This window comes from Melozone crissalis, unplaced genomic scaffold (assembly GCF_028551555.1).
Source record: "Melozone crissalis strain CALT ecotype California unplaced genomic scaffold, PUWL_Pcris_2 ptg000136l_1, whole genome shotgun sequence".
Classification (NCBI taxonomy): Eukaryota; Metazoa; Chordata; class Aves; order Passeriformes; family Passerellidae; genus Melozone; species Melozone crissalis.
This window is the reverse complement of record NW_026535909.1, coordinates 656,053-728,141: the sequence shown is the minus strand read 5'-3', so window position 1 is coordinate 728,141 and position 72,089 is coordinate 656,053. Positions and strand designations below refer to the sequence as shown.

The 72,089-nt window shown below is 46.9% G+C and overlaps 2 protein-coding genes across 4 annotated transcripts; one reads left to right on the top strand and one right to left on the bottom strand.

Annotated features, from left to right (window-relative positions):
• Positions 1 to 23,270: 23,270 nt before the first annotated feature.
• On the bottom strand, positions 23,271 to 33,211 carry TXNL1 (thioredoxin like 1). 2 transcript variants are annotated; one of them, XM_054293328.1, is made up of 8 exons: positions 33,060 to 33,211; positions 31,760 to 31,856; positions 31,262 to 31,435; positions 30,923 to 31,045; positions 30,255 to 30,324; positions 25,781 to 25,953; positions 24,558 to 24,662; positions 23,271 to 23,544 (listed from the first exon to the last, which is right to left on the bottom strand). In XM_054293328.1, the coding sequence occupies exons 1-8, from the start codon at positions 33,155 to 33,157 to the stop codon at positions 23,515 to 23,517; spliced, it is 870 nt and encodes a 289-aa protein (XP_054149303.1). In that variant the 5' UTR covers positions 33,158 to 33,211; the 3' UTR covers positions 23,271 to 23,514. The 2 variants fall into 2 exon arrangements, with proteins under 2 accessions (XP_054149303.1, XP_054149304.1); XM_054293329.1 differs by lacking the exons at positions 23,271 to 23,544; positions 24,558 to 24,662; positions 25,781 to 25,953 and adding an exon at positions 27,656 to 27,853.
• Positions 33,212 to 34,090: 879 nt separating this feature from the next.
• Positions 34,091 to 70,169, top strand: WDR7 (WD repeat domain 7). Of its 2 annotated transcripts, none has more exons than XM_054293334.1 (29): positions 34,091 to 34,151; positions 38,560 to 38,728; positions 39,391 to 39,497; positions 39,884 to 39,962; positions 40,341 to 40,515; positions 40,659 to 40,735; positions 41,400 to 41,519; positions 41,832 to 41,977; positions 42,368 to 42,470; positions 42,583 to 42,724; positions 43,128 to 43,376; positions 43,874 to 44,094; positions 44,575 to 44,770; positions 45,598 to 45,812; positions 46,817 to 47,580; positions 47,692 to 47,780; positions 48,903 to 48,983; positions 49,490 to 49,608; positions 50,359 to 50,482; positions 51,179 to 51,292; positions 55,563 to 55,784; positions 57,751 to 57,937; positions 60,496 to 60,613; positions 60,849 to 60,998; positions 61,215 to 61,297; positions 62,986 to 63,085; positions 67,193 to 67,297; positions 68,012 to 68,215; positions 69,091 to 70,169. In XM_054293334.1, the coding sequence occupies exons 2-28, from the start codon at positions 38,573 to 38,575 to the stop codon at positions 68,213 to 68,215; spliced, it is 4,446 nt and encodes a 1,481-aa protein (XP_054149309.1). In that variant the 5' UTR covers positions 34,091 to 34,151; positions 38,560 to 38,572; the 3' UTR covers positions 69,091 to 70,169. The 2 variants fall into 2 exon arrangements, with proteins under 2 accessions (XP_054149309.1, XP_054149307.1); XM_054293332.1 differs by having other exon boundaries at positions 69,088 to 70,169.
• Positions 70,170 to 72,089: the final 1,920 nt, after the last annotated feature.

The window sequence follows — 72,089 nt, the reverse complement described above, 5'->3', positions numbered from 1 at the left end:
GCTCAGCTTGTGAGGGGCTGCGGGACCGTGCTGTGCCACACGTGCCGTGGCAGGGACGCCCAGGAACGGCTCCTGGCACGGGCAGCAGCGCCCGGGGCCGTCCCCAGCCCGATGGCTCTTTGTGCCAGCCCTCCCAGCTCCACGTGTTTACGTTCCTTCTGCTTAATATTTCTGCGGTCTTCTCTGGCATCATCCACTCGCAATTTTTCTCCTCCCACTTCACACCTCGGCGGAGCCTTCTGGTCCCGCAGCAGATGCATTGTGAGGCTTCTCCTTCTCCGGCGCCCGCATATGCTCCATTAAAAGTGTTTGTTTCTTTCAGCGCCTCCCAGTTGGGATGTGACAAAAAGGAAAAAAAAAAAAAAAACCCTCCCAACTTTTTACTTTTTTGGCCCTGTCTCGGCCGAGGAGCTCCAGGCACGGGGTCCCCGTGTCACCCGGTGCCTCCGCCGCGCACCGGCAGCCAAAGATAGAAGCGGGGCCGTGCCGCACGCCCGGCGCGGCAGGAACACGGTGGGAGGGAGGGAGGGAGGCGCCGAGCGCGGGCCCGCAGAGCGCCGTGCAGCCGTTGCCTAGCGATGGCAGCGCGGGCAGGCTGGCATCTCCCGCGGCGCGGAGCCGTGCCAGCTCCCAGCTGGCACCGCCGCGGGGTGCGCCCGGGGCACGGGGCGCGCGGGGGTCACCGCGGGAAACTGAGGCACGACCCGGCGGTGTCTGCCCCCGGTATCCGGGCGTGAGCAGCGGGCAGGGCCCTGCTCCAGAGCGGCAGAATTCCTGCCCGATTAACAGATGTTGGTGGAGCGGCTCTGGCCGCAGCTGCACCCATAAAACACCTCTTTTATGGGCGCGCTTTTATTCCTGCTGGAAAAGGTGTTTGCTTCCAACTGCTGCAGATGTGGGGATTGCAGAGTAACCGTGCCCTGCCACCCTCGGCAGTGCGGCACATCCCGGCTCCGGCTTCCCTTCCCGGGGCTCCGTGCGGGGCTCCGGCGGCCGCGCAGGGAGCAGATGCTCGCTGAGCCATTCGGGGAGATGGGAAAGAGACCCCCGTCCTTCCAGAGGATGGGAATTGCTGCTAAGCGTGGTCTCCTCTCCATCCTTTCGGGGCCGGGCATCCCGGGGATCTGCAGCTCCAGGCGGGTTTGATCCGGAGTCCGGGCCCCGTGTCCCTCCCGGGGATCTTGTCCTGCCATTCTGTCCCTGTCCCTTCCCAGCGGGTTTGATCCGCAGCCCGGGCCCCGTGTCCCCCCCGGGGATCTTGTCCTGCCATTCTGTCCCTGTCCCTTCCCAGCTCCGCAATCAGCGGGAATCCATTCCTGCAGCATTCCCGCAATTCCCACGTGTGGAGTGACTCCACATCGGGTGTTTTCCGTCCCCCCTCGGCCTGGGCCGCCCTTCCCTTCCCGGTGTGACAGTGCCACCTGCCCGGCTCCTCCCTGTCGCTGCCCCGCCGGTGCCCGGTTTCCCATCGCGTTTTCCCGCCGGCTGCCATGGAAATGCGGCTGTGGCGGACCCTCCCCGGCAGGTATTGCTGTCGAACATGCCACGGAGCCTGAAAACTCGCAGAGAGACTAATTAGGGCAGGAACAGCGCGGGCTGCCAGCCCGGGCCGCTCTCCCGGCAGGGAGCGCCTGTCACCCGGCCTGCCCCGCCCGCGACCTCCTCGGGCCGGGTTAAACCAGCCCGGGTTAAACCCGCCAGCCGTGCCAGGAACGGCAGCCATGCCTAGGGAAAAACGGGGTTTAATTCCTGCCTCAGGAGCTACAAACAACGCAAACACAAGTAATTGTATCTGCAGGAAAATACTGGGGCTCATGGCTGAGGCGGGGCTCACACTTAGCTGGGGTGTGTAAGATATAAGAACGTGTAAGAAATGTAAGAAATGTAAGAAAACCTAAAGCGTTTCTAGCTGGATATTCACATTTCCCTGAAATAATCATGAGTTCCTCCAAACAGCCAAAACCAGCCTGGGAGAGCGCATGAGCAATGGAGTCATCACCGGCTCTGAACAGGAAAATCACCTTTATTCTCCCTGGGAAAGGTAAAAGCTTTGAATTGTGGCGGTCAGAAATCGGGCAATGTCACCGAATTCTCATTTTTCTCCTTTTTCCCCCTGACGTTAAAATAAAATAAACTGAGAAACCACCTCCCCCCTTCCTTTCCCTTTTCCCTTCCATTTTCCCTTTCCCTTATTTCCCTTTCCCTTGTCTGTGTGAGTTATTCGTCGAGCTAATCTTGGTATGAATAAAAATAAAATAATAAAAATAATAAAATTAAAAATAATAAAATTAAAAATAATAAATAAAAAAAATACTAAATCCAAACCACCAAACCCACCAAGGGTTGGGATGGAGACTTTGGGGCATTTGGTCCATCCCTGGAGGTCTGAGCCCATTACTGGGACACGGTCAGGGACAGGGACACAGGTTTGTGTCACCTCCCTGGGACATGGACAGGGACAGGGACACAGGTTTGTGTCACCCCCTGGGACATGGGCAGAGACACAGGTTTGTGTCACCCCCCTGGGACATGGCCAGGGACACAGGACACAGGTTTGTGTCACCCCCAGGGACCATGTCCAGGGAGGTGACATAAACGTGTGTCCCATGTCCCTGAGTGTGTCCCAGGAGGTGACACAAACCTGCGTCTCTGTCCCCAAGACTGTCCTGGGGAGGTGACACAAACCTGTGTCCCATGTCCCCAAGTGTGTCCCAGGGAGATGACACAAATGAGTGTCCTGGGGAGGTGACATAAACGTGTGTCTTGTGTCCCCAAGCATGTCCCAGGGAGGTGACACAAAGGAGTGTCCTGTGTCCCTGAGTGTGTCCCTGGGGGTGACACAACTACGTGTCCCTGTCCCCAATTGTGTCCCTGGTAGGTGACACAAACAAGTGTCATGTGTCCCAGGGAGGTGAAATAAAAGAGTGTCCTGGGGAGGTGACACAACTACATGTCCCCTGTCCTCAAACGTGTCCCGGGCAGGGGACACAGCTGCGTGTTCCAGGGAGGTGACACAAATGAATGTCTCAGGGAGGGGACACAAAAAATTGTCCCCTGTCCCTGAGCCTGTCCCAGGGGGTGACACAAACCTGTGTCCCAGGGAGGTGACACAAATGAGTGTCCTGGGGTGTCACACAACATGCCCTGTGTCCCGGGGAGGTGACACAAACCTGTGTCCCATGTCCCTGAGTGTATCCCTGGGGGTGACACAAACAAGTGTCCCGTGTCCCCAAGTGTGTCCCGGGGAGGTGACACAAACGGGTGTCCTAGGGGGTGACACAAAGGACAGCTCCAGGTGAGTGACAATTGGCTGTCCCTCGCACTCCGCGGTCTGTGGCGCCACCCGGTGGATCATAGCACCAACTGCACCGGGACCAAAGGTACAGCGCCGAATAGGGAATATTAAATAAAAATCAATTCAATCAAATGTAAACATTAATTAGGTAATAAATTATTTATTAGGGAATTAATAACTAGCCAGGTAACTATTCCTTCATTAGGTTATTATTAGCAGATTCAAAAGCAATTTCTGTTTTCCTAATTATTAATGAATCAGTCAATAATAAATAATTTCTCATTATTTAAGTAGGTGTTTGATTACGTAGGTGATTAGTAAGCTATATATGTAATTACTATTTAATTAAACATAATTACATATTGCTCATTTCCAGACTACAATATCTAGGTCATTAATTGTTCCATTAATTAATTGGTAAATAGCATTTTTTTCTTAGTTTATTTCTTAATTTACCATTATTGCGATGATTATTAGTTATTTACTGTTTAATATTTAATTATGTTATTAAAGGACAATTAATAATAAAAAAGACTACTAAGAATTACTAATTAATTAATAATGATTAATGGTATTTACAGGTAAGTACTCACAAGATGGACATAACTGCACATAACTGTACAGGACTGGACATAACGGTACACATGTAGAGACTGTACAGGACTGGACATAACTGGACACATGTACAGATTGTACAGGACTGGAAATAACTGTACACACGTACAGACTGTACGGGACTGGACATAACTGGACACATGAACAGATTGGACAGGACTGGACATAACTGTACACAAATACAGATTGTACAGGACTGGGCATAACTGGAAACACTGTACAGGACTGGACATAACTGGACATGACTGGACACATGTACAGACTGTACAGGACTGGACATAACTGTACACATGTACACATTGTACAGGACTGGACATAACTGTACACACTGTACAGACAGTACAGGACTGGACATAACTGTATACATGTACCGATTGTACAGGACTGGACATAACTGGACACATGTACAGATTGTACAGGCTTGGACATAACTGGACAGACTGTACAGGACTGGACATAACTGGACAAACTGTACAGGACTGGACATAACTGGACACATGTACAGACTGTACAGGACTGGACATAACTGGACACAAGTGTACACATGTACACACTGTACAGGACTGGACATAACTGGACACATGTACACATTGTACAGGACTGGACATAACTGTACACACTGTACAGACAGTACAGGACTGGACATAACTGTATACATGTACCGATTGTACAGGATTGGACATAACTGGACACATGTACAGATTGTACAGGCTTGGACATAACTGGACAGACTGTACAGGACTGGACATAACTGGACAAACTGTACAGGACTGGACATAACTGGACACATGTACAGACGGTACAGGACTGGACATAACTGGACTCATGTACAGACAGTACAGGACCGGACATAACTGGAAACAACTGTACACATGTACAGACTGTACAGGACTGGACATAACTGGACACATGTACAGACTGTACAGGACTGGACATAACTGGACACATGTACAGACTGTACAGGACTGGACATAACTGGACACAAGTGTACACATGTACAGACTGTACAGGACTGGACATAACTGGACACATGTACACATTGTACAGGACTGGACATAACTGGACATACTGTTCAGGACTGGACAAAACTGTACACATGTACAGACTGTACAGGACTGGACATAACTGGACAAACTGTACAGACTGTACAGGACTGGACATAACTGGACACATGTACAGCCTGTACAGGACTGGAAATAACTGGACATAACTGTACACATGTACAGATTGTACAGGACTGGACATAACTGGACACAAGTGTACACACTGTACAGACAGTACAGGACTGGACATAACTGTATACATGTACTGATTGTACAGGACTGGACATAACTGGACACACTGTACAGGACTGGCTATAACTGGACACATGTACACATTGTACAGGACTGGACATAACTGGACATACTGTTCAGGACTGGACAAAACTGTACACATGTACAGACTGTACAGGACTGGACATAACTGGACAAACTGTACAGACTGTACAGGACTTGACATAACTGGACACATGTACAGACTGTACAGGACTGGAAATAACTGGACATAACTGTACACATGTACAGATTGTACAGGACTGGACATAACTGGACACAAGTGTACACACTGTACAGACAGTACAGGACTGGACATAACTGTATACATGTACTGATTGTACAGGACTGGACATAACTGTACACACTGTACAGACAGTACAGGACTGGACATAACTGGACACATGTACAGACAGTACAGGACTGGACATAACTGTACACATGTACACATTGTACAGGACTGGACATAACGGTATACATGTACCGATTGTACAGGACTGGACATAACTGGACACATGTACAGATTGTACAGGCCTGGACATAACTGGACAGACTGTACAGGACTGGACATAACTGGACAAACTGTACAGGACTGGACATAACTGGACACATGTACAGACTGTACAGGACTGGACATAACTGGACTCATGTACAGACAGTACAGGACCGGACATAACTGGAAACAACTGTACACATGTACAGACTGTACAGGACTGGACATAACTGGACGCATGTACAGACAGTACAGGGCTGGACATAATTGTACACATGTACAGACTCTACAGGACTGGACATAACTGGACACACTGTACAGGATTGGACAAAACTGTCCAGTTATGTCCAGTCCTATACAGTGTGTACAGTTATGTCCAATTATGTCCAGTCCTGTACAGTGTGTCCAGTTTTGTCCGGTCCTGTACAGTCATGTCCAGTTATGTCCTGTCCTGTACAATTTGTTCAGTTATGTCCAGTCCTGTAGAGTGTGTACAGTTATGTCCAGTCATGCCCAGTGTGTACAGTTATGTACAGTTATTTCCAGTTATGTCATGTGTACAGTTATTTCCAGTTATGTCCAGTGTGTACAGTTATGTCCAGTTATTCCCAGTTATGTCATGTGTACAGTTATTTCCAGTTATGTCCGGTTATTTCCAGTTATGTCCAGTGTGTACAGTTATGTCCAGTTATGGACAGTTATGTCCAGTTATTTCCAGTTTTGTCATGTGTACAGTTATTTCCAGTTATGTCCAGTTATTTCCAGTTATGTTCAGTGTGTACAGTTATGTCCAGTTATGGACAGTTATGTCCAGTTTTGTCTAGAGGTCTACACTATATACTAAATGCACACTATATATCAGTATGTACACGATATACCCTATGTACAGTACATAGTGTACACTTTGTCCAGCATGTACACTGATAACCATACATTCACTATATACACTATGTACAGTCTACCCAGTGTGTACAGTGTGCACTATATACTGCACATACACTAATAACATGTGCACTATATACACTATGTACAGTACATAGTGTACACTCTGTCCAGCATGTACACTGATAACCATATCTGCACTATATACACTATGTACAGTCTACCCAGTGTGTACAGTGTGCACTATATACTGCACATACACTAATAACAACATGTGCAGTACATGCGCTATGTACAGTACATACAGTGAGTACACTATGTACAGTATGTATACTATGTACACTATATACCCTGTGTACAGTCTATACAGTGAGTACAGTGTGCGCACTATATACTGCACATACACCAATAACATGTGCACTATATACACTATGTACAGTACATACAGTGTGTACAGTGTGTGCACTCTGTCCAGCATGTTCACTAATAACCATATCTGCACTATATACACTATGTACAGTACATACAGTGAGTACACTATATACACTTATAGTAGTATAGTAGGAGTCCCTGTAAAATCTATGTATTGGATAAGTGGCCTAGCCCCAGTTCTAGTTATTTTAAATGAGCCACAGCTGCGAAGTCCTTAGTTGGGCAGCAGCTGTGGCTCGTGAAGGTTAATAGGATAAAAGGGGGCGGGTTGAGAGCACTGGAGAAGCCCTCATGAAGCTACAGGGAACGACACTGCTGAGAAGAGCTGCATGTGAGAAAGTCACCCAGAAGGTAAGGACTTTAGGAATATATTAACAACAGTATGATTATAACATACACTATGTACAGTCTATACCCTATGTACAGTACATACAGTGAGTACAGTGTGTGCACTACATACTGCACATACACTAATAAGAACATATGCACTATATACACTACGTACAGTACATACAGTGAGTACACAATGTACACTATGTACAGTCTATACCCTGTGTACAGTACATACAGTGAGTACACAATGTACACTATGTACAGTACATACACTGAGTACACTATGTACAGTCTATACACTGTGTACAGTACATACAATGAGTAAACAATGTACACAATGTACAGTCTATACCCTGTGTACAGTACATACAGTGATTACACAATGTACACAATGTACAGTCTATACACTGTGTACAGTACATACAGTGAGTACACAATGTACACTATGTACAGTCTGTACCCTGTGTACACAATGCACACTATGTACAGTCTATACCCTGTGGACAGTGCATACAGGGAGTACGCAATGTACACTATGTACAGTCTATAGACTGTGTACAGTACACACAGTGAGTACACAATGTACACTATGTACAGTCTATACCCTGTGGGCAGTGCATAAAGGCAGTACACAATGTACACTATGTACAGTCTGTACCCTGTGTACAGTACATACAGTGAGTACAAAATGTACACTATGTACAGTCTATACACTGTGTACAGTACACACAGTGAGTACACAATGTACACTATGTAGAGTCTATACACTGTGTACAGTACAGTGAGTACACAATGTACACTATGTACAGACTGTACCCTGTGTACACAATGCACATTATGTACAGTCTATACACTGTGGACAGTACATACAGGGAGTACACAATGTACACTATGTACAGTCTATACATTGTGTACAGTACACACAGTGAGTACACAATGTACACTATGTACAGTCTATACGCTGTGTACAGTACATACAGTGAGTACACAATGTACACTATGTACAGTCTATACACTGTGTACAGTACACACTGTGAGTACACAATGTACACTATGTACACTATATATGCTGTGTATACAATGTACACTATGTACAGGCTATACACTGTGTACAGTACACACTGTGAGTACACAATGTACACTATGTACACTATATACCCTGTGTATAAAATGTACACTATGTACAGTCTATATCCTGTGGGCAGTGCATACAGTGAGTACACAATATACACAATGTACAGTCCATACACTATGTACAGTACATACAGTGAGTACACAATGTACACTATGTACAGTCCATACCCTGTGTACAGTACACACTGTGAGTACACAATGTACACTATGTACAGTCTGTACCCTGTGTACACAATGCACACTATGTACAGTCCATACCCTGTGTACAGTACACACTGTGAGTACACAATGTACACTATGTACAGTCTGTACCCTGTGTACACAATGCACACTATGTACAGTCTATACCCTGTGGACAGTGCATACAGGGAGTACACAATGTACACTATGTACAGTCTATACACTGTGTACAGTACACACAGTGCGTACACAATGTACACTATGTACAGTCTATACCCTGTGTACACAATGTACACTATGTACAGTCTATACACTATGTGCAGTACATACAGTCAGTACACAATGTACACTATGTACAGTCTATACACTATGTACAGTACATACAGTGGGTACACAATGTACACTATGTACAGTCTATACCCTGTGTACAGTACATACAATGAGTACACTATGTACACTATGTACAGTACATACAGTGAGTACACAATGTACAGTCTATACCCTGTGTACAGTACATACAGTGAGTACACAATGTACACTATGTACACTACATACCCTGTGGACAGTGCATACAGGGAGTACACAATGTACACTATGTACAGTCTATACACTGTGTACAGTACACACAGTGAGTACACAATGTACACTATGTACACTACATACCCTGTGTACACAATGTACACTATGTACAGTCTATACCCTGTGGACAGTGCATACAGGGAGTACACTATGTACACTATATACCCTGTGTACAGTACATACAGTGAGTACACAAGGTACACTATGTACAGTCTATACCCTGTGTACAGTACATACAGTGAGTACACAATGTACACAATGCACAGTCTATACACTATGTACAGTACATACAGTGAGTACACAATGTACACTATGTACACTACATACCCTGTGTACAGTACATACAGTGAGTACACAATGTACACTATGTACAGTCTATACCCTGTGTACACAATGTACACTATGTACAGTCTATACACTGTGTACAGTACACACTGTGAGCACACAATGTACACTATGTACACTATACACCCTGTGTACAAAATGTACACTATGTACAGTCTATACCCTGTGGGCAGTGCATACAGGGAGTACACAATGTACACTATGTACACTATGTACAGTACATACAGTGAGTACACAATGTACACAATGTACAGTCTATACACTGTGTACAGTACATACAGTGAGTACAGAATGTACACTATTTACACTACATACCCTGTGTACAGTACATACAGTGAATACACAATGTACGCTATGTACAGTCTATACCCTGTGTACAGTACATACAGTGAGTACACAATGTACACTATGTACAGTCTGTACCCTGTGTACACAATGCACACTATGTACATTCTATACCCTGTGTACAGTACACACTGTGAGTACACAATGTACACTATGTACACTACATACCCTGTGTACAGTACATACAGTGAGCACACAATGTACACTATGTACAGTCTGTACCCTGTGTACACAATGTACACTATGTACAGTCTATACCCTGTGTACAGTACATACAGTGAGTACACAATGTACACTATGTACAGTCTGTACCCTGTGTACACAATGCACACTATGTACAGTCTATACCCTGTGGACAGTGCATACAGTGAGTACACAATGTACACTATGTACAGTCTATACACTATGTACAGTACATAGAGTGAGTACACTATGTACAGTCTATACACTGTGTACAGTACATACAATGAGTATACAATGTACACAATGTACAGTCTATACCCGGTGTACAGTACATACAGTGATTACACAATGTACACTATGTACACTATATACCCTGTGTACAGTACATACAGTGAGTACACAATGTACACTATGTACAGTCTATACACTGTGTACAGTACACACAGTGAGTACACAATGTACACTATGTACACTATATACCCTGTCTACACAATGTACACTATGTACAGTCTATACCCTGTGCGCAGTGCATACAGGGAGTACACAATGTACACAATGTACAGTCCATACACTACGTACAGTACATACAGTGAGTACACTATGTACACTATGTACAGTCTATACACTATGTACAGTACACACAGTGAGTACACAATGTACACTATATACCCTGTGTACACAATGTACACTATGTACAGTCTGTACCCTGTGTACACAATGCACACTATGTACATTCTATACCCTGTGTACAGTACACACTGTGAGTACACAATGTACACAATGTACAGTCTATACCCTGTGTACAGTACATACAGGGAGTACACAATGTACACTATGTACAGTCTATACCCTGTGTACAGTACAGTGAGTACACAATGTACACTATGTACAGTCTATACACTGTGTACACAATGCACACTATGTACAGTCTATACCCTGTGGACAGTGCATACAGGGAGTACACAATGTACACAATGTACAGTCTATACCCTGTGTACACAATGTACACTATGTACAGTCTATACACTATGTACAGTACATAGTGAGTACACAATGTACACTATTTACACTACATACCCTGTGTACAGTACATACAGTGAATACACAATGTACGCTATGTACAGTCTATACCCTGTGGACAGTGCATACAGTGAGTACACAATGTACACTATGTACAGTCTGTACCCTGTGTACACAATGCACACTATGTACATTCTATACCCTGTGTACAGTACACACTGTGAGTACACAATGTACACTATGTACAGTCTATACCCTGTGTACACAATGTACACTATGTACAGTCTATACACTGTGTACAGTATACACAGTGAGTACACAATGTACACTATGTACAGTCTGTACCCTGTGTAGAGTACATACAGGGAGTGCACAATGTACACTATGTACAGTCTATACACTGTGTACAGTACACACAGTGAGTACACATTGTACACTATGTACACTACATACCCTGTGTACACAATGTACACTATGTACAGTCTATACCCTGTGGACAGTGCATACAGGGAGTACACAATGTACACTATGTACCCTGTGTACAGTACATACAGTGAGTATACAATGTACACAATGTACAGTCTATACCCGGTGTACAGTACATACAGTGATTACACAATGTACACTATGTACACTACATACCCTGTGTACAGTACATACAGTGAGTACACAATGTACACTATGTACAGTCTATACACTGTGTACAGTACACACAGTGAGGACACAATGTACACTATGTACACTATATACCCTGTGTACACAATGTACACTATGTACAGTCTATACCCTGTGGGCAGTGCATACAGGGAGTACACAATGTACACAATGTACAGTCCATACACTACGTACAGTACATACAGTGAGTACACTATGTACACTATGTACAGTCTATACACTGTGTACAGTACACACAGTGAGTACACAATGTACACTATGTACACTATATACCCTGTCTACACAATGTACACTATGTACAGTCTATACCCTGTGCGCAGTGCATACAGGGAGTACACAATGTACACAATGTACAGTCCATACACTACGTACAGTACATACAGTGAGTACACTATGTACACTATGTACAGTCTATACACTATGTACAGTACACACAGTGAGTACACAATGTACACTATATACCCTGTGTACACAATGTACACTATGTACAGTCTGTACCCTGTGTACACAATGCACACTATGTACATTCTATACCCTGTGTACAGTACACACTGTGAGTACACAATGTACACAATGTACAGTCTATACCCTGTGTACAGTACATACAGGGAGTACACAATGTACACTATGTACAGTCTATACCCTGTGTACAGTACAGTGAGTACACAATGTACACTATGTACAGTCTATACACTGTGTACACAATGCACACTATGTACAGTCTATACCCTGAGGACAGTGCATACAGGGAGTACACAATGTACACAATGTACAGTCTATACCCTGTGTACACAATGTACACTATGTACAGTCTATACACTATGTACAGTACATAGTGAGTACACAATGTACACTATTTACACTACATACCCTGTGTACAGTACATACAGTGAATACACAATGTACGCTATGTACAGTCTATACCCTGTGGACAGTGCATACAGTGAGTACACAATGTACACTATGTACAGTCTGTACCCTGTGTACACAATGCACACTATGTACATTCTATACCCTGTGTACAGTACACACTGTGAGTACACAATGTACACTATGTACAGTCTATACCCTGTGTACACAATGTACACTATGTACAGTCTATACACTGTGTACAGTATACACAGTGAGTACACAATGTACACTATGTACAGTCTGTACCCTGTGTAGAGTACATACAGGGAGTGCACAATGTACACTATGTACAGTCTATACACTGTGTACAGTACACACAGTGAGTACACATTGTACACTATGTACACTACATACCCTGTGTACACAATGTACACTATGTACAGTCTATACCCTGTGGACAGTGCATACAGGGAGTACACAATGTACACTATGTACACTATATACCCTGTGTACAGTACATACAGTGAGTATACAATGTACACAATGTACAGTCTATACCCGGTGTACAGTACATACAGTGATTACACAATGTACACTATGTACACTACATACCCTGTGTACAGTACATACAGTGAGTACACAATGTACACTATGTACAGTCTATACACTGTGTACAGTACACACAGTGAGTACACAATGTACACTATGTACACTATATACCCTGTCTACACAATGTACACTATGTACAGTCTATACCCTGTGGGCAGTGCATACAGGGAGTACACAATGTACACAATGTACAGTCCATACACTACGTACAGTACATACAGTGAGTACACTATGTACACTATGTACAGTCTATACACTGTGTACAGTACACACAGTGAGTACACAATGTACACTATGTACACTATATACCCTGTCTACACAATGTACACTATGTACAGTCTATACCCTGTGGGCAGTGCATACAGGGAGTACACAATGTACACAATGTACAGTCCATACACTACGTACAGTACATACAGTGAGTACACTATGTACACTATGTACAGTCTATACACTATGTACAGTACACACAGTGAGTACACAATGTACACTATATACCCTGTGTACACAATGTACACTATGTACAGTCTGTACCCTGTGTACACAATGCACACTATGTACATTCTATACCCTGTGTACAGTACACACTGTGAGTACACAATGTACACAATGTACAGTCTATACCCTGTGTACAGTACATACAGGGAGTACACAATGTACACTATGTACAGTCTATACCCTGTGTACAGTACAGTGAGTACACAATGTACACTATGTACAGTCTATACCCTGTGTACACAATGTACACTATGTACAGTCTATACACTATGTACAGTACATAGTGAGTACACAATGTACACTATTTACACTACATACCCTGTGTACAGTACATACAGTGAATACACAATGTACGCTATGTACAGTCTATACCCTGTGGACAGTGCATACAGTGAGTACACAATGTACACTATGTACAGTCTGTACCCTGTGTACACAATGCACACTATGTACATTCTATACCCTGTGTACAGTACACACTGTGAGTACACAATGTACACTATGTACAGTCTATACCCTGTGTACACAATGTACACTATGTACAGTCTATACACTGTGTACAGTATACACAGTGAGTACACAATGTACACTATGTACAGTCTGTACCCTGTGTAGAGTACATACAGGGAGTACACAATGTACACTATGTACAGTCTATACACTGTGTACAGTACACACAGTGAGTACACATTGTACACTATGTACACTACATACCCTGTGTACACAATGTACACTATGTACAGTCTATACCCTGTGGACAGTGCATACAGGGAGTACACAATGTACACTATGTACACTATATACCCTGTGTACAGTACATACAGTGAGTACACAAGGTACACTATGTACAGTCTATACCCTGTGTACAGTACATACAGTGAGTACACAATGTACACAATGCACAGTCTATACACTATGTACAGTACATACAGTGAGTACACAATGTACACTATGTACACTGCATACCCTGTGTACAGTACATACAGTGAGTACACAATGTACACTATGTACAGTCTATACCCTGTGTACACAATGTACACTATGTACAGTCTATACACTGTGTACAGTACACACTGTGAGCACACAATGTACACTATGTACACTATATACCCTGTGTACACAATGTACACTATGTACAGTCTATACCCTGTGGGCAGTGCATACAGGGAGTACACAATGTACACTATGTACACTATGTACAGTACATACAGTGAGTACACAATGTACACAATGTACAGTCTATACACTGTGTACAGTACATACAGTGAGTACAGAATGTATACTATTTACACTACATACCCTGTGTACAGTACATACAGTGAATACACAATGTACGCTATGTACAGTCTATACCCTGTGTACAGTACATACAGTGAGTACACAATGTACACTATGTACAGTCTGTACCCTGTGTACACAATGCACACTATGTACATTCTATACCCTGTGTACAGTACACACTGTGAGTACACAATGTACACTATGTACAGTCTATACCCTGTGTACAGTACATACAGTGAGTACACAATGTACACTATGTACACTACATACCCTGTGTACAGTACATACAGTGAGCACACAATGTACACTATGTACAGTCTATACACTGTGTACAGTACACACAGTGAGTACACAATGTACACTATGTACAGTCTATACCCTGTGGGCAGTGCATAGAGGCAGTACACAATGTACACTATGTACAGTCTGTACCCTGTGTACACAATGTACACTATGTACAGTCTGTACCCTGTGGACAGTGCATACAGTGAGTACACAATGTACACTATGTACAGTCTATACACTATGTACGGTACATACAGTGAGTACACTATGTACAGTCTATACACTGTGTACAGTACATACAATGAGTATACAATGTACACAATGTACAGTCTATACCCGGTGTACAGTACATACAGTGATTACACAATGTACACTATGTACACTACATACCCTGTGTACAGTACATACAGTGAGTACACAATGTACACTATGTACAGTCTATACACTGTGTACAGTACACACAGTGAGTACACAATGTACACTATGTACACTATATACCCTGTCTACACAATGTACACTATGTACAGTCTATACCCTGTGGGCAGTGCATACAGGGAGTACACAATGTACACAATGTACAGTCCATACACTACGTACAGTACATACAGTGAGTACACTATGTACACTATGTACAGTCTATACACTGTGTACAGTACACACAGTGAGTACACAATGTACACTATGTACACTATATACCCTGTCTACACAATGTACACTATGTACAGTCTATACCCTGTGGGCAGTGCATACAGGGAGTACACAATGTACACAATGTACAGTCCATACACTACGTACAGTACATACAGTGAGTACACTATGTACACTATGTACAGTCTATACACTATGTACAGTACACACAGTGAGTACACAATGTACACTATATACCCTGTGTACACAATGTACACTATGTACAGTCTGTACCCTGTGTACACAATGCACACTATGTACATTCTATACCCTGTGTACAGTACACACTGTGAGTACACAATGTACACAATGTACAGTCTATACCCTGTGTACAGTACATACAGGGAGTACACAATGTACACTATGTACAGTCTATACCCTGTGTACAGTACAGTGAGTACACAATGTACACTATGTACAGTCTATACCCTGTGTACACAATGTACACTATGTACAGTCTATACACTATGTACAGTACATAGTGAGTACACAATGTACACTATTTACACTACATACCCTGTGTACAGTACATACAGTGAATACACAATGTACGCTATGTACAGTCTATACCCTGTGGACAGTGCATACAGTGAGTACACAATGTACACTATGTACAGTCTGTACCCTGTGTACACAATGCACACTATGTACATTCTATACCCTGTGTACAGTACACACTGTGAGTACACAATGTACACTATGTACAGTCTATACCCTGTGTACACAATGTACACTATGTACAGTCTATACACTGTGTACAGTATACACAGTGAGTACACTATGTACACTATGTACAGTCTGTACCCTGTGTAGAGTACATACAGGGAGTACACAATGTACACTATGTACAGTCTATACACTGTGTACAGTACACACAGTGAGTACACATTGTACACTATGTACACTACATACCCTGTGTACACAATGTACACTATGTACAGTCTATACCCTGTGGACAGTGCATACAGGGAGTACACAATGTACACTATGTACACTATATACCCTGTGTACAGTACATACAGTGAGTACACAAGGTACACTATGTACAGTCTATACCCTGTGTACAGTACATACAGTGAGTACACAATGTACACAATGCACAGTCTATACACTATGTACAGTACATACAGTGAGTACACAATGTACACTATGTACACTGCATACCCTGTGTACAGTACATACAGTGAGTACACAATGTACACTATGTACAGTCTATACCCTGTGTACACAATGTACACTATGTACAGTCTATACACTGTGTACAGTACACACTGTGAGCACACAATGTACACTATGTACACTATATACCCTGTGTACACAATGTACACTATGTACAGTCTATACCCTGTGGGCAGTGCATACAGGGAGTACACAATGTACACTATGTACACTATGTACAGTACATACAGTGAGTACACAATGTACACAATGTACAGTCTATACACTGTGTACAGTACATACAGTGAGTACAGAATGTATACTATTTACACTACATACCCTGTGTACAGTACATACAGTGAATACACAATGTACGCTATGTACAGTCTATACCCTGTGTACAGTACATACAGTGAGTACACAATGTACACTATGTACAGTCTGTACCCTGTGTACACAATGCACACTATGTACATTCTATACCCTGTGTACAGTACACACTGTGAGTACACAATGTACACTATGTACAGTCTATACCCTGTGTACAGTACATACAGTGAGTACACAATGTACACTATGTACACTACATACCCTGTGTACAGTACATACAGTGAGCACACAATGTACACTATGTACAGTCTATACACTGTGTACAGTACACACAGTGAGTACACAATGTACACTATGTACAGTCTATACCCTGTGGGCAGTGCATAGAGGCAGTACACAATGTACACTATGTACAGTCTGTACCCTGTGTACACAATGTACACTATGTACAGTCTGTACCCTGTGGACAGTGCATACAGTGAGTACACAATGTACACTATGTACAGTCTATACACTATGTACGGTACATACAGTGAGTACACTATGTACAGTCTATACACTGTGTACAGTACATACAATGAGTATACAATGTACACAATGTACAGTCTATACCCGGTGTACAGTACATACAGTGATTACACAATGTACACTATGTACACTACATACCCTGTGTACAGTACATACAGTGAGTACACAATGTACACTATGTACAGTCTATACACTGTGTACAGTACACACAGTGAGTACACAATGTACACTATGTACACTATATACCCTGTCTACACAATGTACACTATGTACAGTCTATACCCTGTGGGCAGTGCATACAGGGAGTACACAATGTACACAATGTACAGTCCATACACTACGTACAGTACATACAGTGAGTACACTATGTACACTATGTACAGTGTATACACTATGTACAGTCTGTACCCTGTGTACACCATGCACACTATGTACATTCTATACCCTGTGTACAGTACACACTGTGAGTACACAATGTACACAATGTACAGTCTATACCCTGTGTACAGTACATACAGGGAGTACACAATGTACACTATGTACAGTCTATACCCTGTGTACAGTACACACAGTGAGTACACAATGTACACTATGTACAGTCTATACACTGTGTACACAATGCACACTATGTACAGTCTATACCCTGTGGACAGTGCATACAGGGAGTACACAATGTACACTATGTACAGTCTATACCCTGTGTACACAATGTACACTATGTACAGTCTATACACTATGTACAGTACATAGTGAGTACACAATGTACACTATTTACACTACATACCCTGTGTACAGTACATACAGTGAATACACAATGTACGCTATGTACAGTCTATACCCTGTGGACAGTGCATACAGTGAGTACACAATGTACACTATGTACAGTCTGTACCCTGTGTACACAATGCACACTATGTACATTCTATACCCTGTGTACAGTACACACTGTGAGTACACAATGTACACTATGTACAGTCTATACCCTGTGTACACAATGCACACTATGTACATTCTATACCCTGTGTACAGTATACACAGTGAGTACACAATGTACACTATGTACAGTCTGTACCATGTGTAGAGTACATACAGGGAGTACACAATGTACACTATGTACAGTCTATACCCTGTGGACAGTACATACAGGGAGTACACAATATACACTATGTACAGTCTATACCCTATGTACACTATGTACAGTCTATACACTGTGTACAGTACATACAGTGAGTACACAATGCACACTATGTACAGTCTATACCCTGTGGACAGTACATACAGTGAGTACACAATGCACACTATGTACAGTCTATACCCTGTGTACAGTACACACTGTGAGTACACAATGTACACTATGTACAGTCTATACCCTGTGTACACAATGTACACTATGTACAGTCTATACACTGTGTACAGTACAGACAGTGAGTACACAATGTACACTATGTACAATCTGTACCCTGTGGACAGTACATACAGGGAGTACACAATGTACACTATGTACAGTCTATACACTGTGTACAGTACATACAGTGCGTACACAATGTACACTATGTACAGTCTATACCCTGTGGACAGTACATACAGGGAGTACACAATGTACACTATGTACAGTCTATACCCTGTGTACACAATGTACACTATGTACAGTCTATACACTGTGTACAGTACACACAGTGAGTACACAATGTACACTATGTACAATCTGTACCCTGTGGACAGTACATACAGGGAATACACAATGTACACTATGTACTTCGGGGGTTTTGCTTTTTATTTTATTCTTTATTTTGGTTTTTCATTTTATTTTTGTGGGTGTTTTTTGTGTTTTTTGTGGCTTTTATCTATTTTTTAAATTATCTTGAAATGTTTGTGAGGCTGGTTTTAATTTTGTTAATTATTATTTTTATTTTGGAGGGTTTAGTGTTTTATTTTGTATTGCTATTTTTATTTTGGATGGGTTTTAGGGTCTTAATTTTATTTTTTGTAATTCTCGTTTTTATTTGGGGATTTGAATTTTATTTTTAATTGTTATTTTTATTTTGGGGTTTTCTTTGTGTTTTTTTAATTACTTTTTAATTTTTATTGATGACAAAAGAACCCAAATGTGTTTGAATGTTTTCAATTCCAACCTGTGCTGGAAGGAACTCACCTTCTATGCACTCCTGCCATTAAGAAATTCACTTTACACTCACATTAATGAAGGTAATTAATTAAATCTGGTTCTGCTGGGGATGTGCTGCTGCTCAGGGCCTGGGAATTCCTGACAAATGACCCCAACAATTCTCACCTGGCTGCAAAATCAACATTCCCTCCTAAAACCAGAGAGAAATGAACCCTAGAACTGCCATGAATAAAATAAACCTCCACAATACAATTCAATAGATACAAATAAAGTTCTAGAACCCAAATAAAGTTCATGAATAAAATAAATCATCTGAATAATTCTACAATCTGTTTCCTGTGCTCTATGATAAATACTTTGTGTATCAACCTATGATAAATATTTCTGTGTATCAAACTGCAATAAATATTTGTGTTTCAACCTATAATAAATACTTCTATTTGTGTGTCAATCTATAATCAATAATTTGTGTGTCAATCTATAATAAAGACATATCTGTACATAAATCTATTATAAATACTTAATATATATTTGTGTGAAGGTTATCAATCTATAATAAAAACTTTATTTGTGTATCAATCCAGAATATTTCTATTTGTCTATCAACCTATAATAAAAACTTTATTTGTGTATCAATCTAGAATAAATATTTCTATTTGTGTATCAATCTATAATAAATATTTTGTGTCCACCTACCTTAATACTTCTCTTTGTGTACCAAAACAAATAACTGCATACAAATAAAGGTCATGAATGAAACAAATAATCTGAATAATTCTACAATCTGTTTCCTGTGCTCTATGATACTTTATTTGTGTATCAACCTATGATAAATATTTCTATGTGTGCATCAAACTATAATCAATATTTGTGTTTCAATCTATAATAAATACTTCTATTTGTGTATCAAACTATAATCAATATTTGTGTTTCAATCTATAATAAATCCTTCTATTTGTGTATCAATCTATAATCAATAATTTGTGTGTCAATCTATAATAAACACATATCTGTACATAAATCTATTATAAATACTTAATATATATTTGTGTGAAGGTTATCAATCTATAATAAAAACTTTATTTGTGTATCAATCTAGAATAAATATTTCTATTTGTGTATCAAACTATAATAAATATTTTGTGTCCACCTACCTTAATACTTCTCTTTATGTTCCAAAACAAATACAGGAATACAAATAAAGGTCATGAATAAGATAAATAAATTGAATAATTCTACAGTCTGTTTCCTGTGCTCTATGATAAATACTTTATTTGTGTATCAACCTATGATAAATATTTCTATGTGTGCATCAAACCATAATCAATATTTGTGTTTCAACCTATAATAAATACTTCTATTTGTGTATCAATCTATAATCAATAACTTGTGTGTCAATCTACGATAAATACTTCTATTTGTGTGTCAATCTATAATCAATAATTTGTGTGTCAATCTATAATAACACTTATATCTGCACATAAATCTATTATAAACACTTAATATATATTTGTGTATAGGTTATCAATCTACAATAAATACTTTCTGTATCAATCTATAATAAACACTTCTATGTGTGTATCCACCTATAACAAATATTTGTATTTTTCTATCAAACTGCAATAAAAACTTTATTTGTGTATCAATCCAGAATATTTGTCTATCAACCTATAATAAAAACTTTATTTGTGTATCAATCTAGAATAAATATTTCTATTTGTGTATCAAACTACAATAAATATTTTGTGTCCACCTACCTTAATACTTCTCTTTGTGTACCAAAACAAATAAATGCATACAAATAAAGGTCATGAATGAAACAAATAATCTGAATAATTCTACAATCTGTTTCCTGTGCTCTATGATAAATACTTTATTTGTGTATCAACCTATGATAATTATTTCTATGTGTGTACCAAACTTCAATAAATATTTGTGTATCAACCTATGATAAATATTTCTATGTGTGCATCAAACTATAATCAATATTTGTGTTTCAATCTATAATAAATATTTGTGTGTCAATCTACAATAAATACTTCTATTTGTGTGTCAATCTATAATCAATAATTTATGTGTCAATCTATAATAAACACATATCTGTACATAAAGCTATTATAAATACTTAATATATATTTGTGTATAGGTTATCAATCCACAATAAATACTTTGTGTATCAATCTATAATAAACACTTCTATGTGTGTATCCACCTATAATAAATATTTCTATTTGTCTATCAAACTGCAATAAAAACTTTATTTGTGTATCAATCCAGAATATTTCTATTTGTCTATCAACCTATAATAAAAACTTTATTTGTGTATCAATCTAGAATAAATATTTCTATTTGTGTATCAAACTACAATAAATATTTTGTGTCCACCTACCTTAATACTTCTCTTTGTGTACCAAAACAAATAAATGCATACAAATAAAGGTCATGAATGAAACAAATAATCTGAATAATTCTACAATCTGTTTCCTGTGCTCTATGATAAATACTTTATTTGTGTATCAACCTATGATAAATATTTCTATTTGTGTATCAATCTATAATCAATAATTTGTGTGTCAATCTATAATAAAGACATATCTGTACATAAATCTATTATAAATACTTAATATGTATTTGTGTGAAGGTTATCAATCTACAATAAATACTTTATTTGTGTATCAATCTAGAATAAATATTTCTGTGTCTATCAAACTACAATAAATACTTTATCTGTGTATCAATCTAGAATAAATATTTCTATTTGTGTATCAAACTATAATAAATATTTTGTGTCCACCTACCTTAATACTTCTCTTTGTGTACCAAAACAAATAAATGCATACAAATAAAGGTCATGAATAAGATAAATAAATTGAATAATGCTACAATCTGTTTCCTGTGCCCTGATTTGTAGGGGATGAACCCGAGGGGTTCCTGCTGTGCAGAAATGTGGGGGAATGCACCCTAAAAATGTCATAAATGAAATAAATGACCAGAATAATTCTACACTGATTTTTAGGGACTGAAGCTACAGTGTGTGGGGTAACAGTGCAAACAAACTCTGAGCTTACTTGCAGGTGCCCTGTGAGCTCTCAGCAGCCTGGGACAGCCTCAGGTCCTTCCTGCAATAAGAAAATGCACCTTGGCAAAAGTCAGCGGTTTTATTTACAAATCCAGCAGCAGGAGGAGAAACAGGAGGAGGAGGAGGAGGAGGAGACGAGGAAGGTGCTCCAGCTAAAGCAATGATTTATTGGGAATGGCAGCAAATCAAAGGGACAGTCCCTGCTTATGGCAGCACTTATCCAGGAATGGAGAATGAAACTAGGCTTGCCACGGCTTCCTAGTGGCTCTCTCCCTTCTTGCCCACTACCTGCAGGAGGAAACAGCACAGTCAACCTTCTTTGCCAAAAATTCACTTTTTTCCCCCCCAAAAATCCCCATTTCCCCCCCAAAATGCTCAATTTCCCTGCCCCGCAAAGCTCCCTTTTCTTGTCCCCAAAACTCCCTTCTATGCCCATCAAAATTCGCTTTTTTCCCCCCAAAATTCCCTTTTTTCCCAAAAATTCCTTTTTTTCCTGCCCCAATATCCCCATTGTATGGGATTTTGGGATTAAACAGGAATTTTATAAGGAAAAAACGGTAATTTGGGGGGAAAAAATGAAGTATGTTACAGATGGAAAATGGTTATGTAGAGGAAAATGGAAAAAAAAGGAGAAAAAAGGCAGAAAAATTAGGAGAAAGGAGAAAACATGGAGGAAAATGGGGATTTTGGAGAACAATGGAAATAAATAGGCAAATTAAAGGGAAAAGTAGAAAGCAGGAGAAAAAGGGATTTTCATGTCATCCCTGCACTAATACCTACAGCTGCTCCACATGTGGGAGCTGAGCAAAAAAAAAAGGGATTTTGGGGAAAAGTGAGAGGAGAAATGGGAATAAATAGGCAAAAAAAAGGGAAAAGTAGAAAAAAGAGGAGAAAAAAGGGAAAATATGGGAAAAGGCAAAAAAAAAAAAGGGAAAAGAAGAATCACTGGCAGCCAGTGTTTCCAGTCTGGGAGAATGAGGGAGGTCTAAAATCTGCGTTTATTTTAGAACAGCAGAATGATTTTTAATGATCTTGAGTGGCAGGGAAAGGCAGGAAAAGCTGTAAAATTCCTTTATTAACTTATTAGCAGGAGAGAAATGAAGTTTTAGTTAAAAAAAAAAATTAAATTTTAGTTTTGCTGCTAAGAACTAAGCAGTTAATGTAGGTGTCATGTTGGTGTTAGTGCTTTTAACCTGCTGAAAACCTGTGTACCATAAATACTGAAGCAGTTTATTTTAAATTAAAAATAAATGAAATAAACTACTTTATTTAAAAATAAAGAATCAAAGCAAGGGGCTCACTCGTTTGAAGTCGTTCATGTTGGTGGCCTGCACTGGAGTGCCAATAAATGTGAAATATGTGATTCTCGTCGTCTCTTCGTCACCATGATTGGACTGCACAAACAACTGCCACGGGGAAAAGCCAAAAGAAGGACTTTTAAAATTTCAGATTTTAACTTTTAGATTTTAATTTCAGATTTTAATTTCTGAACAATGCTTTTGCCAGGATTTTTTTCTGAGAGGCCTCAGGAACAAAATGAATAATTATGTGCTGCTGTGCAATGCAACAGGTGCATCTGTGATTGGTCTGATGTGGTTGTTTCGAATGAATGGACAATCACAAGATTTTATTCTCATTCCTTTCTATTCCTTGCCAGCTTTCTGATTAAATCCTTCTATTATTTTACTATAGTTTTAATAATATATACATCATAAAATAATAAATTAGCCTTCTGAACCATGGAGTCAGATCCTTGCTGTGGGGATCTCTACTTGTCAGAGTGACTTTGAGAAAAGTTCCAAAGTCTTTTTCCCAGCTTGAAGAAGGAGTCAGGGCTCTCAAGGTTGTTTATTGGATCTTATCTAGAAAATTCTTTTTCTTGTCCAGCAGGACAGTTCCAGGCACTCTCTGTTATGTCTTTATACTAAAAACTACATGTACAATATTTACAATTATTTTCCAATACCTATCACCTGTGTTAGACAGTGAGCTTCTACTCTAAACCAATTTAAAAGTGCCACCATCACAGCAGAAGATGGAGGCCAAGAAGGAGAAGGAGAAAGTTCAGTTCCCTCCATCTTGCCATGCCAAAACCCTTAAAATCAACTTTTCTGCCTTGTGATAACTTCACTATTATTCTGTTTAATTTGTCCTGACTTGCAGATCTTCACCTGAGGTTGGGAATTTGCTCCATGGGTCATAAACAAACCCACACGTGTTTTGGGCCCTGAGCCCCTGGCAGGGGTCCTGGCTGCTCAGGACAGAGGGATGTGCTGGGTTCTGGCATTTGCACACCTCATCCCATCTCTTCCAGCTGCTCCAGATGTGGGAGCTGACCATATCACACCTTTATTTCCATTACACACATCTCAGTCTCCTATTTAGCAACGATTCAGAGAGCAGCGCTGTTTCCTGGCAGCCTGTAACCCCCAGCTGGGATTCCCCACAGCCCCAGGCTGGCAGGGCTCTGACAGAGAGTGAGCAACATCACAGCAGTGACATTCCCGGCGCTGGTGGCACTCACAGTGACACTGTTGACATTCTGGAACTTGACGTAGCGCAGCTGCACGATGCCATCCTCCCTGATGTCCTCGGGGCCCAGCTGCAGCGCCTGCGTGGGCTCGCTGCGCTCGGCCTCCTCAAAGTCCATGGAGCGCGGCAGGTTGATGAAAATCTTGATGGATTTGGGGCCCTGCCCTGGGACACACAGGGAGTGGGAATTACAGTCCCAGGGATGGATTTGGGGCCTGGGACACACACAGGCAATGGGAATTACAGTCCCAAGGATGGATTTGGGGCCCTGGACACACACAGGCAATGGGAATTACAGTCCCAGGGATGGATTTGGGGCCCGGGACACACACAGGCAATGGGAATTACAGTCCCAGGGATGGATTTGGGGCCCTGCCCTGGGACACACACAGGCAATGGGAATTACAGTCCCAGGGATGGATTTGGGGCCTGGGACACACACAGGCAATGGGAATTACAGTCCCAGGGATGGATTTGGGGCCCTGGGACACACAGGCAATGGGAATTACAGTCCCAGGGATGGATTTGGGGCCCTGGGACACACACAGGCAATGGGAATTACAGTCCCAGGGATGGATTTGGGGCCCTGCCCTGGGACACACAGGCAATGGGAATTACAGTCCCAGGGATGGATTTGGGGCCCTGGGACACACAGGCAATGGGAATTACAGTCCCAGGGATGGATTTGGGGCCCTGGGACACACACAGGCAATGGGAATTACAGTCCCAGGGATGGATTTGGGGCCCTGCCCTGGGACACACAGGCAATGGGAATTACAGTCCCAGGGATGGATTTGGGGCCCTGCCCTGGGACACACAGGCAATGGGAATTACAGTCCCAGGGATGGATTTGGGGCCTGGGACACACACAGGCAATGGGAATTACAGTCCCAGGGATGGATTTGGGCCCTGGGACACAGGGAATGGGAATTACAGTCCCAGGGATGGATTTGGGGCCTGGGACACACACAGGCAATGGGAATTACAGTCCCAGGGATGGATTTGGGGCCCTGCCCTGGGACACACAGGCAATGGGAATTACAGTCCCAGGGATGGATTTGGGGCCTGGGAGACACACAGGCAATGGGAATTACAGTCCCAGGGATGGATTTGGGGCCCTGGACACACACAGGCAATGGGAATTACAGTCCCAGGGATGGATTTGGGACCCTGCCCTGGGACACACAGGCAATGGGAATTACAGTCCCAGGGATGGATTTGGGGCCCTGGACACACAGGCAATGGGAATTACAGTCCCAGGGATGGATTTGGGGCCTGGGACACACACAGGCAATGGGAATTACAGTCCCAGGGATGGATTTGGGGCCTGGGACACACACAGGGATTGGGAATTACAGTCCCAGGGATGGATTTGGGGCCTGGGACACACACAGGCAATGGGAATTACAGTCCCAGGGATGGATTTGGGGCCCTGGGACACACACAGGCAATGGGAATTACAGTCCCAGGGATGGACTTGGGGCCTGGGACACACACAGGCAATGGGAATTACAGTCCCAGGGATGGATTTGTGGCCCTGGGACACACACAGGCAATGGGAATTACAGTCCCAGGGATGGATTTGGGGCCTGGGACACACACAGGCAATGGGAATTACAGTCCCAGGGATGGATTTGGGGCCTGGGACACTCACAGGCAATGGGAATTACAGTCCCAGGGATGGATTTGGGGCCTGGGACACACACAGGCAATGGGAATTACAGTCCCAGGGATGGATTTGGGGCCTGGGATACACACAGGCAATGGGAATTACAGTCCCAGGGATGGACTTGGGGCCTGGGACACACACAGGCAATGGGAATTACAGTCCCAGGGATGGATTTGGGGCCCGGGACACACACAGGCAATGGGAATTACAGTCCCAGGGATGGACTTGGGGCCTGGGACACACACAGGGATTGGGAATTACAGTCCCAGGGATGGACTTGGGGCCCTGCCCTGGGACACAGGGAATGGGAATTACAGTCCCAGGGATGGATTTGGGGCCCTGGACACACACAGGCAATGGGAATTACAGTCCCAGGGATGGACTTGGGGCCCTGCCCTGGGACACAGGGAATGGGAATTACAGTCCCAGGGATGGATTTGGGGCCTGGGACACACACAGGGATTGGGAATTACAGTCCCAGGGATGGATTTGGGGCCTGGGACACACAGGCAATGGGAATTACAGTCCCAGGGATGGATTTGGGGCCTGGGACACACACAGGCAATGGGAATTACAGTCCCAGGGAGGGATTTGGGGCCTGGGACACACAGGCAATGGGAATTACAGTCCCAGGGATGGATTTGGGGCCTGGGACACACACAGGCAATGGGAATTACAGTCCCAGGGATGGATTTGGGGCCTGGGACACACAGGCAATGGGAATTACAGTCCCAGGGAGGGATTTGTTGCCCTGCCCTGGGATACACAGAGGGATTGGGAATTACAGTCCCCAGAAATGGCAGAACCCAGCCAGGAGATTGCACACACTGCACAGTGGCTGCTGGTTTACTGTAAAATATGGGGAAGATTTCAGTGGATCTCACTCTGGCCTGGAATTGAATCCAGGTGTCTCTCTCCAGGCTACCAAACTATGAACACTTCTATTTGTGTACCAAACCACAATAAATATTGTATTTGTGTATTAGACTGTAGGAAATATTTGTGTATCAATCTATAGTAAATACTTTATTTGTGTGTCAATCTATAATAAACACTTCTACCTGGGTACCAAACTATAGTATATATCTGCTATTTCTGTATCAATCTATAGTAAATACTTCATTTTGTGTATCAAACTATAATAGTTATTTGTATCTATAAGAAATGCTTCTTTTTGTGTATCAAACTGCAATAAATAATTTGTGCATCAATCTATATTAAATATTTCTATTTATGTATCAAACTGCAATAAACACTTCTATCTGTGTATCAAACTGTAGTAAATATTTGTGTATTAATCTATAACAAATATTTCTATTGATGTATCAATCTATAATAAATCTGTGTGCATCAAATAATAAGAAATACTTTATTTGTGCATCAAGCTGTAAGAAATACTTCTATGTTTGTATATCCACCTATAATAAATATTTCTATTGTGTATCAAACTATAGTAAATATTTGTGCATTAAACTACAATAAATACTTTATGTGTGTATCCACCTATAAAAATATTTCTATTTATGTATCAATCTACAATAAATAATTCTATGTGTGCATCAATCTGTAATAAATATTTCTATTTGTGTATCCACCTATAATAAATATTTCTGTGTGTATCAAACTGCAATAAATAATTTGTGTATTAATCTATAATAAACACTTCTATGTGTGTATCAACCTATAATAAATATTTCTATTTGTGTATCAAACTATAGTAAATATTTGTGTAACAATCTATAATAAATATTTCTTGTTGTGCATCAATGTGTAATACTTCTTTGTGCATCAACCTATAACAAATATCTCTATTTGGTGTATTAAACTACAATGAATTGTGTCTCAATTTATAATAAATGCTTCTATGTGTGTATCAATCTATAATAAATATTTTATTTGCATATCAAACTATAGTAAATATTTGTGAATCAATCTATAATAAATCTATGTGTGCATTAAACTATAAGAAATACTTTATTTGTGTATCAATCTGTAATAAATACTTCTATGTGTGCATCCACCTATAATAAATATTGCTATTTGTGTATCAAACTACAATACTTTATTTGTGTATCAATCTGTAATAAATATTTCTATTTGTGTATAAATCAACAATAAATCTGTGTGCATCACACTCTAAGAAATACTTTATTTATCAATTTATAATAAATATTTCTATGTGTGCATCCACCTATAATAAATATTTCTATTTGTGTATCAAACTACAATAAATAATTTGTGTATCAAACTCTAAGAAACATTTCTGTTTCTATCTGTGTATCAATATTTGTGAAATACTTCTATTTGTGTATCAATCTATAACAAATATTGCTATTTGTGTATCAATCTATAAGAAATACTTCTATGTGTGTATCCACCTATAATAAATACTTTATTTATGTATCAATCTACTACAATCTATAATCAATAAATACTTCTGTGTGCATCAATCCATAATAAACATTTGTATGTGTGCATCAATATATAATAAATACTTGCAAATGTGTATCAATCTATAAAAATACTTCTGTGCGTATCAATCTATAATAAATATTTCTATTTGTGTATCAGTCTATAATTAATACTTGTATCAATATAAATACTTCTCTTTGTGTATCAAACTATAAGAAATACTTTGTGTATGAATCTATAATAAACATTTTGATTTGTGTATCAGTACTCTTTGTGTACCAAAATCTAGGAAATACTTTGTGTATCTATAATAAACTGATTTGTGTGTCAAACTCTGATCTTTGTCCATCAATCAACAATAAATAGTTCTATGTGTATCACTCACCATTGTCTGGCCCCTGCAGCTTCATAGAGTAAAGCTTGACAGGCTGACTAAAAGCTACAGTGATGAGCAGCTGTGGAGGGAAAAAACCAAAATTACACACTGGTTTGTGCACTTGGAACCAAGCCAGCACAGGAGACAGGGATAGGGCAGCTCTGGAATAAAAGGCTGGGCTCACTTCCCCTGTTCCACCCATCCTGGGCCTTTACTGCCCCGTGCCTGGGCATTCGCAGGGTGGAAACCTTGGGAGCCTGCAGGAGAACATCCCTGCATACATGGGCAGCACTCCCTTTCCTGCAGGCCCCCAGCCCCTCAGGAGAAGCCCCTTGGATCCCCGTGCAGCCCCTGCCCACATACACCCCTGTCCCACGTGCACCCCTGTCCCCGTGCAGCCCTGTCCCTGTGCACCCCTGTCCCCGTGCAGCCCTGTCCCCGTGCAGCCCTGTCCCTGTGCACCCCTGTCCCCGTGCACCCCTGTCCCCGTGCAGCCCTGTCCCACGTGCACCCCTGTCCCCGTGCACCCCTGTCCCCGTGCAGCCCTGTCCCCGTGCAGCCCTGTCCCTGTGCACCCCTGTCCCCGTGCAGCCCTGTCCCACGTGCACCCCTGTCCCCGTGCACCCCTGTCCCCGTGCAGCCCTGTCCCCGTGCAGCCCTGTCCCCGTGCAGCACACCTGCTCGTCGCAGTCGGACTCCAGGTAGGAGGAGTCCTTGCGCAGGCAGTTCTCGAAGCCGTGCTCGTCGCTCTCGTTGAGGCACTCGCAGCCAGCCTTGTTGATGAAGGGCAGCAGATCCATCTGGGGACAGAGAGTACAGCTGCTCACAGCTGGGACAGCCACAGCACGGCACACAAAATGTTTTTTATGACTAGGGACATTCTTCATTCTTAGGAAATGTGTATATGTCAACATTTACATGTCCTTAGGCAGCTCTGCCTAAAACCCAATTATTTGACTTCAAGTAATTTGTTTTAACACTTGAGCTACACAACAAAGCTCTGGGGAGCTACTCACATATCCTTTAGGGATGTCAGTGTCCTCGCTGTTGCCAGGATCGTTCTCCAGGTGCTGTTTGATTTTGTCCTCCAGGCCCACAGCATCTGCTCCCTGGTACTGGTCAATGCGCACCTTGTTCCGGAAGAACAGGAACGTGGGCGTTGCTGAGATGTTGTTGGTGGCAGCCGTGCCCTGGGAGCAGATGTGAGTCCCAATTAGTGCTTCAGGCAGTCTCACCTGCACCACTGGGAGCTACCCAGTCCCACCAATAAACCCATTTATTTCATTTTTAAAATTTATTTAATTCCCCCTAGTGCTGTGCGCAATATCTATGTGGGGCTGAGGATCAATGAATTTCTGTGCTTTCACACTGCTCCAAGGCAGGGCAGCACAGCAGGGATACTTCCCTGGCAGGGATTTGTTCTCCTAGTTTGGGAGCAGTCACTGCAGGGCCCCTGTGCCCTCCCTGTCCCCTGTGCCCATCCCCGGGCAGCAGGAAGGTTCTGGGGCACACACCTGGCACTGGTGCACGTCCACCTCCAGGAAGGTCGCCTGTGGGTATTTGTTGCTCAGGGCGTTGAAGGCGGGCGCGATCCGCAGGCAAGGGCCGCACCTGTGGGCAAAGCGACACTTCCATGAATTCCATGCCTGGATTCTTTGTCAGTGCCTGCCCCAAATGGAATCGGAATGTTCCTGCTCCTCCCGACATCCTGCTGTAAAAGCAGCCCCTCTGCCTGGCTGCCCGCTGCTGATACAATGAACTATGACATTTGGGAACCTGCAATTTATTGTCTTTATTTGCAGCATTTTTACCACAGTCCTGCTCAACAAAGTGTTACAAAGGGAAAATACTACTAACCAAAAATTCATATCTTTAGCCCATCCTGGGAAAAAATTATATTTACACACAACTTAAATATTTAATGGTCAACACGTATCAAATTGTTCCCATAACAAATCTCATTTACAGCTATAACCAGTTATTCCCATATTTATTTGGTCCTGGGAGGACAGAGTTGGTTTCTTTTGATTTAATAGCATTGCTTTGGATGAAAATGTGTATTTTTAATTTATTCTGCGTCACCAAAAGTGTAGGAAGTGCTCAGCTGCACCAATTCCTGTAAAGGGAGTTTCTCACTGAGAAAGAGAAACGAAAAGTGGAATAAAAAAACCCCAACGCAGAAAATTGGCAAAAAACCACCCATAACTAAGAGGCAGCAGCCACAAAATAATGAGGTGCCCTATGAACCCCCAAACCCCTGAGATTATCACTATTCTCCCTAAATTCACAAATTAACGGGGATAATTCAGATATCGAGGTTTATTTGGTAACAAATTCATCTCGATTTCATCACAGTCGCACCTCCCTGCTGAGAAGTGGAAAAGGGATAATCTACATGTCCCGGGCAAATGGGGTGCGGATCAAGGCAAGTTTTATGGGGCAAAAGATGTTTTTGCAAGTTTTAAGTTGTTTTTAGTGCTGTCCGTGCCTTGTTCCCATCACTTTCCTGCCCTTTAACGGGGCTTTAAACCAGCGCAGCCCCTGCTCCCTCAGAGCGCCTGAGGGATGGCGGGTCCGCGGGCAGTGGGTTCGGCGGGAAAAACGGGAATTTATCCCAGGATCTCGGAACATTGTGTTAAAAATCACGGAACTTAGAAAGGCGCTGATGCTGCGATTGCACTGACGCGTTCCGGAGCGCCCCTCACGCTGCAAACCGCGCCGGGGAAGCCCGAATAAAAACACGGCAAGAGCGGAGCCTTTCCCGGAGCCTGAGACGGAACGGGCGCGCAGGAGCCGCCCCCCGCCCTCACTCACCCCCTCATGGTGAATTTCACCACGGCCAGGCGGGAGCCGGCGGCGCTCAGCTCGGGCTGGAACTCGGTGTCGTTGGCGATCACCTTCACGCCCGCCATGGCCGCGGGCCCCGGTGGCGGTGCCGGGTGCGATGTGCAGCGTCACGGCGGGCAGGACGCCCGGCATGCACCGCTGGCACGGGCGCAGGCGCGGCCGCCCCGCTCCGCTCCCTCCCGGCCGCCATCTTGGGGTAGGGCAGTGCGGGACCCAGTGACGTCACCGGCCGCCATTTTGGGAACGGGCAGTGATGCCCCCGGCCGCCATTTTGAGAACGGGCAGGCCGTGAGGGCGCCCCCTGGCGGCCATTTTGGGAAAGGGCAAGCGCGGGAATTTTGCGAAGGGAGTCGCGATTTTAAATACCAAAATAAAACTTCAGTACTAGTCTCGTCATCAACTCGTTTTTTGGTGACGTTATGGGGATGACTGATGTAAATTTTTGTCACCTTACTGAAATTATGCTTTTTAATAAAGTCGCGCCGTCGCGATACGGAAAAGAATTGTGAAATAAACACTGAAGCCAAAAGGGGGGGAATAAGACATAAGTGCTTGTAACAACCACAAAATAAAACCAAAATTAAATCCAGGACTTTCTCCGACACAATTTGCAGCGTCATTCCTGACAACTTCCCAACGTACTTTAGAACCATGAGCAGCACACCCTTTCCTGCAGGCCCCCAGCCCCTCAGGAGAACATCCCTGAGGGCCACTTCATGTCACTTCAAGATGCCTCATAATTCCGTTTTTCCTGCTAAACACCAGGAATATCCCCAGCACTTTACTCTCGCCTGTTGTAATTCAAAAGCCTCGCAGTAATCGCTAACCAATGAATTAATTTTTAAAGCAAGTAATCACCGGTGGGTTCCCTGCGCTCCCTCAGCGTCACCCGGCGGTTTCCACGGCGGCGGCGCTTTGCCGTCACGCGCGCCGGCCGGGGCTTTGCGCCAGCGTCACGTGACGCGCCGTCATCCGGCCGCTGCCGCACCGAGCGCGGCGGGGCCGCGGCGCCCGGGACACCTGCGGGCCGGGACGGCCCCCGGCACCGGCACCGAGCAGGTGCGACAGGGACCGGGGCGGGAGAGCGGCTCGCTGCCGGCGGGAGCGCGGGGCGAGCCCGCGGCGCTCCGCAGGCCCCGCAGCATCCCCTGCGCCGGGAGCGCTGTAGCTGCGGCAGCGGCAGGCGCGGGGACCCGGGCGGGCCGGGACCGACACCCGGCTGGGCCGGAGCCCAGGGAGCCAGGGATCCCGGGACAGCGGTAACGGAGCAGGATGGGGTTTGGGATTCCGTCAGGCCTCACCTCAAAGCGAGCACCGGGTTCTTAATGGATGGATGGAGGTTTCCATCGCTGCTAACGGAGAGGCTCCTGGCAGGAATGGATTCTCTGGGGGGTTAAATGCCTTTTAATGCCGATTTTTTGCTACCTCGCAGCCTTGCCCGGGTTTATTTCTCTTTCCCGTGCCAGAGGCGGTGCTCTTGGCACCCAGGGGTGGGATTTGGGGTGCTCCAGCTGCCTTGGATAACTGCCCTTGGTGACAGTTCGAAACAGGAAAAATTACAGTGGCTTCAGTGTGTCATCAAATTAAGCACCAGGAAAACCTGCAAGTGGCTTCCGAAGGTGTTAATTAACTCCACTCTCGTGTCCCAAATTAGTGTTTTGTTCTCTCTCTAGGTTTGGAAGCTCCTGCATACCCAGGGAAGGTGTTCTCATTGTATTCTCCCTCCCTCAATGGTCCCTTCTCTCTATCCCTAAGTAACAATTAGAAAGTCTAACCTATCATTAAATTTAAAATCATTAGATTTTCCCAAAATGCATAAATAGCCCGTTCATAGCTATGTTCTACTATTTAACACTGTTTAGTGCTATTTATTAGTATTTTGGGGGCAGATTATTGCACACAAATCCTGTGATTAATTCTTTCCTCAATGGAAATACAAATGTTTGGGAAGAGCTGCTCTGGTGTAACAGAGGTGGGGTTAGTTTTGCTTTACCTCTTCCCCCCATGGGTTTGTTTTGTTTGGGGGCTTTTCTGTAAAAATCCACAGTGTGGATTTCTGGGTAGACAGCTTGAAAAGGGTTGGAGTCTTGGATTCAGTGTTTAACTCCTTGTACTTGAAAAATCAGTTTAGCGGCTTTACTGAAATAGGAACTGATCCGGGATTAAATGTGCCTAAGTCCCACCTTCAAGCAGAGCAGTTCAAAGAGTCACTGGATTGTTCTCTCAGGTTAACACATTATTTAACTTTTTTTTTTATTCTTTTCCTCATTTAAATAACTGCTTTCTGTTAAAATACTTTTTAAAATCCTGGTTTTGGGAAGGTGTTTTTCTGCATCCCTGCATTTGTTCTGTTTATTGTACAATATTGTTATGTGTTTCCCACATCCCTGCATAGAATTTCTATATTATTTATGTTTTATTATTTGCAAGGTGTTATGTGAGAAAATTTCAGGTGAAGGAAATAAATGCAAGGATGTTGTGTGTATATCTGTGTACATGGAATAACAATAATCTGTTCCATTGTGTTTTGGGAGGAAAACCAGGATTTTGGCACTTGTGGATAGAGACAAATTTACCCCATGGAGACACAGGAGGAATTGTACTTGTGGCATCTCCATTTTGTGTTTCCAAGTTCCCTTTTCTGCAGGACCCAGAGGGTTTGGGGCAGTTCTGAGTGGTGGGAATTGGTGTGCAGCGATTCCCTGCCTGCTTTTGGGCCCCTTTGGCGCTGGGGCAGTGCTGATTTGCTCCTGTACTTTGTCATCACTGATGTCAAAAAATGGAATTATTGATTGTTTTCAGACAAAAAGGCATTTTGGTGCTGCCAGGGGCTGCACTTGGTGTGTGCTGGGGCTGGGCTCTGGAACCCAAATTCCTGGGGAATTAGGATGTGGCTTTTCCTGAAAAGGAAGTTTTTTATGAAGGCCTTGCGTTGCCACAGTCACAAACTAGAAGGAAAGAGGTAGTTTTGTTTTTCCTCTCTCTCCCAGAGCCTTGCTGTGAAATACTCTGAGACCTGGGCTTGAAATGGGACTGTCAGGGGGTTGGTAATGTGGTTTCTGCATGGAAAATCCCAAATCTCTTAGGGTTAGTTGTGTGTTAGTGCTCTTGTATGTTGCAATGCCCTCCTGTATGTGCCTTTTGAAAATTCCCTTTATTCAGAGTGGGGTGGGTAGGAAGTGTTCAGAAGTGGCTCTAAATGCAGAATTGTTAAATACGTGATATCAAGCAGCAATGCTGGCCCCTAGCAGGGGACTTTCTGTATTTTATTAAAAATGCAGCTGTTTTGGAGAGCCCTGTGACACAGGAACACTGTGACTTGTTCCCTGAACTGGGAGCCGTGGGAAGGGGTTTTTGTGTTGCTCACTGGTGTTTTTCAGCTCTGCTTTAGTCATTTCTGGTTTGTTTCCTCACAAAAATTGAGTGGGTATTTATGTTTGTGTGGGTGGTTTTGTTCTTGTTATATTTGCATTTTGGTCTGTTGCATCTGGACACTTTATTCCTGCTTTTATTCCATTTTTATGATGATTTCCCTGCAAATGAAGCCTGCTTTAATTGTAGCTCTTGGTTTGTTTAAAATGCTGAATTAATTTCTCTTTCTGTGTTGTGATGGTCCAGACAGAGCAATTGATCCAGCATTGCATAACAATTAACTCTGCAGGGCCAGGTGTGGTTTGCAGTGTGCAGAAAGCCTGGATTTTTGCTCTTTATTGATCCTGACCATTACACTCGAGCTTTAATTAAATAGCTTTTAATGAAGAGGGGCCAGTGGGCTGCCCGAAATGAGCTGCTTGCCTGGGAAGGGTCATTTGGCGTGATCTCAGTGATTTGGTGATGTGGATTTTGTGGAAACCCCAGAGTTGATCCCTGCCTTGCCAGGAGCCTCCCGGGAGCCGTGTGTAATCCTTAGCCATTCATTACCCTGCCCTGGCTCGCTCCCTTCCCCCTTTTTCCACAGACACAGTCACGTTCCAGTTCCCTGGCTGCCCAGGGTGGCAGCGCTCATCACATGGAGTAACAACTCCTGTGCTTTTACACGCATGAGAAATGACAGGGATTCCTGTTGGAATGGATAGGGCCGCTGGCACAGGTTGTGCAGCTCAGAGTGACCCTAATTTTTCTGTCATAACTCAGATTTATTCCCTCTGAAGTGCTGTGAAACAGGTTTACAGACCCATGAAAACTCAAGGTAGGAGAACGTGTATATAGCTATAAAAAATCCACAAAACCACACATATTTCATACTCCTCTAAATCAGAGCTCTGCTTTGAGCCGGGGTGAGTTCAGAGCATAAACCTCCACAAGATAATCCACAAGGAGTGTTTGGTTATTAATTTAACAGGACCTTTTCACCGATAAGAAAACCTCCATTCTAACAGCATGAGCAGGCTGGGAATGTTGCTACCACAAACAGAGGGTTGTTGTGGGGTTTAAATCTTGTGCAAACTCAAGTGGGTTTTATTGCCACAACTTGAGTTGCTATTCCCAGTCATTGAGACCATTTTGGCCCAGGGACAACTGAAATTCCACTGTGTTTTTTGTGTCAATATGTTCAGAATATCCGAAATGTTGCTGTAAAGGTAGTGCTGGACCCATTTCCTGCTGGAGAGTGGCCAGCATCCAGTTTGTCAGTGGATTATACAAGGTTGATTTCACCTAAGGCAGGATATTCCATATTCCAATATGAATGTCTGTGTAGCAGGGACATAACAACATCAGGGGTACAAAAACTGCTTCAGCCTCAGAGTTTAAAACATTTGTAACTTCAAAATTACTCTAGAAAGAGGGATTTGGGCAAAAGTCCTTGTGTGCACAGGGATGTGCTGTTTGGCCCCCAATTTTTACTCCTTTCCCTTTTGGTTTAAAGGATAATATTTTGGATTTTGGCAGACTGCAGCCTTCCCCCCCCACACCCTCATAAATTAAATAAACAGCAAAATTGTCTCATACCAGGGGGATCATGTCTGTCTGTCCGTCTGCTGCTGCCCATCTGCTGCATCCTGGGACCTCCCAAATGTGAGGGGAAAATGGTGGCAAACATGAGGGGACAGAATGGCAAAGATGGGAGGGGACAAGATGGCAGAAACATGAGGGGAAAAGATGGCAAAAACATGAGGGAAAAAGAGCAGGGAACATGAGGGAAAAAGAGCAGGGAATGTGAGGGGAAAAGATGGCAAAAACATGAGGGAAAAAGAGCAGGGAATGTGAGGGAAAAAGAGCAGGGAACATGAGGGAAAAAGAGCAGGGAATTGTGAGGGGGAAAGGGCGGAAAACCTGAGGGGAAAAGAGCGGGAAACCTGAGGGGAAAAAGAGCACGGAACATGAGGGGAAAAGGTTGGGAACTATGAGGGGACAGAACAGCAGAGACAGGAAGAGACAGGATAGTAGAAACATGAGGGGAAAAGATGGCAGGCACCTGAGGGCAGGGAGCAGGCCTTGCTGATGCTGTCGCGCTGTTGGGTTGCAGGCGCGCGGTGGCCATGGCCGGGAACAGCCTGGTGCTGCCCATCGTGCTGTGGGGCCGGCGCGCCCCCACGCACTGCGTGTCCTCCCTGCTGCTCGTCGACGGCTCCGTCATCGTCACCGGCTGCCACGACGGGCAGATCTGCCTCTGGGACCTGGCTCCTGACCTGCAGGTGATGCAGCACCGTTCCCCCAGGCTGTGCTCCCTGTCCCCGTGCTGCCGCTCTGCCCTGCCCACAGCACTGTCACAGGTTACACAGAGGGGGTTTGCCTCTTGGGCTTCCTACAGGAGCAGCACCTTGTTTAACTCGATCCAATTTCTTGGAGCTGCTCTAAACCAGTTGGTTTCTAATTGAGCTGTTCAATATGGTGTTGTGAAAAGGAGCTCCTTCCCGATACCCCATCTGGCAGTGGGAAGGCATTCCCCCTTTTCCTGGCACTCTATTCCCTGTCCCAAGCCCCTCTCCAGCTCTCTTGGAGCCCCTTTTGGCGCTGGAAGGGGCTCTGAGGTCTCCCCTTATTTGTGGATTTATGGGGAAAACTGTTAATGTGCAACACAATCTTTTATATTTGGCCAAACTCAATTTAAATTGAGTTGAGCCAAATTCAGCTCTTGATTTGTAAATATTGAGAGGAGTTTGCAAAATGCATTTTCCCCCCAAATTCTTATTCCTGTGTGGAGCAGAAAGTCTCCCAAGATGATCCATCCACTGCTGTGTTAATTAAACATGTGTGCACATATGAATGCATATATAACACATGAAGTAGGAAGCTGGGGTATGGATGTTGTGGTCATTTGTGTGATTTTGACTCCGTTTTCTTTCCCTGCTCCCAGATCAATCCCAGAGCTCTGCTCTTTGGTCATACAGCCTCAGTTACTTGTTTATCCAAGGCCTCAGCTTCCAGTGAAAAGCAATATATAGTGAGTGCATCAGAGAGTGGGTGAGTTTCTAAGTGTTTGTTATGTGCAATAATGGGAACTTGTGCCCAGTTTATCCATATATTCAATGCTGTGTTTGAATTTTATCCTCGAGATAAAATTCCTCAGCAAATACATTTACTTTTTGATTGGTTTTATATATTAATCAGAGAGCAGCAGTTAAATGGTAAAAGCATGTAGGAGGGGGTAATAGCTGCTCAGGTTCTGTAATTTATTCTCACAGGGAATAGGAGGTTGTGTGGATTTATGAGGACTGGAAAGTCCAGTTGATTTTGAGTTTCTCTAAATACAACTGAGCTAATCCCTGATAAATGGTTCCAGTGAAGTCCCCCCAGTGTGAAGGGTTTGAAGTGCCTGTTTTCCACGTGGTGTTTTCCCTGTGTTCCAGGGAGATGTGCCTGTGGGATGTGAATGATGGGAGGTGCATCGAGTTCACCAAGCTGGCCTGTGCACACACGGGCATCCAGGTGAGCACTGGGAGCACTGGCAGGGAGGGGAGCGTGCTCTGCAGGCAGCAGGGTGGGTTTGGGAGCACACCTCGGGGCCAGGATGGGTTTGGGAGCACACCTCGGGGCCAGGATGGGTTTGGGAACACACCTCGGGGCCAGGATGGGTTTGGGAGCACACCTCGGGGCCAGGATGGGTTTGGGAACACACCTCGGGGCCAGGATGGGTTTGGGAACACACCTCGGGGCCAGGATGGGTTTGGGAGCACACCTCAGGGCCAGGATGGGTTTGGGAGCACACCTCGGGGCCAGGATGGGTTTGGGAACACACCTCGGGGCCAGGATGGGTTAATCCTGTCCTGCACAGATTCTAACCCCTGTTTGCTCCCATCTCTGCAGTTTTATCAGTTCACAGTTGGCACGCAGAGGGAAGGGAGGCTCCTGTGCCATGGACACTACCCTGAAATTCTGGTGGTGGATGCAACCAGCCTGGAGGTTCTCTACTCTCTGATATCCAAGATCTCTCCCGACTGGATCAGCTCCATGACCGTCATCCGCTCCAACAGGACACAAGGTGATTGTTTCTCGTGGCAGGCACAGCTCCCACCGTCCCACGGCATCCAGCCTGGCCTTGGGCACTGCCAGGGGCAGCCCCAGCTTCCCTGGGAGTCCAGGTGGGGAGCTGTCCGTGCCTCAGGCTCACTGTGTGTTTCCCAGAGGACACTGTGGTGGCCGTGTCCGTGACTGGCATCCTCAAGGTCTGGATCATCACCTCGGAGGTCAGTCGCATGCAGGTAGGCACAGGCTGCTGCAGTAGTGGCACTTCTGCTGGGATGGAGGGTTCTGTCCCTCATATTCTGCTGCTGATAGCCTTTTTCCTATTCCAGTGGAAAATAACTGACTGGAGTTTCCTTTACTGGTTTAAGTTGCCACCAGAATTCCTAATACTTCTCAGAGAACTGATTTCCAAATGAAGTGTAGGATTATGTCCAATTTTCCCAACTCTGTTTTTTATTTGTACCATGTAGTAATTTGGGTTAATGTTTTGCTGAGCCGACCATACAATTTTTGGGAATATTCATTATATGGCATTATCTCCAGCTCCCTGTTATTTGCTATTTCCTGGGTACTAATGAATAAAAAGTTTTAAAGGAGATTTGCCCCAGATCTTAGGGGCAAATCAAGGTTTTCTTCAGGGAAACCTCTTGTAAAATGCATTTATCAGCTAAGGAAAAAATCACCTTGTCTTTGGGAGTGGGATGTGCTTCCCTGCTGCAAGGTCAGCAGCACTAATCTGGGGAACGTGGGGATTAGGGCGCAGAGGGGACACCACGTGCTCTGCAGATCTGCTTAGGAGAGGCACGGAATAAACCTGCTGCAGGGTGTGGGTGTTCCCCTGGCCCCTGCAGGAGGGCCTGGCAGGGAGCAGGGGCTGAGGGCTGGCTCTGTGTGCCCCAGGACACCGCGCCGGTGTTTGAGGAGGAGTCCAAGCCCATCTACTGCGAGAACTGCCAGAGCATCTCCTTCTGCGCCTTCACGCAGCGCTCGCTCCTCGTCGTGTGCTCCAAGTACTGGAGGGTAAGGCACAGCCCCTCCCTCAGGAACCCCATTGAACCTCATGGAGCTCCCATGTCTTAATCCAAGTCTCTTCAGTGTACCCCTACACTGAAATACTCAAATATTCACTGTAAATATATATCTATTTAATGTGTTCCTAGATATTTAACCCAAATCTCTGCCCGTGGTGAGGTTTGGAACAAGATGGCCCTAAATGGCTTTAACAACCCAAACCATTCCATGATTCTGTGATACTGAACCCAAAACCAGCTGCTCCCTGGGCATTTTAATGTTTTATTAATTGGTTAATAACCAGACTTTGTTTCCTCTCAGGTCTTTGATGCTGGAGATTATTCCCTCTTATGTTCAGTGCCCAGTGAAAACGAGCAGACCTGGACTGGTGGGGACTTTGTGGCAGCTGATAAAGTGATTGTATGGACAGAGGATGGACAGAGTTTCATCTATAAATTACCAGCTAGGTACTCAACAGAAAAATACCCCCTTTGTTTAATTTTGGATTGATTTGAATTTAGTTTTTTGAAGAGCTACTGAAATATTGGTCCAGTAAGGGAAGATGTGTAAATATAAAGCTATAAAATTAATTCAAAATTTGGCATCAAAGCAGTTAAGAATGACAGGAATAAAATCAAAGACTTTCCTTCTGATATCTTCATGGTGTGATTGTTCTGGGTAGTGACAGTGTTTTATCTTGGGTATTCCCACATAAATCATGTGGGAACTCCTTCCTTGCCCTCACGTGATCAGAGCCTGAGGATGGGAGCAGCCCCCATGTCCTGCTGTGGGAATCACTCTTTAAATGCAAGGAGTGTTATTAATATAAATGTATTATGTCCTTTCTGTGCTCCCAGCTGCCTCCCAGCCAGCGATTCGTTCCGCAGGGATGTGGGGAAGGCAGTGGAGAACCTGATCCCACCGTTGCTGTACAGCGTGTTGGACAGAGCAGAGAAACAGGTACATCTCTTTAGGGGCTGAGTTGGGTTTGTCCTGCTTTGAAAGGAGGGAAGCTTGGAGCTGGGCACGTGCTTTGTGCCTGCTCTGAGCTGGTTCCTTATCTTTCCAACAGCTCCTGATATGCCCTCCAGTGACTCGCTTCTTCTGTGGCCAGAGGGAGTTCTCCTACAGGCTCCTGATCCAAGGGGACTCCTCGGGGAGGCTGTGCATTTGGAGCGTGCCCGACAGCCTGGACCAGCAGGAGGGTGCAAAAGGTGCCTCGGTCATGCCAGAGCTTGGTGCTTTCTGTGTGTTTGTGCTGGATGAGGGTGCAAAAGGTGCCTCGGTCATGCCAGAGCTTGGTGCTTTCTGTGTGTTTGTGCTGGATGAGGGTGCAAAAGGTGCCTCGGTCATAGCCAGAGCTTGGTGCTTTCTGCGTGTTTGTGCTGGGTAAAGCTATGCTGGTTCTCCCACAGATCACAAAGTTGGGGTTTAATTGTTACCTCCTTGCAGGAATTGTAACTTCACCTTACCAGATATGCTCAAAATCTTAATTAGCATTACTGTAGTGACTCCATTCCCAGTAGAGAATCCCACAGTGGGCTGGGGAGACGTTAACCACCCAATTGCATCTCGTAGCCCCTCCCAGCTCATCCCTGTATTCCCCTCCTGTCCCAGGCCTGCCGGCAGCCACGTCCAGGTCCCTGCAGGAGGCCTTTGACCAGCTGAGCCCGCGGCCCGCGGGCATCATCGACCAGCTGAGCATGGTGGCCAACGCCAGCGAGCCCCTGCGCGTCACCGCCAGCGTCTACATGCCGGCCCACGGGCGCCTGGTGTGCGGCCGCGAGGACGGCAGCATCGTCATCGTGCCCGCCACGCAGACCGCCATCGTGCAGCTGCTGCAGGGCGAGCACATGCTGCGCCGAGGTACGGCCGTGCACGGCTGGGAATGCACCAGCCCCACAGACCTGCTGCCATCGTGCAGCTGCTGCAGGGCGAGCACCAAGATACAGCATGCAGGAGCAGCAGGAACCCCACAAACCTGCTGTGCCCTCTGTGCTGGCAGTCCCTGCAGCTGCCCAGCCAGGAGAGGTCAGTTTGGGGGTTTCTGCAGGGCTTTTGAGGTGCAGGAGCAGAGATAAGGTGAGAGAGCATCTCTGCTGCTGCATCTCAAAACCCCCTGCAGCACAATCATGTGCTGTCCAGGATTGTTCCAGGGTGCTGATGTTCCAGTATAAATCTCAGTGGGGAAACCTGCCAGGGTTCCTGGTGGGATCCCTGTGCTGTGCTTGGGTGTGTGGGTTCCATGTGACATTACCTTCATAGTTTGGGGTCTGAGTGCAGAACAGACACTTGAAATAGAGATTCAGTTGTCTGTTGAATCTCTATTTCCCTCTCTTTCCTGTGCTTTTGTCCCCTGGCAGGCTGGCCCCCTCACAGGACGCTGCGAGGCCACCGGAACAAGGTGACGTGCCTGCTGTACCCTCACCAGGTGTCCTCCCGCTACGACCAGAGGTACCTCATCTCGGGAGGGGTGGACTTCTCCGTCATCATCTGGGACATCTTCTCGGGAGAGATGAAACATATCTTCTGTGTGCACGGCGGAGAGATCACCCAGCTGCTGGTTCCACCAGAAAACTGCAGTGTGAGTGCTCCAGGACAACCCTCAGTGCTCCTCGAGAGTGGGAATGCAACAAGGAATGCTGGGGATGCATCACTGACCCAGTCTGCAAGAGATTCACAAAGAGGAGCTTGGTTATTCTGTCATTTATGGGTTTTCCACCATGTTTTAATTCTGTAAAGGGTTGAAAATAGGGGCTTTATTAAACCTATTAAAAATAGGGTTTAGAGACAATCTTGCCTCTTGAAACTTAATAAATAGAATTTAATGAACAAAGTGACATTGACTGAAAACTCTGCGGTTTGCTTAGCAGAATGGGGTTTAATACCCATTTTCTCTTCATAATGGGAATCTCTGGTCAGGGAATTCTGTTCCCAGTGACCCCAGTGAGTTTTAAACAGTGGTGTAGATGCCTAAGTTTGGTCACCCTGCTCAGCCCAGTGGGATAAAGGTTTCAACACCAACTCTGCACGATGATTAATGTGTTTCTCTTTCCCTCCCCAGGCCCGAGTGCAGCACTGTGTGTGCTCTGTGGCCAGCGATCACTCGGTGGGGCTGCTGAGCCTCAGGGAGAAGAAGTGCATCATGCTGGCGTCCCGGCACCTGTTCCCCATCCAGGTGATCAAGTGGAGGCCAGCTGATGACTACCTGGTGGTGGGCTGCTCCGACGGCTCCGTGTACGTCTGGCAGATGGACACCGGTGAGCTCAGACATCCTGATTCCTTTTCACGGATAGAAATACGGATCTGAAATATAGAAATATAGATCTGCTCTTAGAGCTGTCAGAGCTGACTGAGGGACGTAGGGGTGATGGGGGTAGGATGGAGACCAGAGGTCTCTGGAGCCAGGTCATGGGGTTTATTGCAAAGGGCCCTGCTGGGAGCTGCCAGCACAGCTCAGAGCAGGCCCCAGAGAAGTAAAGAGAGTGGGAAAGAGGATGAGAGAGCGAGGTTCCCATTACAATACCATAAATCTTCTTCTGTGCTGAATATTCTAATTCTCACTAGTACAATACACAAATCCTACAGCATTTGCATACAGCCTATAAGAATCATTCCATTACCATGCTGTGTTACATTTTAAACCCTAAAAACTCCTCTTTGGGCCCTTCTGCCAAGCTGTAGGGGCTGCTCTGACTCTTGGACCTGCCTGCAAGCAGAGGGTGTTGTTCCATCAAAAGGGGATCACCTTCAGCCAGCCACACCATTGTTTTTCCGTTGTTCAGTAACTAAAGGATCTCAAAGCTTGCTTTCATTTCAATCTCCCTAATAGTTCCCATATTCTCACAATCTTTTGCCTGCCAATCGTATGTATAAGGCTTTCCTGTTTCACCTTCCCCAGCAGAGGGAGAATTCAAACACTTTGGCACATTTCTGTTAGGAGCTTCGCACTGGGGGTTTGTGACCCTCATGGGAACAGGGAATTCCATCCTTTCAGAGCCCAGCTGAAGCACAGAGGTTACCTGTCCCCCCCAGGTGTCCCTGCCCGTGCCACGTGGATGCTGAGCTGTCCCTGTCCCCGCTGCAGGGGCTCTGGACCGCTGTGTGATGGGGATCACGGCCGTGGAGATCCTGAGCGCGTGTGACGAGGCCGTGCCGGCGGCCGTGGACGCGCTCAGCCACCCCGCCGTCAACCTGAAGCAGGCCATGACCCGCCGCAGCCTGGCCGCCCTCAAGAACGTGGCCCACCAGAAGCTGCAGACCCTGGCCACCAACCTGCTGGCCTCCGAGGCCTCCGACAAGGTGTGTGGGCTGTGTTCATAAAAAGAGCTGAAATACGGGAAGTTTCTGTCGTTTTAACCAGCAGGTTCTCAGCCAGAGCAACACAAACATGGTGCTTCCCCAGTTCGTGTTGCTGTTCGTGTCCTACTCCCTGGTTTTCTGCAGGTTGGGTTCCAGAATCTGGAATCCTGCAGTGCTTTAGGCTGGAAAAGCCCTCTAAAATGAAGTCCAAGCTTTAATCCCCCCTGCCCTGGGTTTGGCCAGCCCGTTCCATGAGGAGCTGTTCCCCATATCCAGCCCAGAGCTCCCCTGGCACAGCTTGTGGCCAGCAGAGAGCAGCAGAGCTCCATTCCCAGCTTCTCCCCGCATCCCTTTCTGTGCCTTCTGCTGGGAGAGAAATCTGTGAGGGATGCGGTGGGATCATTCCTTAGAGCACCACCAGCATGTTTCCATTAAAAAAATGTCTGCTCAGGGTCTCTGCTGCTGCTGCTGCTGGATCCAGGCAGAACTGGGAATGTTGCATTTGTTCCTGCAGGGTTTTATGTGTGGGCTCCTCATGCAGTGAGGGTGCTGGGAATGAAGGGCTTAGGGAGATTATTGCTTCAAAGCTGATGATCATGTTCTGGTTTCCAGTCTCCTTTCTGGCATGCTTCAGCTTTTTTCCCTTCATTCCCTGCCTCCTCCCTTTTTTCCCCTTGGGAGGAAGAAGATGGACTGAAGGGGAGTGACCAAGGGGTGCAGCAATTGCAGGTCTGGGTGACTCTGAGCAGCTGCTTTCCCAAAGCCGTACATTGATTCCATAGTTCACCCTCCAAATATTGAATGTGTTTTAAGCTTAATAACAACATTGCTGTTGCTTGGAACACAACTACACTGTCCCAGGGTTCAGGAGAAGGAGGTGTGAGCTTGTGTCTCTCCTGGAGAGCTCTGTTTATGTACGAACACCTGGCAGTGGGGTTTCTGTGGGTAGTGGGTGTGTTTCAGACCCGGCTCTGTGGTGAATTCCCTCTGCCCTGCTGTTCCAGGGGAATTTGCCCAAGTACTCGCACAACTCGCTGATGGTGCAGGCCATCAAGACGAACGTGACGGACCCGGACGTGCACGTGCTGTTCTTCGACGTGGAGGCGCTGATCATCCAGCTGCTGACGGAGGAGGCGGCGCGGCCCAGCGCGGGCGCCGCGTCCCCGGAGAGCGCGCAGAGAGCGCCCGGCGCCGCCGACAAGGGCGGCTCCTTCCTGGCCGGCAAGCGCGCCGCCGTGCTCTTCCAGCAGGTCAAGGAGACCATCAAGGAGAACATCAAGGAGCACCTGCTGGACGACGAGGACGAGGATGAGGAGGCGGCGAGGCAGAGGAGGGAGGACGGCGACCCGGAGTACCGCTCCAGCAAGTCCAAGCCGCTGACTCTGCTGGAGTACAACCTGACCATGGACACGGCCAAGCTCTTCATGTCCTGCCTGCACGCCTGGGGGCTCAACTCGGTGCTGGACGAGCTGTGCCTGGAGCGCCTGGGCATGCTGAAGCCGCACTGCTCCGTGTCCTTCGGCCTCCTGTCGCGGGGCGGCCACATGTCCCTGATGCTGCCCGGCTACAACCAGCCCGTGGGCAGGGCGGCCCTGCAGGAGCCGGGCAGGAAGATGTCGGTGACAGAGGGCCTGGGCAAGGGCACCTACGGCGTGTCACGGGCCGTCACCACGCAGCACCTGCTGTCCGTCATCTCGCTGGCCAACACGCTCATGAGCATGACCAACGCCACCTTCATCGGGGAGCACATGAAGAAAGGGCCCAGCAGGTGGGGGAGCGCTGCCGTGGCCTGGCAGAGCCCTCTGGGGTGCAGGGTTTGGTGCGGTTTGGTTGTTGGTGGGTGGGTGCATGGATGCCATTGATGTGTGTCTCCATCTAGGCCACCCCGGCCGGGCACCCCCGAGATGGCCAAGGTGAAGCCGCCCCCTCCCGTGGCCAGCCATGCGGCACAGGGGCAAATCAAACAAGGTAAAACCGCTTTTTTTGCTACCCTCGATTCTGTTATTGCAGCTCATTACACTGAGTTTAACCCCTTGTTACCAAGAAATTACTGCATGGGAGGACACAGTAATGCAGTGTTAATGTCCATGAAATTACTGGGGCTTAGGACTGGTTTAGGAGCCAGTACAAGATGCTGATTCTGCCTTGACACCATCATTCCTGTTTCAAGTGCTCCCACACATTCTGAGGAGGCCTTAAAGCCTGGAGCTCAAGGCTCTGCAGACTCATCCCAAAGTGTTCCTGTGGCAATGGTCCCAGCTCGGTGCTTGGCTGGTTGGAGCTCCTCACGTTGGAACAGAGTGAGCAACTCCAGCAAAGCCAGGCTAAAAACTCTGGAGTGAGGCTTTAGTTTCAGCCTGGGTGGGTTTGTGCAGCTATCATTTCTGGTTTCCCTAAATTTGATGCAAGTGGGGTGGGAAGGCGTTTGCCCCAGCCACTCTGTGCCCCCCGCCCTGGTGGGGTGGAAGGCCTGGAGAAAAGGTTTTTGTGTCCTTCAGGCTTGCTGGCATTTCTGTGGTAAAGAGTTGCATTTTTGCCTGGAGGCCCATTTGGAATGAAGTTAAATTCAGGCAGCCCTCAGGAATTCATCCTGGACACCCTGGAGTGACAGATGGGGCAGCTCGGGCTGATTGAGGTTTATTTTTTGGCCTTTGGTGCACAGCTTCCAAATCTGTGGGAATGTGGGAAAAGCACAAGAAGCAGCAGCAAAATTCCTGGGTTTCTAACTTACAGTCAAGCAGGAAGCCAAACCAAAGCCACCTGCCTAAAATCATATTTAAAATCACTTGATTTAGATGTATTTTGGTCTTTTCAAAACATCCCAGTTTCTGTCACTGTCTCCATGTTCCTCTGCAGCTGCTTGTCTGCCTCTTCCTTCTTGGAAAACCTGGAATTCTCATTAAGTTGGTTATTATTTTGAGTTGGATATTATTTTGAAGCTGAGTTTTATGTTTAAGTTGAATATTTCAGTTGAAGATCATCCCCTTGTTTTCCATTCTCCAGTGATACTAACCTGTTTTTCTGCTGCTGCTCTCCTCACTTCCCTCTTTTTTTTCTCTCTCTCTTTTTATTTCTTCTTTCCTCTGCAAGTTGCTCCTGCTGCTGCTTCCAGCACGGAATCTGGGCACTCTGACACTTCTGCTTTCCATTCCTGTTTCTTAGTCAACGAAGGTATTTCCTTCCTCACTTTTCTACTTGGCCTTTACTTCAGCCAAAACCCCTCCTCATTGTTCTTTGATTTCTAAAATCATTTATTTGATTTCTGAGGGAATTCTTCCAAGGGTACCTGGGGTAGGTTTCCCTGTTGGCTTTTCACACCACTTAAATCTGAGTTTTGGTGTTGATGGAGATTTGAATTGAATACTGGACATACATTGAATAGAATATGGGATATTTTAATTTGAACTCTGGTTTTCTCTCCTGGTTTTACCTGCACAGAGCTGTAGTAGGAATGCACCTGGATTAAGTGTGCTGAAATAAAGAATTCAGGTGGAAAATAAGGGCAGCAATGTGCTAATAAGGATGAACTGTGCTTGGATCTGTTTGCACAAGTTTAAGCGAGGATGAGTTTGGTGTACCTGAGTGGTGCAGTGTGAGCAGAGGTGGACGTGGCTGGGCTGGATGATGCTCAGTGCCCGTGCTGGGTGATTTTTGGGGTTCATCTGTGTGCTCCCCAGGCTGGAGCCAGCTGGCTGCCATGCACTGCGTGATGCTGCCCGACCTGCTGGGGCTCGAGAAGTTCCGGCCGCCCCTGCTGGAGATGCTGGCCCGGAGGTGGCAGGATCGCTGCCTGGAGGTGAGGCCAGCCCTCTGCTTTTAATTATTATTACTATTATCATTATCATTATTATTATTTACTGTTGCTCATCATTATTTCTGCTGTTGCCATTATTATTTCAACCGCAAGAAAAAAGGATTAACGACACAAGCAGGTTTGAGTCCAACAAAGCATAATTACTTGTTAATATGAGAGTGCTTTTTTCTTTTTGTCTTTTAAATATCATGCTGCACAAGTTTAAAGTTAAATGTTTTCCAACATCCTTCTCCCTTAGTAAAAGGCCTTTAAGGGATACAGCTTGGGCAGTGCAAGGGCTGCACCTCCAATGGACTCCAGGTCACACATTTTCACACTTTTTAAAATTTTGCTCCATTTCCATACTGGGGTTCATTGTCCAATTCCATCTCCAGATTATGCAGTCCCACCCTCCCAGTTTGCTCTCCTCAATTCCCTGTTGTTTGTGCTTTATGGTACTGAAGCTGTAACACTGTCAGTGCTGGTTCTGGGCAGGAAAAGGATTGTTTACTGTGACTAAACTCTGAAGAGAACTTGCCAACACTTTATAAGAAATTCAGAGTTACACACCAATGCAGTGCAGAATGTGGAAAACAAGAAAGCTAAAACTGAAGGCATCAGAACTGTGCTTGTGCTGCAGGGGCTGCTGCTGGAGCAGTTCCCAGTTAATCCCAGTTTAGCTCTCAGGAATGGCACTAAGGCTCGGTGCCAGTGTGGTTTGTGACCCTGTGTTGGTGTTGTTGTGTCCCACAGGTGCGGGAGGCGGCGCAGGCGCTGCTGCTGGCGGAGCTGCGCAGGATCGAGCAGGCGGGCCGCAAGGAGACCATCGACACCTGGGCCCCGTACCTGCCCCAGTACATGGACAGCGTCATCTCCCGTGAGGAGCCCTGCCCTGGCACTGCCCTGCCTGGGAAACGGGGAACAGGGCCTGGGAACACCTTGGGGACAGCCATCCATCCAGGGACAGGGCCTGGGAACACCTTGGGGACAGCCATCCATCCAGGGACAGGACCTGGGAACACCTTGGGGACAGCCATCCATCCAGGGACAGGGCCTGGGAACACCTTGGGGACAGCCATCCATCCAGGGACAGGACCTGGGAACACCTTGGGGACAGCCATCCATCCAGGAACAGGGCCTGGGAACCCCTTAGGGACAGCCATCCATCCAGGAACAGGGCCTGGGAACACCTTGGGGACAGCCATCCATCCAGGGACAGGGCCTGGGAACACCTTGGGGACAGCCATCCATCCAGGAACAGGGCCTGGGAACCCCTTAGGGACAGTCAGTCATTGAGGGAACCCGACATTCACAGTCATTCCTTGAGGGACAGGGCCTGGGAACCCCTTATGCAGAGTTATCCATGAGGGAACCCCACATTCCCAGTTACACACTGAGGGAACCCCACATTCCCAGTTATCCATGAAGGAACCCCACATTCCCACTCATCCACCCTGGGATGAGATTCTCCCTGCAGTGGGAGCATTTCCAGGAGCTCTTTCCCTGAGAATGGTTTTCCATTGGTATTCCCCGTGTTGCCAAGTGCCTGACGTTGTGTTGGGTTGTTGTGCAGCTGGAGTGACCGCAGAGGCCCTCCAGGGTGCAGGTGCCACCGCAGAGCCCTCAGGGGCTGAGGCCAAGGTCCAGGAGGAGGAGCACGACCTGGTGGACGATGACATCGCTGCAGGTGAGCCCTCACATCATTAATGTCACCGGGATAATTAATGTGCTTCGTTAATGCTCTCACACCTGCCCACAGCCAGCAGCAGCTCTTCAGGAACAAAGGGTCTCTGTGCCTGTCTGCCATTCTCTGTAATTGTTCCCCAAATCATCTCTTCTGGTGGGGGATCTGATTCAAGGGGGCTGCATCCTGAATTTTGGGTTCAGGGGGATACACTGAGGTTTGTATTGGGAGAATAGAGGCAAAAATAAGAATTTTTTCCTCAACAGGATCTTCTCCAACTTGGGATTTCCCCAAAACCTTCCACTTATAAAGATCATTTCTAAAAAGGATCATTTGCACCTCAGAACTTAGAGAGAGTGAAACATCTTAGCTGAAAATCCTTAATACACTCCAGTGGCTTTTATTCAAAAGTTACTTAGAAAATTTGGTCTGTCCTTAAATCTCCTTTTAGTGCCTTTTAGACCAAATGTTTTGTTTAAATAATTCACATATGGGCAGCAGCTTTTTTTCCCAGTTGGGCATAAATTCTCCTGGCTCCAGTGCTCAGAATTATTCTCCTGGCTCCAGTGGTCAGAATTTGAGAATTTGGTGAATTGGCTTATTCAGGGTATATTTTGAATTGTGTAAATTACAGACTTTCTGATTTTGGGTAACCTCCAGTGAATCCCAAAGTGATTTGTTATTTGTTCTGTGTGATATTACAACTGTTTTACTCCAAGAAATCAAATCTTTCAGAAGGAAACCCTGTAACAAATGGTAAGTGCTGTTTTAATTTGAGTTGCTCCTGTTGAGCTTGTAGAAGTCTGAATTTCAATAACCTGGGTTCCTGCATTTTCCTTTTGGGATGGTTCCCTGAGCTCCAGGACTGCTGGCATTAAAGCCATTAAATCACTTCTGAAATGGTATTTTTTGATTTGTGTGTCCATTTTTGTGGGTAAACTTTTGTAGGTAAATTGATGCCAATGAGTCTGAGGCTCCACAATCCCATTCCTGCCCATCAGCAATCTGGTGGAAGTGTGTGTTCTATATCTTTCTTTAATTTTATTTTGGCTGGAATTTGGGCTGCAACTACTCCAAATTCTTACTCATCAGTATTTGTTCCAAGTGATCCTGTTGGGAAGTTGTCACTAAATTTCAAATCCAATATTAAAGATCACTGATCTACAGACTCTTATATATTGAGATCCCATTAACAATAAACAGATCTTTAAAAAACCGAGATTCTCATCCCTTAAATGAGGGAAATGTTGATGGATGGGCCCAGTGCTTTGAAGCCTGGCCAAAAGGTGCCTGAAATTGCCCATGTGAGCAGCACAGGATCCATTTTGTCTCTGCCTGTTTCCCGGGAAGAGGCTGCAGCATCCTCACCCATTTTGTGTTCCCAGATGCTGCAGCAGCTGCACAGTGAAACATTCCCTCAGAAGAGGGAGCAGGAAATTCCACTGAACTGCAGCAGATGGGAATGGCTGCACAAATACTCATTTAAAGGGTGGAAAAGCACATCTTCTATCTGCAATTAAAGGAATTAAGCTGTAATTTCTAATGCATGACTACTCCCAGCACCTAAAGAGCTCTGCCATTAAATTATTCCCAATTTAGAATTTCAGATATTCCAGAGCACTGTCTGTTTTGTTAGAAATGAGGCATGGGCAGTGAATTATGATGGCAGACATAGCAGAGGATGGGCTGTGAGGGAGAAATTCCCAAATTCTCCAGGCCCCCAGCTCCCTGCCAGGCTGCCGTTCTCCGCGGGACCAGCAGAGGGAGCCGTGTACCCGGGAATGGCCCCGGGTTTTGTAAAATATTCTCCCGTTCCTGCATTTCCCTTGTGGGCACTGTCACCGGCATTCCCGAACAATATTTTCACTCCTGATTATTGGGAGAGAGCCCTCACAACTCTGTGTGTGTGCTGAGCAAATGATTTCTCCACGTGAAATGTCTGTTCCCAGTGTTCCTGTGTTTCCAGGTGGTCGTTATGCACGTGAGTGCTGAGCCTGGTGCAAGTGCTGAGTAGCTACACCCCGGAGCAGGGCATGCCCAGGGGGTTCCCAGGGCTGTTCAGGGCAGGGCTTTGGGCTCAGGCTGGGCTTTGGGGTGGGTTCCTGGCTCTGCAGTGCCCCTCTCCTTAACCCACACCCGTGGATCCCTGTGCAGCTCACCCTGGAGAATCTCCTGGGCCTTTAATCCTTTTATTGTAAGCTGGGCTGGAATTAATTTCCCAAAGAAGTGTGCAAAGCCAATTAAGGGGAGTGGGGAGCCACGTGCTGCTGGGTGTTAACTGCAGCAGCCACAGCCTGCAAACCAGGGAGGTTTGGGCACTGCTCCCCTGCTTCCATCACCCTGGGCTCTAGGGCTTGCAGTGGGATATTGAGGATTGTTCTGTCGTTCCATCAGGCTGAACTGGGATTTTTCCAGCTGCAATCCCAGTGGTTTCTGTCCTCCTGGCAGCCCAGCTCGTGTTTTCCTCGCGGAGCCATTGAGGTTATTAATTTTCTGCCTGTGATAGGTGATCAAGGGCCCTGTCAGGAAAATGGATCTGCGTGTCAGCCCGGGCTGTGATTAACGGGGCACGCAGCATGGGGACAAAATACCAAATGGGCACAGGCAGATGAAATCCCCTCTTCCAGGTGTGCTCCCAGAGGGGATGCTGCCGAGTCTGAGGCTTGGCTTGGTCAGTCTGGAGTTTCTTGGAGTTTGGGGCAGGTTTGGGGGATTTTAGGGGTTTGAGGCAGAGGATCAAGCTGTCACATTCCAGATTGCTAATGTGGATCCTTCCCAGCCTGTCCTGGGTGGAATTTCTTGTGGGGTGAACAAGGAGCGATGTCTTGGCACAGGGGAGCTCCTGGATTCCCAGTGGGATTTTTTTTTTTGGCCATTCCAGGTTGATACATGAAAATTCTCTTTCTACAGATTCTGTGGCCCAGAATTCCCCATCCCTGAAGCGTCCAAAGCCAGGCTGGATAATGCCTGGAGTAATCTGGGCTCATGGAAGGATGGGGTGATCCCCAAATCCCTCACACCCAAACCATTCCGTGGTGTGGGGGATGCTCCCTGTGGGTGCAGAAAGGGTTAACAGGGTGTGGGACCCGGCACAAACGGCTCCTGGGCACCTCCAGCTGTTCCTGCCCTGCTTTGTTCCAGCCCCTTGCATCCTTCTTCCTCCAAAGGCAGTTGTATCGATTTTTTCCCTTTTTTTCCCCTCCCTTCCCATTGTTAAGGTTTCCCTTGTTTTTCTCTCCCTTTTGGCTTGAGCACAGCTCCTAAATTTTGGTGAATTCCTTGTTTTCCTCCGGAGCCCCGTGGATGTCATTAACAGAGCATTAACAGAGACATTTCCTGTGCTTCATTAGTCCAGCCTTCATTAATCCAGGTGCTGCCTCCCAACTCCTCAGCAAACAGCTCTTGGGAAGGATTAAAACTTCCTTATATTTATTCCCTACAAATGATAGGGAATTCCCATTTATTCCCTACAAATGGTAGGGAATTTCCCAGGATGCTGGAAATGAACACCTAGGTGAGGGTGGACTTTGTCAGAATAAGTGACTGTGGTTCATTCCAATAACTTCTTCCCAGATTTTGGGGATTTTACTCCAAATTAAAAAACCTCCTCTGCTTAGTGGGATTCAAAATCCCTGGACTGTGTTAAGCTAATAACAAATATTGCACTTTTATGTACAATTCATAATTGTTGTTTTGTAATTCCATAGGTGCCATTTTGCTGTATGAAAATATCCATTTGGTTTAATGGTGTGTACTGTTATCCTAAAAGTTAAATATCCTGACATTTAATAGGAAGCTGGATGTGGTGATGGATCCTATATCAAAAAGATGCTTTTATATACCATACATCATGCAAAGAACTTATCCTGAAAAAAAAACCAATTAAAATTGCAGCCTGTCAATTCAAAGTGGCCAAGAAGCAGAAATCACTAGGTGAACATAGAATTCTTCTATCAGTGAGCAAACCAAGCTGGAAATTGCTGGTGACTTTCTTTCCCCATGAGTCCTTGGCCGCTTTTGAAGGGATATTTTGACTTTTTTGGAGGTTTTTAGAGGTGAATGGAGGTACGAAAACCCCGGTGTTCGCAGGGACGCATTGATGCCACGATGCCACTGACACATTGATATTTAATTTGTGTTTGCATCACTGACAGCCCTGCCCTGTGTGTCCCCCCCTGCAGGCTGCCTGGCGGGGCTGCCCCAGCGCAAGAAGGTGTCCGTGGTTAATTTTCCATTCCCAGCACTGACTCCCCTGCCCTGTCTCTCCCTGCAGGCTGCCTGGCGGGGCTGCCCCAGCCCAAGAAGGTGTCCTCGTCCTACGAGGAGCGGCGCAAGCAGGCCACGGCCATCGTGCTGCTGGGCGTCATCGGCGCCGAGTTCGGGGCCGAGATCGAGCCGCCCAAGCTGCTGACGCGGCCCCGCAGCTCCAGCCAGATCCCCGAGGGCTTCGGCCTCACCAGCGCCGGCGCCAACTACTCCCTGGCCAGGCACACCTGTGAGTGCCCGCAGCATGCCCTGGGGCTGGGCTGGTGCTGTTTGCCTGGAGAAGGGCGGGACTGGGGAGTGGGAACGGGCTGGGAGTGCCCACAGCATCCCCTGGGGATGGGCTGGTTCAGTTTGCCTGGAAAAGAGCGCGCTGCATTTTTCTGGTTTGTTCTTGGCTATTTGTCCCCTTCCACTGGCCCAGGATGCTCCCAGCCCGGCCCTGGGCACTTCCAGGAGTGGGGAATCCACGACTTCTCTGGGCAAGCTTAAATCCATCAACTGCAGGGTGTTTGGGATTGTGTGCCTTTTGGAGAGGGTGGAATTCTCTAGAAATTCCAGCTGTGCCCTTGCCTGGCACCTGCATTAATCCCTGGAGCCCTCATCACTCTTTCCAGAGGCCCTGGCACAGCTGTGGCTGCTGTCCCATCCCACGGGCAAGGACAGCTCCCACCAGCCCAGGATGCCCTGGAGCAATTCCAGATGGGAGTGATTGCAACTGGGAAAAAACTAAATATCTGATCATCATTATGCAAAAAACAAGTGATTTTTAATTTATCTTGATTTGATACCTGAGACAAGATGTGGAGTAAAAATAAAAGACTAAAAATCCACTGAGCAGAAAGGGATGAAGGGATATGGAATCTTAACCCAGCTCTCCAAATTTCTGTCTCTCTGTGAACGATCAGGGGAAAAAATCATCTAGAAAGGGTCACAATCAAGTTAAATCCTATTCTTGGAGTCCATCATTTGGATTTAGTTGGATCTTGATCAGAGTTCCCAGTGGCTCTTTCCTGCCTGGGCTATTGATTTTCCCCAGCAAATAATTTCATTTTTTAAAATCCATTGGCAAACTGGGGATAACAAGGCTGCCTGCAGCCGTGTGCTCCCAGAGATTCCACAGCAAGGAAGGACATTTTGGGAATCCAGGGCTGCTGTGCACTGGCAAAAGGTGATAAATTGGAGCATTTGGGCACATCTGGGTTAACAAAGTGACGTGAGGAGCAAATGTGGCAGTGCGGATGAACCACCTGGAATAAGCTCTGTTTTAGCAGCGCTGTGAGTGGGAATGGCATTCCCTGGGCAATTGTGCCCAGCTGCGCTTTGGTGTGGAGAGGGTGAGTGGGCACTGGGGATGCACACCACGCTGGGTGCTGAGCTGCTCCAGGGCTAATTACCTCGTCTGCCCGACTCTAATGTGACATGTTTATTGCCCTAACGAACAACTCATTAGCGCCGGGATGTTTTTGTCAATATTCATTCCTTGGCTCAGGCTGGGCAGAGCTTTAAACAAAGATGTCCTGCCTGGCACCGCCCTTGGGTCAGGGCTGCTGCTGGGTGCTGAGGGGACAGGGGAGGGTTTATTGGAGCACATTTTAAATAAGGGTTTGGTTTGGAGGCAGAAAACCAACCTGGTGGCACGACGGGAAGGGATTTTGGGGCTGTTTCACACAGATTGGGATTGGTTGGTGTGAATTAACCAGAGAAGCTCTGTTGGTTTTTCCTGGTCCTAAAAACAACAGGAGGCTTGTTTAATAAACAAACCAAGCAACTTGTTGAGGACAGTTCAAGCAAAGCCTGATAAAATCAGCAATTATCTTTACCACAAGAAGCACTATTGAGGGGTAATAAATAATGATGGAGAGATAATGCTAAATTATCAGCCAGCACTGCCCTCCTCCATTTATGTGTAAGTGAAAGCGGGCTGTTAAATGAAATATGAATATTTCCAAAATGTGCAGAACCCGGATCAAGATTCAGGATTCCATTTCTATTTTTCCCCCCCAAAATGCATTTGCTGTTGTTTCTTGGGTAGCGACCGTGCTGTGTGTGAGGGCCAGGGTGGCACGGCTGCGCGCGGGCGGGTCGGACGGGCTCGGGGCAGGCGGGGCCGGGTGAAGGCGCCGTGCCCATGGCAGGGGCGGCCCCGGGTGCCCGTGGGGCCCGTGCCAGCCCCATAGCCCCCGGCGTCCCCGCAGGCAAGGCGCTGACGTTCCTGCTGCTGCAGCCGGCCAGCGCGCGGCTCCCGGCGCACAGCACCATCCGCCGCACCGCCATCGACCTCATCGGCCGCGGCTTCACCGTCTGGGAGCCCTACATGGACGTGTCGGCCGTGCTCATGGGGCTGCTCGAGCTCTGCGCCGACGCCGAGAAGCAGCTGGCCAAGTGGGTACCGTGCCAGCCCTGCCGGGCAAACCCTGGGGCAGGGACGGGGGATATTGGAGAGGGGTTGGTGGGGAGGAACCGTGGCTGCCGCAGTGTCCAAAGCCACGCTGGACAATGCATGGAGCAGCCTAGGGGAAGGTTGCATCCTTAAGGTTCCTTTCAAGCCAGATCATGCCATGATTCCATGAACTGTTTGTTGACAAACACAGAATTTAAATGGCACCTGCAATAAGGAGCTGCCCAGGGCTATATCAATCCCAGAAATGTGTTTCCACATCCCTCAGTCTTGAGGGTTCTGACACTGTTCTAAGCCTGTTTTATGTAAGTTTTCATTTCCTCAGCATACAAAGAACGGATCCTTGCCCTGTGTTGGCAGGAGAAATATGGACAAATTGGATTACCATTGTTTTTTCTGTGAATTCCAGTGATGCCATGTAGTGTGACAGGAGGTACCAGCACCTTGTCCCTTCCCAAAGCCCCGTTTCATGTAAATCCCAGCTCCAGGATCCCAGTGCCCACAGCTCTCCAGCGAGTCCTTGTGCTGGTGTGATTCCACCCTTAGCTGTCAGGAAGATTAGTCTGGCTCTCCCTCCAAAGAGCAGGGAATAAATGAAGGGATCAGCGTGGAGCCTTGAGGAGCCCGGCGCAATTTTCCTCATGATAAATTGCATAATAAGCGCGAAAGCGTTTGCTTATTAATCCATAACAAGATTTAGATTGAAAATGGCCTGTTACATTGCTGACAGATCCAGGATGGAGGGAGATGGAGAGAAATGGAGCAACAATGTGTGCCGGGGTTAAGTGTGGATCTCACCCTGGCGGAGCCCCGCTGAGCTCCCGCTTTGTGCCGGATTTGCCGCGGACACAATAACGGCACACAGCTGCCTGCGCCTCTCCCGGAGGTTTTATTAAAGAGCTTTCATGTCAAGCTTCTGCTCTTAGATAGAAAAGAAGAAATCACATTTATTGACCAGCAAAACGAGCGGGGTTCTTTTTTCCCTGCTGAATCAAGGGAGTATCCGAGCTGTTAGGCAAAACTCAGGTGCTCGGAACTCCCTCGCCTGCCCAGCTCGCCCTGGCTCCCGGGGGTTACACTGTGCCAGGGAAACTGGGGATAAAGAGTGTGTTCCCAGCATTCTGGGCCTCTGGGACGATGATAGGAACCATATGTGGCTGTGTTTTTGCTTTCTGAGTTAAGCTGTGTTTCACACACATTCCACTTGTCCAGGTTGCTCCAGTCCCATCCAGCCTGGCCTGGGACCATTCCAGGGATGGGGCAGCCACAGGTTCCCTGGGCTGTTCTCTGATGGGAGCAGCCAGATTAGCAAATCACCTTGGGATCAATCCGTGCATTTCATCTGTGCCTTGGAGCAGTCTGAGCCAGGATGGTCGGGGTGCTTTTGTCCTGGCTGGAGTGTCCCCTGGCAGGGCTGGCCCCAGCTCTCCCCTGTCACATCCTCCCAAGGGAAGGGATTCACTAAAGGCCTGTTGCTCTCCAGGAAAATACAACTTTGTATTGCATCCTGTGAGGAAAAACACTGGTTTGACACTGAGCCTTCAGAAAGGGAGAGAGGCACCTGGGGTTTGCTGGCTTTGGCTTTGGCAACCCCTCCAAAAGTTAACTGGGATAATCCTTCCCTGGCTTACCCCTTTTCAATGGAACACCTCATGGACAGGAGTTTGGAAGTCACATTTACATGTGGTTTTCCAAGGAAAGGCCAATGGGGACATCACCTTGTAAAACTTTATTTAGTTTCACATTTGGGAGTTCTAATTTGTGCGGTGATGGTGAGGGATGGGAAAGGAAAATAAACTAGTTGAGATTATAAATTCCTGCTATTCTCTTCCCAAAAAATCAGTCAGAGAGCAAAGGGGAGAAGGAGGAACCCCTTCCACAGGTTATGCTGTGGCTGCCCCATCCCTGGAAGTGTTCAAGGCTGGGATGGACATGGCTTGGAGCAACCTGGGATTGTGGAAGGTGTCCCTGCCCATGGCAGGGGGTGGGATAGGTGATCCTTAAAACCCTTTCCAGCCCAAACTGGCTGTGATTCTGTGTCCCTACATTTTGGGGAATTTTTGGATAATGTGCTGTAGAAATTTTATTTTTGCAGTTACTGGGTACTTAGCACCTTATTGCTTTTTGCTTTTATCTTGTCACAGCCAGTAAAAGCCTTGAATTAAGGAGAATTACTCTGGCCAGGGGATTTTTCAGGCTGTGTTTAAAATACTGTAAAAGACCAAACCATAAATCCTCGGGAAGACGCCGTGGGCCTCCGTGGGGTGATATGTATTCAGCACATACAGATAATTTGTTAACAAGGCCTTTTGCCCACTTTGGACAGATGCACTTACTGTTTTCAATCTTCATGGTTAATTATTCGATTTGGGGTTGATGCTGGAACACCCTGACTCCTAATCACTGCTCTTTGTTGGGAGTCCATTATACTGGAACTGCCGGAGTGCTCCCGGTGACCTTGAACTGACATTATAAGCTGGTTCTAATCTTTCCACTCTATATTTCTTCCCTTTGTGCCTGCCTTTGTGCGGCTCCCGTTTAGCATCACAATGGGGCTGCCCCTGAGCCCCGCGGCCGACTCGGCGCGCTCGGCTCGCCACGCGCTGTCCCTGATCGCCACCGCCCGCCCGCCCGCCTTCATCACCACCATCGCCAAGGAGGTGAGCGGGGCTGGGGGCTCTCCCGGGATGGGCACGGTGGGACGGCGCTGGGGGCTCTCCCGGGATGGGCACGGTGGGACGGCGCTGGCAGCTCGGTGTGCACCGGGCACCGGCCCAGGCTGGGGTCACGGGCACACACACACGGCTTGGGGGCACACGGAGCCGGTGCTGGGTCCAGCCCGGCCCCGTGGTCCCGAGGCCTCTGCCCGGTGCCAGCGGTGTCCCTGGTGCCCAGGTGCACCGGCACACGGCGCTGGCGGCCAACACGCAGTCGCAGCAGAACATCCACACCAGCACGCTGGCCCGCGCCAAGGGCGAGATCCTGCGCGTCATCGAGATCCTCATCGACAAGATGCCCTCCGACGTCGTGGACCTGCTCGTGGAGGTGAGACTGGCTCCACCCCGGGAGCTGCTTGCCACGTGCGCTTCGGGGCTAGAAAGGATCTGTTCTATATTTCACAAACTTGAAATTGTTGGGGAAAATATCCCAAGCTAAAGCAGGTCAGAGCCAGGCTGGACACAGCTTGGAACAACCTGGTCTGCTGGGATGGGATGACCCTGAGAACTTGGTTGTCAGCTGATGGTAATGTTTGTTTGCAAGGTGATGGACATCATCATGTACTGCCTGGAAGGATCTTTGGTTAAGAAGAAGGGCCTTCAGGAGTGTTTCCCAGCCATCTGCAGGTGAGCCCTTCCTCTGGGAATACTGGGAAGTAAATGATAGGATCACCAGCAGGATATAGTTCCTAATTAAGAGTGAAACGGTCTTTTAGGTGACACAACAAAGAGTAAAAGGTGATTTATAAAATGGGAGCATTTCCAGTATCTTTAAAGGTGAATAAATATCCCAGTCATCCTCTTAAACTGGTCCAGCCAATAAATTCTAATAATCACCTGTCGTCCATTTCATTTTAATTTAATAACCTATTAAAATATGGAATACTTTCCCAGAAAGAACAATTATCCCATTGCCAGGCTGGATCCTGATGGAATGATCTTCCTCCTTCCTGATGCTTTAAGTGGCTTTCCTTAAGGCATAAAGGGAAGGATAAATGGGACTGAGTGCCCAATCTCCCTATTGCTGTGCATATTTATAGCCATCCAGTATTTTAAATTCTCTGCTAATATTTCCTGGTTATAGCCAGTGTAAAAATGATGCACACCCAGCGATGGAGAGAGCCATGGGGAAATTGCCAGCAGGCCACAGCAAGTGGGGGGATCTCTGCAGAGATTCCAGGGAAGCACTGCAGCATCCCATGGTTAGTCCCTCTGATGTCCCAGTGTTCCCCATGCTGGACTGGAACTGTGTGGCCAAATCCCTGCATCAAAGCTGAAGGACAGTCGCACCTCAGGGAGGGACACACTGCCATGCAAAGCTGCAGCTGAGCTGCATTTCCCTTTTCCCTGCGCAAAAACCAGGGATTCTCTTCCTTCTCTTCTATTCTTTCTTGGTTTCCCCCGTGTTTCATCCTGCCTTCCTTGCCAGCTGCCATCCTGCAGTGCAGGACGTGTCTCACACATAGCAGTTGCTATGGCACTGGGAATCCCCAGGAATCAGCAGAGAGGTCTGAAAGGTGGCTTGTTTGAAGCCCTAAATATGCTCAGCAATACAGTTTTTGAGACTGATTCCAGGTGTTTCTGGTGCATTTTGGTAGAGGAAAATTTAGCTGCAAAATTCCAGCATAATTCGGAATGCAGCTGGCACTTCCACAGGTCTGGTCTCCTGATAAGACACAGTGATATCCCCAAGGATTTGAATCTGCAATTAGGATTTAGTGTCTCTTGGGTTTCAAAGTGGTGAAATTCCTTGGATTTTGCAGCTGCTGGAATTCCAGTAAATGCCACATGGTCACACTGGGTGTTCAGGACTATTGCAGCCTTTACCCCAAGGGTGTCACTGGAGCACAGAGTGTGTGATGGCCAATTTCCCTCTTCCTTTTTCTTTATGCCCATCAGAAATTGATGAGTTTGCTTATTTCTCCTTCCACTTCCCTTCCTTTCTGTGTGACTTTCATGGGAAATGCCCTCAGTCACACAGGGTGTGGGATGGGCACTTCACCAGCTTTCCTGAGGTGTTTCAGCACAGGGAGGGTACACCCGTGGCCGTCAGGGAGCTGGTGGTTATCCCATAGATTATTCCCAAATACACAAATAAATCTGATGGATAAATCTGATCAGGTTCCAAGGTAACATCAGCTGGCTTTGTGCAATGCCAGGTGTTACACTGGCAGCGAGTGGATCTTTAAATCACCTCTGAGTTCCAGCCCTCAGTGAGTCCCAGATGAGTGTGATGTGCCAGCCCCACCCCAGTGGCACCCAGATGAGTGTGGTGTGATGGCCAGCCCCAGCTCCCTGTGCCATTGTCCCCCCAGGTTCTACATGGTGAGTTACTACGAGCGCAGCCACCGCATCGCCGTGGGCGCCCGTCACGGCTCCGTGGCGCTCTACGACATCCGCACGGGCAAGTGCCAGGTGAGAGCGGCTGGGGTAGTCAGGACGGGTCCTTTTCAGGGTTAATTACTATGCATGAGGTACAAAATATTTCCAGATAAATTACTGTGGGGCAGCACCATCTACTGGATACACATTCTTGCTTCCAAATCTAATTTTATACATAATTTCTCACAACTGCACACTTTTCTGGCTCTCAAAAACATGGAATAACTTGAAAAAGCTGTGCCATTGGAGAAAAGCTCAGGGTTTTAATTTCCATTCCTGTGAGGGGTTTTGGGATCCTGAAAAGCATTTTGGGTTTGGGTTTTTTTTCCCCTTCCAGGTAATTTTAATTTTTTGAGAAAGGTGGTTGTAGGAACTGACTGAGAAATTACTTGGAACGATCAATAGGATGACGGATACCAAAAACCCCCCTTATTAACAAAAAATAAACCAGCATTTATCTAGGATGGGGTTTCCCCTCAGTAAAATTTACTGTGTTAGTAGACTGTATTATGACTATTCCAAATGCAAACACTGAGTCTATTTTTCCATAACTCCATATCCAAAGCATATCTTTCTCCTCCTCCTCCTCCCAGGGTGCCGCTGCTGGCTCCATGGGGTGTTTGGGGCTGGCAGTGCCCTTCCCATGGCCATTGATCTGCCCTTCAGCTGCTGCCAGCTCCCAGAGCTCCCAGGGCTGGCTGTTGATTATTCATTCCCACAGCAGCTCGCAGGGTATTGACCCAGAGCCGCTCACTGCGATGGCTCTGCTCTCTCACCCATCTCCAAGGGGCTCCTGATAAACTGCCTGCAGCTCCGTGCCCCTGGGAGCCTCAGCCAGGGCATTTCCCTCTGGGAGCCTCAGCCAGGGCATTTCCCTCTGGGAGCCGGCTGGAAGATGGGTTTGTTATCCCCCCTTCCAAGGAGGATCCACACCCTGCACTCAGGTGCTGTCCCACATGGCAGCAGCAGCAGCCTTCTATATTCCCCCTCCATATTCCTCCTCACTCGTTCCTGTTCCATATTCCTTCTCCATATTCCCCCTCACATATTCCCCCTCCATATTCCCCCTCCATATTCCCCCTCACACATTCCCACTCCATATTCCCCCTCACATATTCCTTCTCCATATTCCCCCCCATATTCCTCCTCATATTCCCCCTCCATATTCCCCCTCACACATTCCCACTCCATATTCCTCCTCACATATTCCCCCTCACTCATTCCTGCTCCATATTCCCCCCCACACATTCCTCTTCCATATTCCCGCTCCAACATTTTGCCTCCATATTTCCCCTCACACATTCCCCCTCATGTATTCCTCCTCCATATTCCCCCTCCATATTCCTCCTTCATATTCCCCCTCACATATTCCTGCTCCATATTCCCTCTCACACATTCCCCCTCATGCATTCCCCCTTCATGTTCCCCCTCACACATTCCCCCTCCATATTCCCTGTCCATATTCCCCCTCACACATTCCTGCTCCATATTTCCCCTCACACAATCCCCCTTACATATTCCCCCTCCATATTCCCACCTACATGTTCTCCCTCACACATTCCTGCTCTATATTCCCCCTCACATGTTCCCCCTCCCACATTCCCCCACAGAGATTTCAGGGATCCCATTCCGAAGCTCCAAATTCCCCCCAAACTGGCTCCATTTTAATTTTGGGAGTAAGCAGCAGCAGTATTTGCTGTGGACTGCATGCTTTCCCAGCTGGAGCAGCGGTGGGTTTGTGGGCAGGCTCTTTGAGCTCCTGAAAGGCCCGGACAGGGGGGAGGTCAGGGCTCTGAGCGAGGGTTTCCCTGCTGGTGGGGACTGAAGCAGCCCTGGAGGATCCACTTCCCCAAAGGGTTCATGTGTGATTTTACCCTGGTGTTTTATCCTGAGCACAGCATTCCACAGCCAACTCCCTGCTGCCTTTCCCTGCCCTGCTGTCCCTGGGGCTGTCGCAGAGCGAGTGCAGGGCTGTGCCCCGGCAGGGTTTGGAGCGCTCCTGTCTCAGGTGAGGCAGAGGTTAAAGTGAGCAGCTTCCCAAAAGCAGGTGGAGCCTCCCTGCGCGCCCCTGAGCTGCGGCACAATCCCATGATGACTATTGATCCCTCCCTCCCCGGCCTTTCCCTGGCTCTGGCAGGCCTGCTCCAGCGGGGCTCCATCTTGATCAGGGCTGAGATGAGATCTGGGATTTGATAAAGATAATTGATGCTGCACAGGGAATTGGAAAACAGTTCTGAGAGCAGCAGCTCCACCTGGAAATGTGCCCTTTGTTTGCCCAGCTCGGAACCCCACGCCCACAGCACACAGGATTAAACACCGATAGCAAATTCTATCCCAAAATAAACCCCTTGGATTAATAATTACAACTATAATGCATCTACAACAATACTAAAACGATTAGGCAGCGGGATTAAGGTATCGTTGAGCACAAGCTCTGTTTGCCCAATTAAACACTAAAATAATATTAAATTCCAACCAAATTTTTAATACTTGACGTAAGATTCCTAATTATTAACACACAGGTAAAAATCCTGCACTTAAAGATGCAGTAACACTGGAAATACTGATGCCATAAATGCTATTTTATATGAAATTAAATACTAAAATGAGGCTGGAGAGAGAGATTGCAGGTAACTGAATTTTAGGATGCCTGATAGTTGCTTTTGGGATGATGGGAAAATATTCATATTTTCCCAGGCAAATTCTTGCCGAGTACCAGAGTCTGGCCCAAAATCCCCCAATTAATTCCTCAGTACAGGTTCTTTAATTATCTTCTTTTCCTTTACAACCGTATTTGGGTCTATAAGGAGAGACCTCTGAAATATTCCATTTTTATTGATTAAATCTTGGGATTCATCATAAATATTTAGAGCTGCATTTCAGAAATACATGTAATTTTTGTACCTAAAACCTGGGTCATTTGCACCGGAAGATTAAAGAGAAACATAAGTTATTTTGGGTTTATTTCAAAGCAAAAACTACTTTTAAGCCTGGGCTGGAATCAATACTGTTTGGTCCTGGGTCCTTCCAGAATTAAAATCCCAGCAATCTGAGCATTAATTGGATTGTGCAGGGCTGATTTTATTTCAGTCCTGGATGCCTTGGCAAAGTTTGATTTATGTGGAAGGCAGAAAAGGATTTAATATTCCATTTGGAATGAATTGTGGCTTGGCTTAATTAATTACAGGGTAGAAGATGCTGTTCTTGAAAACAGTGCTTTAAAGGTGTTTATCCTGCATCTCCAGGCAATCCAGGTCATGGAAAGCACATCCTGAAATTTCAGAGAAAAGGGAATTCCTGAGTGTAACCTCAATTGGATAAAGGCCTTTTCTAAACATAGAAACAACATCACTTTAGTGGCACAGAGCAGTTCAGTGGAGACTGTCCCAAGCACTGGGCTTGGAGCTGGGTTTCTGGGATAGCTGCCGTGGTGCAGGAGGCTCCCAGGAGCGTTCCCTTCCCCTTCAAACCCTGCAGAGGGAAGCTGGAAGCAGCTGCTTCACTTCCTGGTGGAAAACACAAGCTAAGAGCATGAAAACCCTGCCTGGGAAGGATTAGCATCAATTAGAGAAGCACTTCCTTTAAATAACAAAGCAGCTGGATTCCCTGAAGGATTTGTACTTCTTGGAACGAGTTCCAGGAGTAAAAAGAGCAACAAGTGTGCTGCTCCTATTGATTTCTACCTTTGTCTCACCAAAACATATTTTATTGACAAGTGCTCCGTGCTTGTTAAGTGCTAAAGAGTGGGATGGGGCTAAACTCATTAACTGTGGGGATCCCATTAAAGAGAGAGATCTGGGGTTCACCCCCCTTTTCCACCAGGAATAAATGAATATCTTAATGGATTGTTAATTTATCAGGCTCATTCCAGGTGCACACCCCGAGCAGGGCTTTTAATAACCCGTGCCTGGGCACAGGAGCCCTGCTAATGGGGTTTGCTAGTGCTGATCCAGGAGGGGAGGGGATGTTCCAGGAGAATATCATGTGGCACCTTGGATTTAATGCAGACTTGGGCTTTTTGATGCTTTCTGGGGTACTGCTGTGGGAGGAGCTCTGGGGAGGCATTTCCGTGGGGGGCTGTTGTTTTGGGGCTGCCGTCTCGTGGCTGTCCCTCATTCCCCCGGTGTGCCCTGTTCCCAGACCATCCATGGCCACAAGGGACCCATCACTGCCGTGGCCTTCGCCCCCGACGGCCGCTACCTGGCCACCTACTCCAACTCGGACAGCCACCTCTGCTTCTGGCAGGTGAGCACGCCTGGGGGTTGTCCCTTCTCTACAGGCGTTTCCAGCAGGGAGGACATCCCAGGGCGGGAGGGTCACGGCGGGGCTGGGCTTGGAGCAGCCTGGGCTGGTGGAATGATGAGCTGATCCTTGAAATCCCTCCCAGCCCAGACACAAGGGGTTAAACAACCTCTGCAGTTCTCAAATGTGACCTCCTGCGCCGGTGATTTTTCCCTTCCGTGTCCTGCTTGGCACGATTATTAATGCAGGAAAATCAGGCACATTAGTCATCCTAAAAGGGTTATTACTCAGGATGATTTAAATTGTGAAAATGTCACACGCGGGGCTCGCACGCTGCCGGCCGGGATGCCGTGATTTACACCCTGACACGGGAGAGCCGGGACAAGGGTGGCTGGGACAGGGCATGGCATGAAACACCCCGGGGTTTGCTGGGCACAGAAATGCTGCCGTGCTTGTGGGGGCATGGAGAGTTTGAAGCTGGCACCAGCAGTGCAAACCCAGCGGATCCCTGGAGGTGTCCAGGGTTATGCAGGGCTTGGAGAACCGAGTGGGGATGGCTGGGTGGGCTCTGAGGTCCCTTCCCTCCAAGCCAGCCCCCGATCCTCAGCGCAGCCCTTGCTGTGCCGCACGGGCAGTGCCAGAGCCCGGCTCCGGTGCCCTCTGTGCCGCGGGCACTGCTGGCCCTCAGAGGGGGCCTGAGCCGGGCTGTGTCCCCAGATGAACACGTCCCTGCTGGGCAGCATCGGCATGCTGAACTCGGCGCCCCAGCTGCGCTGCGTCAAGACGTACCAGGTGCCGCCGGTGCAGCCGGCCTCGCCCGGCTCGCACACCGCGCTGCGCCTGGCCCGCCTCATCTGGACCTCCAACCGCAACATCATCCTCATGGCCCACGACGGCAGGGAGCACCGCTTCATGGTCTAGGTGAGCATGTGTGGGCACAGAGCACGGCTGCGTGGTCTGAGTGAGCCTGCCTGGGCACAGGGAGCGGTGCCAGAACTGTGCCAGGGAGCACCGGGACCTGGGAAGGGCTTGCCGGGGTCTGAGGCGATCAGCCAGGGAGTGAGGGGCTCAGCCGGGATGTGAGGGAATCCTGCCCAGATCTGAGGGATCCCTGCCCGGATCTGAGGGATCCCTGCCCAGATCTGAGGGATCCCTGCCTGGATCTGAGGGAGCCCTGCCCGGATCTGAGGGATCCCTGCCCAGATCTGAGGGATCCCTGCCCAGACCTGAGGGATCCCTGCCCAGATCTGAGGGATCCCTGCCCGGATCTGAGGGATCCCTGCCCGGATCTGAGGGATCCCTGCCCAGATCTGAGGGATCCTTGCCCAGATCTGAGGGAATCCTGCCCGGATCTGAGGGATCCCTGCCCGGATCTGAGGGAGCCCTGCCCGGATCTGAGGGAGCCCTGCCCGGATCTGAGGGAATCCTGCCCGGATCTGAGGGAGCCCTGCCCGGATCTGAGGGAGCCCTGCCCGGATCTGAGGGAGCCCTGCCCGGATCTGAGGGATCCCTGCCCAGATCTGAGGGATCCTTGCCCAGATCTGAGGGAATCCTGCCCGGATCTGAGGGAGCCCTGCCCGGATCTGAGGGAGCCCTGCCCGGATCTGAGGGATCCCTGCCCGGATCTGAGGGAGCCCTGCCCGGATCTGAGGGAGCCCTGCCCAGATCTGAGGGAGCCCTGCCCGGATCTGGGGGGCTCATCCAGGGTCTGAGGGATCCCTGCCCGGATCTGGGGGGCTGAGCCCACCCCTGCGGGCCGGCCGGTGGCACTGACAGCCTTTCGGTGCCCCCAGCAGGAGGAGGGCGCGGGGGCAGAGCGGGAGCAGGAGCAGGAGCAGGAGCAGGAGCAGCTCCTCCCGAAGCCGGCTGAGCCCGGCCCCGCGGCGCTGAATGTCACCCGACCCCTTTCCCCGCGGAGCCTCCCAGAATGTCAGTGTTTACCACAAAGGCTCGTGTTTACATGGACGTGCTCCTGGTGACCGCGGAGTGCTGCCCCAGAGCCAGGCACCTGCCTGGAACGGGGCTGGAATGTGCTGATCCCAAGGCTCCTTCCTCAGGGGGTTGCAAGTGCTGCTGTGCCCAGGCCGAAGGAAAAATGGTAGTCCACGTGTAAATAAATAATTTAAAAATCCTGTTCAATGGCAGACTTGGAAAAAAGCAGTATTTATATAGAAAGGTGGTTTTTGCCACCAGTGCAGGTATTTATTTAAATAAAGGACAAAGGGGGCCATTTTGAATGGAAAAATTATCAAAATTATGGAAAAAATGAATTATTGACTGGATGTACTGCAATATTTCCTTCAGTAGGAATATTCCTGTGTGACACTGGCTGTGACTGTGTTTCCTTCTTACATATCTGATTCTGTGGAATATTTTGTGTGAAATTTTCTGTTTACCGCTCATGGGAAAGAGAAAAAAATCTCTCAAATCCTTTTATTTCAGTATCTCTGTTTGTGCAGCTTTTCCTTGGCTGCAGAGCTCAGACCTGAGGCTGGCACTCCCTGCTAAGCTAAACACGGTACTTGTTCCAAAAATGCAGGAATTCATTTTTCACATGGCTCCGAAAGAGGAAGTAAATGTGTTTTATTCCGCTGTGTGGGATTTGCAGCCCAGGAGCTCCATATCTGTGTGCCCAGAGCTGAGCAGGGCTAACCCCAGCTGCTGAGGGTCTGTGCCAGGGCTGTGCCCATCCCTGCTGCCAGCTTTGCGTGTCCTTGGCGCTGCTCGGTCCCTGCGCGTGTGCAGCTGTCCCCGGATGGGGGGGATGGAGAACCCTGGCGTGGTCCCAGTGTCTGCTTCTCCACCATCCCTGCCCTCTGTGCATTGACATTCCTGGTGTAAATATGCTTGTGGAATAAAACCCGACTGAAACGTGCTGGCTTGCCTGGGTGTCACTGATCTCCCGCCGATGGTTCATCAGCAATCTCAGTTTCCTCCATTTCCTTTGGAATGAGAGCAGAATCCTGCTCTCCAATGGTTTGGGTTGGGAGGATATTAAGAAATGCTGTAGGAAACTTCACCAGCATTAATACTTTTGTCTGAAGAACAACAACAAAAACACCTCAGTAAAAATCTGGAAGGGAGCCTCCGGTGTGATAAATTGACACTCGGTCCAGCGGTTGCCTGGAGCGCGCTTTGAAGCGGGAGAGGCTCCTGGGGAACTTCCCCCTCTCTCTGATGTCTGAAAATTAAAAATTAATCCGCTATGAAAAATTAAAAGGTGAAACTTTCTGCTCTTTCAGCAGCAGAGCTTTTGGAATGCTGATGTGGGGCTTGGAATGGAGGCTGAGTGACATCTCCGGGAACATCACCGTGGGCTGGTGCATTCTAATATCAGATTTTAATTGATTTTTGTAAATTGGAAACCTGTTTGCGAGGACTGGAGATGCTTAAAAAGGGGTAAATATTTATTTATTGATGTAAATAACCTTAAACAGGCATTTACTCACTCCTGCAGAGCTACTCACAGTTTCCAACACAGTGAAAGGAGACCGATGCTTCCAGCTTGGAAGTGAAGCTGGAATCTGCACCCCTTGCAAGGTTTAGTTTGGCTTTTTTGTGAAACAGTGGATTCAGACAGAAAATGGGTTAGAGTGCACTTTAGTCAGGAACAAACAGCAAAGGTGCTGCTGCTGAGGCAGAGGGTGGGCAGAGGGCTTTCCTTGGCTCTCCCGGGCTGTGTCCAGCCCAGATGTGTGTTCTGTAGGGCACTGAGGGAGTTCCTGTCCCCCTGAGCAGAGCAGAGCCGAGCAGCCTGTGCTCCGTAGGTGAGGATGCCTGCTGAGCTGGCAGGAGCGGCAGCAAATGGAGGCAGAGCCCCCATGCAATCTGTGCCGGCAGTCGGGGATTCAGCCAAGCCGAAAGCGCCGTGTCCCAGCCCGGCGTGCCAGGGAGCCGTGGGGAGAGCAGAGATGAGCTCCCATCAAGTGCACTGGCTTGGAAAATGGGGAAGGGTTAGGGTCAGGCGCACACGGTCCCGGGGGAAGCGCTGCCAGGGGAAATGGGAAGAGCTGCAGCCGCCTCTGCTGTGATTGCTCCTTTCAGAGTCAATTTTCTGTGGGTTCGGTTGTCCAGAGCCATCACCTGCTCCTGGCTGTGGGAGGGGGCTACAGAATCCTGGAGTCCTGGAGTGGTTTGGGCTGGAAGGGCCCTGAAAGCTCAGCCAGCTCCAGCCCTGCCACGGGCAGGGACACAGCTCAGGATGGCAGCTCCCTAATGGAATTCTGTCAGACACACGGTGGGGGCACTGGGAAGGAGAATAAATGGGACTCATGGACTCAGAACCACACACTGCACTGCTGGGATACAGGGAATCCTCTGTGCCTGGGGCCTGTCCCGTGGGATGTGGGTTCCAGCTCAGAGGTCTGAGTCCTGAGGGACTAAAAGAGATTAAACACCTTTTTCTCCCAAACCAGAGGTTTGGATAGTTAACTGCTCCTGAACATGGGAGCTGGAAATGGTCACCCTCCATCTACACCAGATTCCTTCTGCTGCTCTCCTTGGCTGTCCCTGCACAGGAAACACACGTGGGGAATGACAGATATTCCCTCTTTTTGGTGAAACTCTGCATTATCGCACCCAAAGTGCTTGGAGCAGCCTCAGCCAAAGGGGGTGCCTGAGGGGACAAGGGCAGGGAGCCACTGCTGGGGGCACATGGAGCCCTGTCTGGCTGGAATGGCTGGAATGCCGTGCCCTGCTGGGATGGTGCCCAGGGAGCCCCCCCAGCTGCTCCTCGGAGCATCTTGTCCAACTCTGCTAAGGATTTAAACACCCGTTGGAATTAATCTGCTGGATA

Bases quoted from the DNA above. Each gene is read 5' to 3' on its own strand.
- TXNL1 (XM_054293328.1), bottom strand. From the start codon at position 33,157: ATGGCGGGCGTGAAGGTGATCGCCAACGACACCGAGTTCCAGCCCGAG. The intron at 31,857-33,059 runs GTGAGTGAGGGC...CTTTGCCCACAG, and splicing joins GTGAAATTCACCATGAGGGG to GTGCGGCCCTTGCCTGCGGA. The intron at 31,046-31,261 runs GTGAGTAGCTCC...CTCTGTCCCCAG, and splicing joins CTGACATCCCTAAAGGATAT to ATGGATCTGCTGCCCTTCAT.
- WDR7 (XM_054293334.1), top strand. From the start codon at position 38,573: ATGGCCGGGAACAGCCTGGTGCTGCCCATCGTGCTGTGGGGCCGGCGC. The intron at 42,725-43,127 runs GTGCCTCGGTCA...CTCCTGTCCCAG, and splicing joins CCAGCAGGAGGGTGCAAAAG to GCCTGCCGGCAGCCACGTCC. The intron at 67,298-68,011 runs GTGAGCACGCCT...CTGTGTCCCCAG, and splicing joins GCCACCTCTGCTTCTGGCAG to ATGAACACGTCCCTGCTGGG.